The sequence below is a fragment of the Aethalodelphis obliquidens genome, unplaced genomic scaffold (genome assembly GCF_003676395.1).
Source record: "Aethalodelphis obliquidens isolate GAN/ISIS:26980383/991018 unplaced genomic scaffold, ASM367639v1 scaffold34, whole genome shotgun sequence".
NCBI lineage: Eukaryota > Metazoa > Chordata > Mammalia > Artiodactyla > Delphinidae > Aethalodelphis > Aethalodelphis obliquidens.
Genome location: NW_020837978.1, coordinates 5,249,301 through 5,320,383, shown reverse-complemented (window position 1 = coordinate 5,320,383; position 71,083 = coordinate 5,249,301). Strand labels below are relative to the sequence as shown.

The window sequence follows — 71,083 nt, the reverse complement described above, 5'->3', positions numbered from 1 at the left end:
GAAGTGGCAAGAGCAGACATCTTTGCCTTGCACCCAGTCATAGGAAAAATTATTCAATCCTTCACTTTAAAACATCTACAATGTTTTGTAGATGTCCCTTTGCAAGGTGAGGCAGTTCCCTTCCATTTCTAGTTTGCCGAGAGTGTTTTGTGTTTTTTAAGCCCTAAACAGGTATTGAACTTTATCGTGTTTTCTCTGCATCTATGGAGGGTCATAGGGTTTTTCTTTAGCACATCAATATGGTAAATTACATTGACCTAGGTATGTTTCTTCTTGAGTAAACTTAGGTAATTTGTGTATTTCAAGGAATTTACCCATTTCATCTAAATTGTTGAATTTACTGGCATGATATTCCCTATCATTTTAAAGTCTGTAGAATCTTTAGCAACACCTCCACAGTCATTCTTGATACTAATTTCTTTTTCTCCTCCTGGCTAGAGTCATCTGCCCAGAGGCTTATCATGTTTATTCACCTTTCTGAAAAACTAGTTTTTGGTTTCTTTCACTCTATTGCTTTCCAGTTTCCTATTTCACTGATTTATGTTCTTTATTGTTTTCTTCCTTCTGCTTAATGTGGGCTTAATTCAATCTCTTTTTCTATCTAAGTTGACTCAAGAAGAAACAGATACCTTGAAATAGATTCAGTATATTAAATTCATAGATAAAAACCTTCCCACAAAGAACACTCCAGTCCCAGATGGCTTCACTGGTAAATTCTACCAAATACCTTTTAAAAAGGAACAGTATCAATTATTCACAATTCCAGATAAAAAAAGAGGAAGGAAACTTTCCCAGCCATCATCATCTTGATACCAAAACCCAGACAGACATTACAAGTAAACTACAGACCGATATACCTCATGAACGGAGACACCTTAACAAAAATTTGGCAAATTTTTGCAAACAAGTGAATCTAGCAAGACATTAAAGAAACACTATCCTATTTTTCCCCGATCCCACCACCCTATTCCTTTCCCCTTCTCTCTCTCCTACTAAAAGCCCAAGTCCATCTTCTAGTTAGTAAAGTCATTGAAATCATAATGAAAAACAATATTATGAATTAAGTTATACTATATGAAACTGCTGATCATTCAAATGGATTTGACCTACAAAGGCAGCAATGTCACACAGCTCAACATTATGGTAACTCCGAAGTCCTTGTTTTTAAGACTTTTCAATCTGAATTTTATATACTTAGAAATTAAGTACAACGGCACTAAATAGGGCTTCATACTGGCAAGCGACCCGTTGATTCTCACCTTATAAATTGGAGAGCTTCTTCCACACCTGAACCTAGCAGCCAATCTGATCTAAAACCAGTCAACCTTTCTGGAGTTGTCAGTTACTTACTCACGTAATCAAGGTTTCCTTTCTATTTGGAACCCACCTTGGAATCCTTCACCTGAGTTTCGCAGATACTGCTCTTCAGACATGAGATGTTTAACATTTAATGCCAAAGTTTCAACTGAACAATCTGGCATACAATAGACTATACTATTAGCAACGAGAAGGAACAGACTACTGACACACACAACATGGATCAGTCTGTGAAGAGGCAAGTACTGTGTTGTAGCATTCCACTTACATGAATTCTAGAAAAGATGTATCTAATCAACAGTAACAAAAAGAAGATCTGTGGTTGTTTAGGGCTGGTGGTAGAGAAACTGATTGGGACAAGGGGTATAAGGGAACTTCTGAGGGAGAAGGAAATGTTCTCTGTCTTGACTGAGATGAAGGATACATGGTGTGGGGGGGTATCAGTTTGTCAAAACTCAATGAAATGTACACTTAAAATGAATGTATTTTACTGTATGTAAACAGTACCTCAATCAACTTTATTTACAAAAAACAAAACGACAGTATATTTTTAATTAACAAGTGAAACACATATACTACCTTATTTTTTAAAAATTAATGCATAATGAATAAAGCTAAAGTTCCCTTTGACCATCCTCCCAATCCTGGTTTCCATCCTTTCTCTCTCCCATTTATACCTCCTCCCTCAAATAATCACTGTTGGGAGTTTGGGATGAGTTCTTCTGAACCTTTAGAAATATATTTATATACATATACAGCCAGAGAAGATGTACAGTATTGTTTTGTACATAGATATAACTTGTACATACGTTTCTGAAACTTGTTTATTTTTATTTAGCATGTCTCTGAGATCTATTCATGATAATACAGTTTATTTCTTTAAGTCCAATATAGTAATCTATCATGTGACTACACCACATTTTATTTAGCCAGGCCTTTCCCCTTTTGATGAATATTTGGGTTGTTTTTCCCTTTTACAGTTCACCTGTGGTTACCCCCTGGGGTGGCCACAGGGATCATAGGTGGTGCTCCAAGCATTCTTTAGCCTTATCTGTAAGGTTTTTCTTTTTCTTTTTTTTTTTTTTTTTTTGCGGTTCGCGGGCCTCTCACTGTTGTGGCCTCTCCCATTGCGGAGCACAGGCTCCGGACGCGCAGGCTCAGCGGCCATGGCTCACGGGCCCAGCCGCTCCACGGCATGTGGGATCTTCCCGGACCAGGGCACGAACCCGTGTCCCCTGCATCGGCAGGCGGACTTCTCAACCACTGCGCCACCAGGGAAGCCCAAGGTTTAATTTTTTACAGTAAGAATGCATTTATGTATTAGTTATATAGTTTAAATATTCACTTTAATTAAAGAATTTTCTGAAACATAAATTATCAAAAAAAGAATGAAACAAAATCAGTAATAGGAGGCAATCATCCATTAAAATATAAGGAAAACAAATTTCTAGGGCATAATCAATGTACTCATGGTTTGAGATGTAAGTATTGGTTGAAAAATAATGATCTGAGCACTGAACAGTTCATGTAAGCACATTCTCCTACTCAAAGCAATTATGATAAAAACATCAGCATACTGGTTACCATGGCATAAGCATAATTAATACACGCACAAATACTTCGTTTATATTTTTTGCTTTCTTCTTTTATGACTATGATGTCTTTCCCCATCCCTGAAATGAAAGGGGTGAAAAAAAAATTATAAATGACAGGCATTTTAATATCAAAGCTTTAAAATAATAATTCACAGTAATATACTGACATCAGATATAAACCAGAACAAGTTAAAACATGCCCTTAAAACTGATCAGTGACTTTTTTTAGGAGTAGATATAAAAAATGCTTCATTAAAACTACAGGACAAAATTGAGATGGGGATAAGGAAAACGGATTCTTTACCTGCGTTTGGAGTTACACTTTAAAATTAACTCTGACTATATGTACCCGGTCGATGACCTGAGAGTTCATTGCAAACAGGATGCTAGAGTCATAGGAGTTCAGATGTCTGATCTACTCACCCTGGCCCCCATCTCAGCTCCCACAATTCATTCCCTCTCAAGGGTGGCCCTCAAAGACTATCCTAGTGAGAAGTGTTTCCTGCTAATACTCAGTTTATCCTCTCTAAAGGAAGATTACTCATGTTTAGATTTTGAGGTTATCTAACATATGTAAGTCAATAGGGACTGACTGGACATGTCAAAAATTACTTAAGTGGAAGAAGCACTGACAACCAGAAGAAGTGAGACAGCACAATTTCTGATAGCTAATCAAGAGTTAACGTGTGCAGGGGCTTCCCTGGTGGCACAGTGGTCAAGAATCCGCCTGCCAATGCAGGGCACATGGGTTCGAGCCCTGGTCCGGTAAGATCCCACATGCCGCGGAGCAGCTACACCTGTGTGCCACAACTACTGAACCTGTGCTCTAGAGCCCGTGAGCCACAACTACTGAGCCCGCACAACTACTAAAGCCCGTGCGCCTGGAATCCGTGTTCTGCAATAGGCCACCGCAGTGAAAAGCCTGCGCGCTGCAACGAAGAGTAGCCCCCGCTCGCCGCAACTAGAGAAAGCCTGCTCGCAGCAACAAAGACGCAATGCAGCCAAAAATAAATAAATATATTTAAAAAAAAAGTTAACGTGTGCATAATTATCACAGATTATCATGCATTAAATGAATCAAAAGGGTTTACTAAGCAAATATTTCATTTTTATAAGAGGACTAAATCATAGCCAGCTTTAACTCCATGAACTGAATGATAATAAGATGAGCAAAATTATTAAACCAGTAAGTCTTACTAATATCCTGATCACCACTGGCCCTGGAGAGGTGTCACTTAAAAGCCTACTGCTAGGGCTTCCCTGGTGGCGCAGTGGTTGAGAGTCCGCCTGTCAATGCAGGGGACACGGGTTTGTGCCCTGGTCCGGGAGGATCCCACATGCCGCGGAGCAGCTGGGCCCGTGAGCCATGGCCACTGAGCCTGTGAGTCCGGAGCCTGTGCTCCGCAACGGGAGAGGCCACAACAGTGAGAGGCCTGCGTAATGCAAAAAAAAAAAAAAAAAAAGCCAATTGCTAGACAAGCACTGTGCAAATAATACTAAATAAGACATGGACCTGCTTTCAACGAGCTCAGTCTAGTAGAGAGAGAAATAACTTATGTTCAATAAAAAGTAGGTGCTGGGTAGAGTGGTAACAAAATGGGAAAGATCAGCTCTGTCTGAATGAGTGAAAAAGGCTTCATGGACATGACTAAGCTGGGTCTTAAAGGATGAGTTTACCGAAGGCTTAAAGGACTCCCCAGTGGCGCAGTGGGTAAGACTCCGCACTCCCAATGCAGGGGGGCCCGGGTTCGGTCCCTGGTCAGGGAAGTAGATCCCATGTGCATGCCGCCACTAAGAGTTCGAATGGCAGCGAGCTGCAGCTAAGGAGCCCACATGCCGAAACTAAGACTCGGTGCTACCAAACAAACACATAAATAAATATTCAACAACAACCACCACCACCAGGCAGCGGAACACGAGGTGGAAAGGCACGGACGAGGCCCAGTGCGGGTGGGGAGTTGTGAGGAATGCGGGCTGGCCAGAGCAGAAGTTGTGTAGTTCACGGGGCAGGGGCAAATACAAGGTAGGTAGGCAGGCGCCCTGCTCCGGGAGGGCTCGAGAGCTGTTCCGAAGAATGTGAACTCTACCACTGAGGAGTTTTAAGAGGTGCAAGTCCACTCTGGCAGCAGGGCGGGGATGGATCCACGTGGGACAAGCCTACAGAGAGAACAGTGAGGAGCACAGCCATCGTTTTCCAGATGACAGCCTTAAGGACAGAGAGAGGAGGCGCATGTGAGGCATCTTCACACAAAACGGACGACTAGGACCAGATGGTAAGGAGTAAAAGGGAGCTTCTAGCATGAGTCCTCGACTGCTGGCTTAGGTGAACAGATGATGGCCGTCCATTAACCAGGACAGGAGTACTGGCGGAAGAGGAGCAGACCAAGAAAAAGTCAAGTTCAGGCGTAGACCTGACAAATTTGAGATCCACGTAGATGCCCAGTAAGCAGCTGGATACAGGAACAGACCTCGGTCGATCTGAATTCACTATTTCAGTATTACTTTATATCTCCGCAGCTTTCAGAATTTTATCAGGAATACCAACAAGGGCAAAACTGACTGCCATTAAAGCTTAGACCTCCTCTCTGACTTTATAACATCCTTTATCTGATGAATTAGCAAGAGAAAGAAAGGATGAGAAAGCGAAACAAGAAAGGGAGGGAGGGACACAGAAAGGACTGAAGAAAGATCTAGGCAAACACCTTTTTAACATGGTTAACTTTCTACCTAGACATTACTTTCCCATCTCCTGGTGAGGAAACAAGTAATAAAAAAGGGAAACCGTACCAATCAGGCAGGTAGAGCTGTGGATATTTGAACTGAAACAGGATGAATGTTAAGAATCTTCATCAATTGTTTACTCTCCTCACCTTAATTTACTTACAAGCCATGTCCTCAGCATGGCCTATGACAGAAGGGCCTTTTGCTTCTCAAGCATCAACAATTCGACAGCGAATGACGCAGTGCCGGGCTTACCTCTCTTTCCTTCTTCTTGAGTCCCAGTGTTTGTCCTTCTCTTTGTTTCTTTTGCGTTTATGCGGGCTCCTACTCCGATCCCTTCTATGTCGTGAACACTCCGCATCCAGATAGCTTCCCCCAGACTGCCGTGAGTCTACTGAAGCCGACCGCCTTTCTTCATTCCTGAAACAGAAAGAACATTAAACAGTTTTAACTATGGTCTCCAGTACAGACCAGCCTAAAGCTCCATATTCTGTATCAGACCAGTGCCAGACAGAGACTAAATACGTGTAGCCCTGCACTCCAGATAAGAGGGCGGGCAAAGAAACTCAGCTCTTAATGGCATGTTTCACAACTGTGGTAAACTCAAGGACAGCAAGCGTTCTGGCGATGACAGCATGCTACTAATGGTCTCGGAGGTGCTAAAGTTCAGCTGAACGATTACGGGTGACAGAATAAAAACAGAACTATTTTCACCAGCTGACGCACTGACGTACTTCTCCGCATCATCCTCTGCATTCTCCTGCTCCTCCTGCCACTGGCTGCCGAGTTCCTCCATGTGCACGTTGATCACATCCCGAATCACCTACAGAGAGTTAAGTACCGAATTTCAGATAACAGAGCTACTCAGGGACTTCCCTGGTGGCGCGGTGGATAAGAATCCGCCTGCCAATGCAGGGGAAATGGGTTCGAGCCCTGGTCCGGGAAAGTCCCACATGCTGCGGAGCAACTAAGCCCGTGCACCACAACTACTGAGCCTGTGCTCTAGAGCTCGCGAGCCACAACTATTGAGCCCACGTGCCACAATTACTGAAGCCCATGCACCTAGAGCCCATGCTCCTCAACAAGAGAAGCCACCGCAGTGAGAAGCCCTGTGCACCGCAACGAAGAGTAGCCCCTGCTCGCTGCAACCAGAGAAAGCCCGTGCGTAGCTACGAAGACCCAACGCGGCCAAAAATTAAATAAATAAATTTATTAAAAAGAAAAAAAAGTTAACCATAAAATTGTAAAGAGCACTTAGCAACGACACTGATATTTGAGTTCAAGGTTATGAGACCAGAGAAGAAACAAGTGTTGAACCACCAAGGATTTGAGGGACTGTAAGACTCACTAGGGCGATGCCCGAGTAAGGTAAGTCTAAAACATGTACTTTAATTGTAAAAAGCACAGCATAAAACCAAGTGCTAAGCTGTCGGTACAGAGCATGAGTGCAGTAAGCCAGCAGCTGGCTCAGAGCCATCAACACCTCATGGAAACAGTGAGTGGGCATCAAGTTTCTAAACAGCAAAACAAAAGGCACCACAGATGAGACAACGTGTATTAGGATACTGAGGTAAGAATAAATACGTGTGGTCAGATACACTTTAACAGACATGCTTGACTAAAACAAAAGAAAACGCTTGGTAAAATGAGGCCAGATTATGGAAGGTCTCTGGAATCATAAAAGGAAGGAAGAAATAACATGGGAACAATTAGAGATTCAATGAGGAAATTATTTACAGTGTTTAGGCAAGGTGATTCGTGTACCAAAAATTCATCAACTCTACCCACTAAATGACATCTGAAAATAAGTCTAGATATACATCAAGAGGTTAATGTACTTAAATTTTATAATATACATAAAATTATTTTATAATATAAATTACAAATAATTTATACCAAGACATTTCTTAAGCCCAAATGTTTAGTAAAGTACATAAACGCACACTAAAATTTCTGCCAAAAAAGATATTCACTGAACAATTTCTTTGTCCATAAGCATTATTTCAATTACTTCTCACAATAACCCTGCAGTCTGTATTACTATAAAATGAAAAACTCTGAATCTTGAAAAGCTCAAATAATTTGCCCAAGTCAAAGAGCCAATGATAAATTGCAGAATCAAAACTCAAGCGCAGGTCTGTCTAAAGCCAAAATCTATGTCCTCATCGTGATGTAATACCACTTTCTCAAAAGCAGTGTTTTTGTTAGACCGCACAACCTTTTCTTTTCTTTTTTTTTTTTTTTTTTGCTGTACGTGGGCCTCTCACTGTTGTGGCCTCTCCCGTTGCGGAGCACAGGCTCCGGACGCGCAGGCTCAGCGCCCATGGCTCACGGGCCCAGCCGCTCCGCGGCATGTGGGATCCTCCCGGACTGGGACACAAACCCTTGTCCCCTGAATCGGCAGGCGGACTCTCAACCACTGCGCCACCAGGGAAGCCCTGCACAACCTCTTTATAGAAGGGCTTTGTACCCTGAAAAGCCTTTGTCTGGTAAAGGGTGGGTCTGAGAGTGATGGAGCAAATACAAAGCAGGTGTGGCCACCGTGGAGCCACGTCCGCTCAGAAAACCTGTAAGGAACTGTGGAGATCCACGGGACAGAGGATAAGTATCTAAGGGAAATCTCTGTGTTCGACAAAGCTCCATAAAATTATGCCAAACATACCTCAGTATATGACTTCTTGGTTATGTGAACATTCTTAGCTCTATAGGACTGGCGTCTTCTTTTATAATCTCTCACTTCTGCCAGGATTTCAAGGTAAGATTTTGGACTTTTTCGACTATTATCTAATAAAAGAACAAAATAAAATTATTACATCCTCAGAAGCTATAAATTCTTATGAATTAGTGGGAAGGCACACCATAATCATCCGACATTTCAACATGCTTTAATGTACTGTAATAATACAGCACTCAAAAATATTCTGAAAACTCTGTTATATAAGTGGACTGAGGTTTATATCACTCCTTTTCTCTAACCATTAATTGAACATAACAGTGCTTAGGTACAGAGATTAAAGTAACAGCCCAGCTCAAGGAACATTCTTACAGAAGTAAGGTATGCTTAATGTAACAATCAGAGAGCAAAATTTCAAGTACTAAGTAAACATCTTAATATATATGTGAATGACAGATGATACAAAACCATCCTATTCCAACTCAAAGTGGCCTGACAAGTCATCTTAGTAACACTCAAAGGATGGAATGACAATTAAGAAATAGAAAACTATGATATTCGTCTCAAACCTTGATTGACTTTGGCAGCCAAGTCTACAAAGAGATCGCTGTCATTTTCAATAATTTGAGAATCTGACCGTTTTTTCTTTGTCTCCTCGATTACAAAATCATAGAGGGCAAGACGATCGGCTTGGGTTAGATCACAAACAAACCGTTTGTGATTCAGAGGAACTTCAACAGGCAATGAAGAATACATCCCTAGAGTAAAAATAAAATCACAAGGATAAACAATACATGAAGCTTTGTGGATTTATGATCTACTATACTTATCTTTAAACATGCGCTGTAATAATGCAACATTAAATTAACACAAGCAATCTGTTTTCATAGTAATCCCTAAACATACAAAACATCAATCTGTGTGATAACGGTCAACATTGACTCTATCCTGAATGCTACATCCACAGAATGTTTGCTGTTGTGGACGTTTGCTATTCTTTCCAACAATGTTAAGACAGATCCCATGAAGGCAGGCAGTAATAACCATGAGACAATTTGCTAAGAAAAAAAACCTTTAAAAGGGTACCCATACTGTAAAGGTAGATATTAACTTTCTTTCTGTCTATATGCTTTTCCCCATAAAAGCTCGGAAAAAAATGTTTTTAATAGGTAATACACATTACAGTCCCTTTGAAGATAAATTATAGAAATATGAAAAATGTGTAAAAAATATCATTTTTTATGAGAGACATCAAGCTAGATGTTCCATAGTCAAAATGCATCCCATTTGTGCAATGACTTAGAGCTAGGGACCAAGAAACAGTTAAGTAGCAGAAATCCCAAGAAAGACCAGAGAAAGACAGACTGAGACTAACCCTGATTTAATTTTCGGAAGCAGCAGCATATTGACTTCACCAAATTAAGTGAAAAACCTTAACGATACCCCCCCCACCAAAGTCATAGAACTTTCTAAAATCTGCTCATTAATGAAAAAAAGTAAATACAATACCTTGATATGATGTATTAAACATTGAAGAAAATTTGTTTTGAGATTCAAATTTTCTCAAAGAAACAAAAAAATTACTGTAACTGTAAATAAAGCAATTTAAAATGATTCTTTCTAGACTTCATTACTCACAAATGCAAACAAAGAACATGAGCTACTAAAGGAATCCTTTTAATGTTTGCTAGTTACCCTAAAGTAATAACTCAGGTTCACAGAACAATGTAAAATCAGTAGCTCTTCTCAAATACTTATATTTGATAAAGTTTAATCTCACTGACTTCCTAGGTAAAGAGGCAAAACAAAAATTCAAATGAGAGCACCCTATGAACTAAGCATGACAACACAAGAAAAGAGATGACTTTACATTTGTCTACAAATTAAGACGAGAGCTACACTGAATCTCAGTCCGTGGTGTAACAGCTACAGATAAGCATCTGTACTAGCAGAAGGCTTCTGAATTAGTGCGGAAGGAGGGTTCCCTCCTTTTCAATCAATCTTACTCTAATTCTGGTAGACGCTAGGGAAAGCCAGATGTTAAAACATTTAATTTTATAATATAAAAATGAGATGGCTTTGATAAACCGAATTTATCTGAATATAGGTTATACATTCTAGGAGAAAAATACAAAAGATTAGAAAACACTGATGTATTATAAACAAGCTCCACATAAACCCCTCTCTGCTCTTTTTAAACAAAGAAGTATAATTTCCTCCTTAAAATATTTTGGAGTTTTCTTTATTCATCTTAAATTCCTGTATGGTCAAGACTGATAGTTAAATTCTTTGAAATTCAACTAAAATTCCAAATCAAGACTATAATATTGTGACAGTGATTAAGATAAAGTTTAGAAATTTGAGTGATACTTTTAAAAGGATATCATTTGCAAAAAGGATACTGCATATCTTTAAATAAGGAGTACATTCAGGTTCCTAATTCCTCTTTATACTCACCCCAATTACTGAAAAAGAAAAAGTACAGGAAAAGTTAAACAAGCTGCATTCAAATCATTCAGAACATAGATATTTCCGACACACAAAAAAAAAAACACACTTAAATAAGCTTACATTTCCACAAAATGTAAAAGTTCAAACGCAAGTTTCTATACAATTCAGAGGTATATCTGAATGAGCTGTAATCATACTAATTCTGTGACCCTCTATCTGCCTTTTTTTATAGTAGTTTTTAAAAACTGTGGTAAAATATACACATGAAATTTACCATTTTAACCATTTTCAGGTGTACAGTTCAGTGGCATTTAGTACATTCATACTGTTGTGCAACCATCATGTCTATCCATCTCCAGAACCTTTTCATCATCCCAAACTGAAACTCTAATCTACTTTTTCAATAACTTGAACTCTCATTCTTCTGTGTTAGTCCTTTCTGCCAACACAGGGCATCTCAAACGTGTGAGATACAATATTAAATATTAATATTAAATAATAATATATTTAACAATATTAAACATTAACTCGTGTTAAAGGTACAAACTCAGAATTTTGCAAAGAATTCATACAGAGTCAATTTCCTAACGCTGGAGATGAAGAAATGAGGTCCTTGGAAGTAAAACGATTTGCCAACATCTCACAAGTGGTAGGAACAGATCAGGTCTAGAACCATAATCTCCTGTCTCTTTGGGGTTCTTTATCATAGTACACTGATGTTCAAATCACGGCCACCACCCAAACAGATGCCATGAAACTGAAGTACAGAAACTTGAATTTTTAATATTGAAGGAAAAAGATAAACCACCAACTATATAAAATGACTGTTTATGACTGAAATTAGTATCTTGGTGATAAAATTAACCAAAGTAACTATATCCGAAAATAAATAAGTAGATCTAATGGCTGTTCAAGCTTTGACAAAGATTAACGAATTGAGAACTCTATACCTTGAGTTTAGACCTGATGTGACTGATGAAATGAAAACATAAAATCTGACAATTTAGTATATAACAAACAAAACATTAATGAAATGGAAAATGTAAAACTATTAATGTTAGTTATTCTTCCTTCAAAGTAAACATCAATAAGAAAGTATTAAAGAGATTTTTGTCCTGGGGTAAAAAATTTTAGATGTGTAAGACATAAGTGTGCCACAAAAATTAATCTCTATTGAGAAATTGCAGAACTCTACATAGATGAAAAAAAGTTTTAAAAAGAGGGTTACAGATCATATAACATGTTATTCTTAACAATGAAGTCTTAATTTAAGATAATACAAAAATTCAAAATCAAATAGAAGTTCCTTTTAACTATCTATTGAAAGAACTATTCATTCAAAGTAATTATTTGCTTTTGTAAAGAATTAAACTCAATGTGCAAATCTGCAAAATTCAGAACTTGGCTCTCAATCCAGCTTTCCTATATTATAGCAAAGGGGTGTTAATTCACTTCTGTGTGCCTCTATTTCTTCATCTAATATGAAAGAGCAAATACTTGTTCAACCTATCACAAGTTTGTTGTCAAAGGGAAATGAAATGAATAAGAGAGCTTTGAAAAATAAAAAAACTCTCTTCTAAAATATAAAAGCACTGAGAACCTTTAGAACAAGCACCCCAGAACTTTATCATCTCTATCAGACAGGATTTGTTTCCTGATCTGTAAAAAGCAGAAGCTGGATTAGATTATCTCCAAATTCTCTTTCAACTCTAAAATAAATTCAGTAAATCTATCTAACTAGCTAAGGTCAAAAAAAGTCCTTTAACTAATAACCCCTCCAAAAAAAAAAAAAAAAAACCAAAATCCTTTACTTTTTTAATTGGTTCACTAACTGAACAGGGGTCAAAAAAGGCTTGACTGACTATAGCTCAGTAATCTCTTCAAATAAGATGAGAGTCAAATGTCTCCCTCAAAGAATAAAACCTGCAATTTAGCACAAAAAGTACTAAATGGGATCTTCAAAACAGGAAATACAAGCAATAGGCTTCTGGCTGTTCCGAGGAACCAATCTAATGCACACTAAGAAGACTTCTTCCTTCTGCAGCCACAGGGCGACTGAGGGAGAAATGAAGCCCAGATACTGGCTTAGAACAATGGGATTAAGACCCTGAACATCAACACAGGAGAAAAGAAATCCTAACTATGGGCTAGTGAGTATCATTCAGCTAAAAAGAAGAGTGAGGGAGAAAAAGGTAAGATGTCCAGAGAAAGCTACCTTCAGGAGGCTTAAGGAAGTCAACTGAGAATTGTTATCAGAGCCAGTCAGCCTTGGCTGGATGGTCTACCTAGAGTCAGAAATCTGTTAACTGCATTTACTTGTTTTCTTCTATGATTTTGAAGGATTAAGGTTTCTTTCAATTTCCTAGAAGCTCAAACTTAAATAATTCTAACCTAGTCTCTGCTGAAGTTAAGTCCCAGGCAGAAACTCTTAAGCCAGCCTGGGCATGCAGGGATCCACAAACCCTCTGAAATTGTATATAAAACCGCTGTTTGTGCTTCACCGAGGAGTAGCTGTGGGGACAGATTAGCCCGAGCCTTTCCTCTTACGTTGCATTTCGACATTCCTACATTTAACACTGGGTTAATTCTCAAGAGAGAGGGGAAATGTCAGAGTGAGACAGTCTACTCAGTGGGATTTATTTACTAGATAATCATAATTAAAAAAAATTTATCTACGAGGCAATCTCACCTATTAGGTAATTCCAAAGCATGAATCCCTAGCTAAAACAGTGTTCTGGTGAGATTGGTGTATCTCAGTGGAATATATCTAACAAATGAAGCTGACACCAAGCACTGAGTCTAATGTCAAATATAAAACTTAGCCTTTCTCATAACTGTTCTCGTAAGATTTCTCTTGAAAATTAGAAACATGTGCTATGGAAGAAAAAGTTTTATTAATTAGTTCAAACTTTGATGCCACTTACTTTGATTATAATAATCACCATCGTTTCCAACTGCATCTCTAGCTTGTTTAATTATCTGGAATTGTGAGTCCTTATCTGTCAAAAAAATCCATAAATACAATATGAATTGTCAGTGTCCACAATGAAATTAACTGGGTTCCAATCCAAGCTCCCTGGGCACATTGAGAAACCTTCCAGAATCTTAACACCCACAGTGCTGCCAAGGTACTCTGAATGCAGAATTCTTTCAGATCTACCTAGAATCCAGTAAGTAACCAGACTTCAAGCAGTTCAGAAAACACTATAATCAAGCATGCAGCAGTAGCTGCTACAAATTTTATCAACCAATATAATATCTAACATTTCTTGAATTCCAGCTAAGTGTCAGGCAGTATTCTAACCATATTACATATATCATTACATCATTTAATCCTCACAAGGGTGCTATTATCATCATCCGCATTTTATAAAGAAATTTAGGCAACTAACAGGTTAATTACCGTACTGAAAGTCACACAACTATTAGTGACAAAATTACTTGACTCAGGGCATTCTGATTCCAAAGTCCAAGATTTTAACCTCTATGTATGCTATGAACGCTTGGAACACATTTCTATCCTCAGTTCTATCGTCAAATTATGTGTGTGGCCAGATTTTTGTTATAATCAAGAAGGAAGGCATCTGTCCTATTGTACAAAGCTTTGGAATATTTTCATTGCCTATTATAAGCCTGGTCTCTAAATTTCAGATTGAGCAAACTAGTGTCACTATAGGAAATATCCTTCTTGGGACTTTCCTGGCAGTCCAGTGGTTAAGACTTCGCCTTCCAATACGGGGGGTGCGGGTTCGATTCCTGGTTGGGGAGCTTAAGATCCCATATGCCTCGCAGCCAAAAAACCAAAAGAACATAAAACAGAAGCAATATTGTAACAAATTCAATAAAGACTTTAAAAAACGTTCCACATCAAAAAAAAAAATCTTAAAAAAAAAAAAAGAAAACCCTTCTTAACCAACCATAAGTATACTTATAAAGTCCATTCTTTTGATAATTCAAAAATGAAACATTAGGACTTCCCTGGTGGCACAGCGTTTAAGAATCCGCATGCCAATGCAGGGCACACGGGTTTGGTCCCTAGACTGGGAAGATCCCACATGACAAGAAGCAACTAAGCCCGTGCGCCACAACTACAGAGTGCTCTAGAGCCCACGAGCCGCAACTACTGAAGCCCACGCGTGTAGAGCCCGTGCTCCACAACTAGATAAGCCACTGCGACGAGAAGGCCGTGCACCGCAATGAAGAGCAGCCCCCGCTCGCCACAACTAGAGAAGGCCCGCGCAAAGCAACGAAGACCCAATGCAGCCAAAAATAAATAAAAATAAATAAATTTAAAAAAAGAAATATCAATACCTATACAGGTACAGCTACACTAAGATATTTTAAAATTATATTAATACTTACTCAAGGTAACTGAAGGTATCTTTGCATTCTCATAGAAAAAGTCAGAATTATACATTTTACCCTAAACAATAAAAAAAACAAAATCTTAGTGTTTTTCAGTATCATGACTATTTTAAGATTTGAGATAAACCAACAATAGATTAATATCATTTAAACATTTCTTGCAATAATTTGAAAAATGAGGCAAGTACCATTGCACCCCTCAAATGACTATTATTTTGTCAGAAAACATCACACTGTACCTTCCAAATACTGTGAATTTATTAAGGTATGAATTACACAACATACACATAATAGATATATGGTACCTCTTCTTCTTTGGTATAGCCCAGTTTCCTCAATCTACAAGATACCATGTGCTTTGCTAGAGACGACTTAGGCATGCGATGATTGGAATCGTAAGGGCATATGGCAACTTCATCCTATAAAGATCAAACAGAAGCAAAGAAAAAGGGTACATAATTTTTAAGGAAATAATTATACCATTAAATGTGTTTATATCCTCTTCCGTAGGCCTCTCCCAACGCCCCTGTGTGAGTGTATGTACACAGAAGGAAAAAAAAAAAACCCTCCCTCATTCTCTCTCCCCCTTACAGTCTCTGCCCCTCTTCAACCCATCAAAGCCCAACTCTTGAAAGATGTGTTTACACTCACTGCCTGGACAACCTCACCTACCAATCAGCTAGTCTTTTTTCCTCCTAACGAACTCTGAAATCCTTCCACATAATCCATGCCCACTGCCATGTCCCCATGCAGGAGATCATCACCTCCCTCCTGGGTTACAAGGGCCACTGCCTAACTGCTCTCTCCACTTCCGGTCTGGCTGTTCTCCATTCTCCACACTGCAGCTAGCTTGAATCCCAGGTCTGCCACTTACTGACTATATGAACTTAGTCAAGGTACTGAACCTTACTTTGCCTCAGTTTCCTCATCTATAAAAGGGGTGTAACAGCAGGACCTCTTTCACAGAGCTATGAGTTTATACACATAAAGCAATTTGGACTGGACCTGGTAAATAGTAAGTATTCAATAAATATAAGCAATTATTATTTTATTAAAAGGCAAGTATAATCATGATATGCCTTGGCTTAAAATACTTCCATGCGGGGCTTCCGCGGAGCAACTAAGCCCGTGCACCACAACTACTGAGCCTGTGCTCTAAAGCCCACGTGCAGCAACTACTGAGCCCACGAGCCACAACTACTGAAGCCCACGCGCCTAGAGCCTGTGCTCCGCATCAAGAGAAGCCACCGCAATGAGAAGCCCGCGCACAGCAGAGAAGAGTAGCCCCTGCACGCCGCAACTAGAGAAAGCCCATGTGGAGCAACAGAGACCCGACGCAATCAAAAATAAATAAATTAAAGAAAAAAACAAAAACTTCCATGCCTCCCCCACTGTTCTCATTAAGAAAAAAAAAAAATCCAGATTCTTTAACACGGCTGACACGAGGATCTTTAAGGTCTGGCCCCTACTGACCATCATTCCCCTCCTTCCCCATAGCCTATGCTCTTAGCTATCCTTAACTACCGGAGGTTTCCTGATCTGCTCACCACACCCTTGTCTCTGGATTTCTACACATGCTGTTGATGCTTTCTCTGTGCTTCACTAGCTAATTCAGCTCACTTTCATTTATCAGCTTAGAATTCACTTTACCCAGGAAGTCCTGGCCATCCCCTCACAGCCTACAATAACCGGCACTACAGCAATTCCAACCCAGCCTTCACAGACTTTATCACATTACAATGTAGCGGCTGATCTCTCTGTATTCCCCCTCATCACCACCACCAGCCGCTGAGCTCTGTGAGGATGGGAACTGTGACGCTGTTCACTCAGCTTCAGTATGAAAACACTCCAGCAGAAAAGTGAAGATTCACTGCCTATCTGGACTGCACCTGGTCTAGGAAGTATGAATGTCACTTACCAGGATGTCTAAGCCAGTTCCTCTCCTGAATATCAGACACTGGTTTTGCAAAGGTCAGATACACACCCACAGCCGATTGCCCGAATTTTGGAACTTCAGAGAGGAGTTTTAGAGCGGCAGCATATCAAGTAGGCACAGGGACTCTCAGAGCAGAATGCCTGGGAGTTCAAATTCTAACTGCCACCTCTCAGCAATGTGTCCTGGGACAAAGTATCACCTCTTCTGGTTTGTTTCCTCATCTGTAAAAAGTGGCTAACGGTACCTACCTCATAGGGTAACTATGAATATTAAAGGAGGTAATTATAGTAAGTGACATATACAAAGCTCTATTTAACTGTTAATAAAAGAAATCTAAATTTACTAAATCGCTGGGTAAACAGTGGTGTGGAAAGGCTTGGCAGGCCCCACTCAATGGAATTCGCAGCTTCAAATATACCTCTAAACAAATAATAAAAGTGTTGCTGCTGTTTTCTCCTCTGGCCGGGCAGCACGCCGGATCTTAGTTCCCAGGCCTGGGGTTGAATTGAACCCGGGCCCCCTGCAGCGGAAGCGCGGAATCCTAACCACTGGACCGCCAGGGAATTCCCAAAAGTGTTTTTTCAAAATGGTAAACCCAGAAAGAATAGTCGACCGCATGAATAATGATGCCACACTGGAGCACTTCCCTTCCTCCCATCCCATTAAAAAGAAAAAAAAAGTCAGGATTGTTCACCCCAATACTCCTGCCTACATCTCTTCCTAACGTCCAGGAGAGCTGCTAATACCGACTCTAGGTTGACATCCTTTAATAATCGTGGAATCGGTGCACAGTCTGGAGGCTGAGAAAGATGACCTGCACTCCCAAGCCCTCCCGACACCGAGTCTGGTGGAAGTGCGGAATCCACGCGACAGATGACAGGGCAAGCCGCCGCCGCCTCCGCGAGCAGCACCCCGAACCCGCCCGCTTATCTTCCAGTCACACCCCAGCCCGGCTATCCGCTCCGCTCTGCACCCGCCGCGATCCCTCGGCTCCTTAGGGCGAGGTTCCGCAGGGGTGCGCAGCCCGGGGGTGGGTGCGAGCATCCCGGGGGCGTCGGGCGCTGCAGGCCGGATCCCGCGCCGCCCACAGCCCTGCAGACGCGGGGCCGCGGCCGCCGCCCGGGGCTCCGCAGGCTGAGGGCCCCCGGGAGGACCCCGCGCCCCTCACCTCGGCCGCCTCCTCCTCCCCGGGGTCCAGCCGGTCCAGGCTCCAGCCCAGCGACGCCGTCACCTCCTCCAGCGTCCGGCAGCAGTTCTCCACGAACTCGCTCAGCTCCTCCCGCAGCCGCCGCCGCTCCTCCACCGGTGGAGGGTCGCCATCCATGGCCGCGGCACGACCACTTACCCGCCTGCCGGCCCGGAAGGAGCGGCCCAACTGCCGGCGGCGCGCGCGGGCCTCTGGGAGCTGTGGGCGGGGCCACGTAGCCACGTGACTGGATCCGCCAACAGGGAAGGGCCCCGGGAAGGGCGGAAGCGGTTCTGAGAAGTCTCTTCCGTCTCTTCCCGACGTCGCTACCTTCGTAAGGCTCGTGGATGCCTTTGCACTTGGCCTTCCCTGAACGGCGTTCCCCGCCCCAATTTAAAAAAAAAAAAAACGCTTATATCTACAGAAAAGTTTAAAGAGTAGTACAATGAGCATTCGCATAGCCGTCCTCCAGTTCATTAACTGCTTAACATTTGGCCTCTCTCCCACCGTCTCCATACACACAGCCCGGCACACTGATTTTTGACGAATTATTTGAAAGTTGCGGATACTTCACCCCCACAGACGTCTGTATGCATCTCCCAAGAATAAGGACATAGCCCGACATAAGCATCATATATGATCAAACCTAGAAAATTAATGATTTCATAGTATCATCTAACATAATTCGTATTCAAATTTCCCGAGCTGCCCCCGAAATTCCTTTGATAGCCGTTTTTATTATTTTTTTCAACCCATGAGCTATAATCGGCTCTTTTACTGCAGAACAGTCTCCTCCACTCTCCTCTGTAACTTGTCACTGAATTTTGTCCCGACTCCCCGCCAGTTGTCTGGTAGAATGTTCCTCCTTCTGGACTTGTTAGATCTTCCCCTTACGACTAGATTCAGTGTTAAGCATTTTTTGCAAGACGTGTGTACCTCTTTATCACACCTCATAGAGGACACATATCTTAGATTCTCCTGCTGTCAGTAATGCTAAATTTGATCACTCGGTAAAGACAGTGACTGCATGGCTCCATTGTAACTGTACATTTTCCTCTTGGTATTTGGTAAGTAATCTGAGGGATGCTACTTTGAGGCCATGTGAACGTCCCGTTCCCAGCAAACTCACACAATCCTTCACTGAATCTGTGATTACATTACTGATTGCATACCCGATGATTCTGTAACTCTGTCATGCTCCCACGTTTATTAGCTGCCATTCTTACCACGCCTTCATTTTTTCTATTGTTTGTTTCACTATGGAATCACGGTTTGGTTTTTTAAAAATCATTATTAAAGGTTTTAAAATTCGTTATTACATACTCCATTACCATCATAATTCTTGTTTTATAAGCAGAAAATGTGTTTGCAGAAATTATAAAGTGAATACAAAATACTGATATTTTTGAGAAAATTGAATTGGATCAAATCAGTAATAAAAATTTTTCCATGGTTCCATGGATTTCTTCTGAATAGTAAGATCACTGGTATTTGACATAGCCTAAATGATGCTGTCAACACAAAGTGAACAATGCAAGAGGCATTTACTAAAGACTATGAGTATTTGTTATATGGATTCAGCCCATTAATAATCAATGTCCATTTCCATCCTGTATCTTGGACTTAATTTTTTTTTTAACCATCATAATTCTTGTTGATGCTCAAATGGTCCCAAGTTTGACCAGTGGAAACCACTATAACCACCTGTGTCTCTTTGACACATCCCTGTTAGTCCTCAAGTACTTCCCTGCTTTGATTGACCCAAGTTTACTCTGTACATTTCCTACCCAAGACCTGGAACCAGCCCTTTTGGTTTCCCCAAATGGTTTTAACTACCAGAATCTAATCCCTCTTATGTTTTTTTTTTTTTTCAAGCCTGATGCCAAATCTTTGCTTTCCTTTGCACTTGCTTCCATCAGGCAGTATACCGTGGAGTATACTTTTGTGAACAACTATTCTCAAAGGCAAATAGCACAGTTCTCACACACACACACAAATAAAGGTGATAATATGGAAACAGGCCAGTAGCTACAAGTGGATGTGTGGCGAGAAGCAGTCTATTCATACCCTGCCCACTGCATCCTTACTTTTTGTTTGCCATTACATAGTTTGCCAAGCCTCCTGGAAAATGTGAGTCTATTTTTGGGTGTGAAGTGATGACTGTTGTTGAAAATTTACATATACAGTTCCCTTTTCTGTGGATGTACAGTATACGTGAACCAGATCAAAACTCAGCCCAGGTCAAGTATGCCCTCTCTCCAGGATCCAGCTCTCTCATTTCACAGCTTAATGACAACTCCGGCAGCAGCTTGGAGGGGGTGTACCATATCAACCTGAAGAACTCCTTTCCATTGATTCATGTTAATCTGTCCAATCACCATTTTCCTAAAGAGGTCTCCTGACCCCCGTTCTAGGTTAGGCCTCCATTCTGGGCTGAATTCTGTCCCCTCCAAAATTCAAAGTTCAAACCCCCAATGTGACTGTATTTGGAGAGGTAATTAAGGTTAAATGAGGTCATAAGGGTGGGGCCCTCATGTGACAGAACTAGTGTCCTTCTAAGTTGAGGAAGAGATGCCAGAGCTCCTTCACTGCCTGTTAGCCCGGAAGAGAGCTCTCACCAGAAACCAACCCTGGTGGCATCTACCTTGACCTTGGACTTCTGACCTCCAGAGCTATAAGAAAATCAATGTTTGTTTAAACCACCGGGTCTGTGCTATCTCGTCACAGCAGCCCGAGCTAATGCAGCCCCCCCAGCTCTGGCCTAAGGATCCTCCTTCATTTCCTTCAACACAGCATTTCCCAGGCGCTTTCCTTCCTTTTAAACTACAAGGGCTATTTTTGTACCAGGTACTTCTCCCATTAGATCCACAGCTTCTGGACCATGTGTGGCACACAGAACTCAATATTCAGTGAATGAAATTAATAACAAATCCTCCAAATTGGGAGGGGGCCAAGAGGAAGAAAAAGAGAGGCGAGGTAAGGAAGAAACGAGTGTTTTCACCCTAAGTACCAAAAGCCCCCCCCCCCACCAATAAGTTAAGGATTATCTAGAGCATGATCGTTTTTGTTCTACACAATTAGCATTTCATTTGTCTTCCTAGTTTCTACTGTACCATCAAATGTGTCTGATTGTATTAATATATGCTTCTGATATATGAAAGTTGTCCCACTCATTGTTTTACATGTGTCTTCTGTACCCATCCAGACTGTACGTGCCTTGAAGTCAGGGTCTTATAAACTCTACTGAATCCTCATTGTACCCAGCCCAATACTAGACATACCAGGCATTGAGTAAAGTATTATTAATTTAATAGCAAATGTCCGAATTTCAAAAGTTTTCTTTGATCCAAAGAATAGGCTTGTATTTCGTTGTCCTTCAACAGAGAACCAAGAACTCTTCAGGAATCAGTTTCATAGATTCAAGGTCAATTCCCTTCTCTTTGGGGACTAAAATGCAACCATGTAGTTTAAGGCTACCCAAAATGGAATCTTAGCCACTTCATGTTTTTTAAAGGGTATGACAGTGACTTCTCCCCATGCTATTCACTGTCCAGAATAAGCCAGAAGTGGGTATTGACCTCTTGCCTGGCCTCCTTACACAGGCTTCTTTCAAGGACTCTACCTGGTACATAAATGTTGAAAAAACTACCTTCAGAAGACCAGCTTCTAACAAGAACTCAGAACTAGAACAGTTTTTTAACGGTCTTCCTTAATAGATGTTTAGTAAACAGTTTCAGACACATTTTACAATAAAAAGCTTCTGCTAAATGCCCTTGTGTGTAGGAACATATTATTAAATCAAAACGCAAAAACTTCAAACGTCTAAAACTTTATTGCCAGAATAGCAAACTTCATAAAGACACCTTTGAAAGTACATAGAAAATGACAAGCAAAATGAACAGAAAACTTTGACTAAAGGACAGCAAAGATTGCTACTATCGTGCACATACAGTCAAATTAATACCAAACCAAACAGGTACACTTAAGAGTATATGGGTCATGCAATCCGAGGAGACGCATTCCAAAATGCTGGGGTTTGAGGGGGATTCTTTTTGTGTGGGGGAGCGGGGGGATAGGGTAATTTTCTCCTCATACAGAAAATGGAAATATTTAGATGAGACGCAGACTGATGACTACAAGGTCAATTTCATTTTTATCTCCAAGAACAGAAATCTGGGTTATAGGCCATAAGAAGTTCAAGAAGCATCACTCAAAAATCTAAAGACAGAAGAGAAGAAACAGACTCTAGATTCAATTTGTGTTTTCCTTACAACTGATTACTACTTCCTATACGCTACACCCAGTGTATGACATTGGTTCAGGTAAGCTAAGAAGATAAGAAGCCAGAACAGCCTTTACCATTTGATTCCCCCCATGGCTACGTTTTCTTAAGCCTAGAAAGTTCTATCACTATCCTACAAGCACAAGGTTTTCTTTCTCTATTATTTAGTAAAGTGAAAATTCATATAAATGAAAGCCAAGGTCTAGCAACCATTTCCAACTGACTACTAGTGCCCAATAGAGCTGTTGCTAATGGAGTAGGAGTAGGTGTGGGAAGAATTCCCCGTCGCATCGAAGCTTCCTCTCCGGGACCCACTGCGGGAACCGGACCGGGAGCCAGAGCGGGAGCCGGAGCGGGAGCCTGGGGCAGAAGACATGTTATAAGGGCTGGGCAGGCCCTTGGAGGAGACCGAGGCGGCCTCCAGAAGGCGCAGGCCGGTGATGTCTTCCACCATGGAGCGATTCATGGCATCCTTATAGGATATCTTCAACTTGGTTTTGGGGCAGGTCAGGATCTTGCCGTAGTTGCTGGGGTCTTGCAGCCTCTGCGCTGCCCGGCCGTCGATGTACCCCTTTCTGATGGCTTCTTCCATGCTCATCCTCCCTTGCACCTCGGGGTCAACCAGGCCCCCCGTGAGGTACTGGAACTCCAGGAAGCGCTGGCCGGCCTCATAGGGGAGCCACTTTTCTTTCACTGCCTCTGCTGCCGACATCTTCTTCTTTCCCTTCACTCCTTCAAAGCCGAGGAAGGCTTTCTGAGCAGGCTTCAGCCTGGTGGCCATATCCTGGTCGAGCAGGCCCTGGGAGACGGCGTCCTGGAGGGGCAGCTTCTGCCCCGTGGTGGGGTGGATGATGCCGCCCGTGCAGGCCTGGGCCTCCAGAAGCCTCTGCCCAGTGATGCTGTCAACGATACCCCGCTCTATCCCTTCCGTGATGGAGATCTTCTCCAGGTTTTCCGTGTCGAAGATGGCTGCAATGGGGCTCGATTCTTCCAGGGTTTCGGACAGAGACCTGCTCTTTATGGTTAAATTCCTGACACTGGAGATGGTGGAAATCTTGCTTAAGGACTCATGTCGCGAGCTGCTGAAGACATCATCGCTGACGCCACTCCCAGTGCCACCGCTGTTGCCGACACCATTCTTCAAGGAGATCATATCAGCAAACTGAGTGAGGCTGAGGCTGCCGGACTTGTACTGGTCAAAGAACTTCCTGTCAACGAGGCCCCTGTCAATCGCATCTTGAACATCATACTGACTGCCCGTCTTCCTGTCTACCAGGAGCACCCGGGTGGAGCCGTCTGATCCAGTGATGGTTATTTCTTCCCACTCGCACTCCTGCTCACACAGTTCTTTGAAGGTTTCGTAATCTATGAGGCCCTTCTTGTAGGCCTCCTGGACAGACATCTCCTTGTTGGTTTCCGGGTCAACTATGACCACTCTGCGCTTCCTGAGGGTATTCTTTTGGGATGTCTGTACCTGTTTCTTCTTTTCTTTCAGGGGCAGAAGACACAGCCCCGTTTCCTCATCCTTAATGCACCTTTCTTTCAGTTGCAGATACGTAAGGTTTTCTTCAGTGTTTGGGTCAAAGAATCCTTTTGTATCGTCACTTGGATCCGAGAGAATCTCACTGAGCTCCTGATTGAAGTAGCCCCTCTTGTACGCTATGTCAACGGGCAGGCGGTGGCTCTCCTTCGGGTCGATGATCCCACCGGTTGCAATCTGTGCTTCCAACAAGCGAATGCCATGGCCCTTTTCGATGAGTTCCTTGTTCATGGCTTGGAACAAGGAGATGGTGTTTCCTGTTTCAGGGTCATTGTAGCCAGTGACAGCTCGTTCCGCAGACAGGAGCTTCTCCTTGAACTCGATGCCCACCAGACCTCTTTTGTAGGCTTCCTCCACCGGTAACCTCAAGTTGCTAACAGGATCCACGATGAAGCCAGTAGCTGCTTGCGCTTCCAGGAGCTCCAGGGCAGTACCAGGTCGGACCAAGCCAATTTTCATGGCCTCGTAAATGCCAAGCTTCTGTTTTGTGGTCTCACTGTAGATGCCTGCGATGCAGCTTGAACCCTGAAGGAAATCCTTAATTCTCTCACCAACCTCATCATAAGAAATCTGACCTGATTCCAGTTCATTGACAGTGGATGGTCTCAATATACCGGAATCAACCAGCTCGGAGATGGGCACGGGTTGTCTGATTCCCTGGAAGGACATACTTCTCTTCTGTACTGACAGCAGCAGCAGACCAGTGTGCGGTTCGATTCTGCACCTTTCCCTCAGCTGCATGTAACTGACCTTCTTTTTGGTGACCGGATCCATGAAGTTCTTCTGACTATCTCGGGGATCGTTCAGGGACCGATACAGATCTCTGTCAATCAGCCCACGAGCCAAGGCTGTATCTTTCGGCAAAAAGACGCTGTTCACAGGGTCCACCACACCCCCTGAAGCAATCTGGGCTTCCAGCAGACGCATTCCGATTTCCCGATCGATCAAATTTTTCTTGATGGCTTCGTACACAGATACCGTCTTGCCTGAAAATGGGTCATCAAACCCAGTGACGGCTTTCTCTGCTGTGTATATCTGCTGGCGGTCATCGAAGTCGATGAGGTCCCGAGCTATGGCGCTGTCAACAGTCAGCTTCTCGTTCCTGTGGGGATCAATTATACCACCAGTGGCTGCCTGGGCCTCCAGAAGCATGACTGTGGATTCTGGGGTGATCAATTTCTTTCTCTTGGCCTCTACCAAAGAGTATTTCTCCTTAGGGGAAGTGGAAACTCCAGCGATAGCGCCTGCTCCCCGAAGGAAAGGCTGGATCTCAGAAGCAACTTCTTCCACTGACTTTTTCCCCTGCAGCAGTTTGTCCAGGGTTGTTTTGTCGATCAGCTGGCACTCGTACAGCTGCAGCGCCGTCACCTTCTTCCTCAGTCCGTCAAACACCAGCTTCGAGGAGTCAACGGACCACTCGTACTCAGTCTGGGTCTCGCGGTGGGACCCATACGGGCGCTGCCTGAGTTTGTCGATTTCCCTCTGAAGCCGGGAGCGCTCTATCTCCAGCTGGGACTGGGTCTCCCTGCTGGAATCCTCCAGCTTCCGCTGGCACCTGTCCTCGATCCTCTTGATCTCCGCCTGGAGTCTTTCAATCTCACTCCTAAGGCTGTTCTTCTCTCTCTCGCTCTTTTCTCTTTCGGACTCTATCTTCCTAACAGTCTCCTCTTTGCGGGAACACTGTGTTTTCCACTGGTTCAGGTCGTTCTGGATCTGCTGTTTCTCACACTCCAGGCGCTGTTTCACCCTGCTCTCTGCCTCGAGGGTCACTTTGGCCTGATTCAGCTCATCCTCCAGCCTCTGCAGCCTGGCCTTGTCTTGCTCCAGAACTTTGATTTTCACCAGGAGGCTCTCTCTCTCCTGCACCACCTGAGAGCACTGATTATTGGATTCCTGAATCCTATTAGATGCCTAGAATGCAAAAAAAAAGAAAGAAATGGGAAAAAATAATGATGTGATCATATCACAGGGCCATTATCATTTAACTTCTTTTCCTATATTTTTAAAAAAAGTATATTTACTTATTGGCCCTTTTCTTTTCCTTGAGCACACTGTTAATTTTGTTATCTTACAAGTTCCTGAAAAAAATTCTGTAGATACATGTTGTCACTTTGATAAATGGCTTCTGTACTTTCTATATTTTTCCACAGAAGGAAAAAGGAGCAGCTGTAGACCTGGCTTACTCTTAATAGTAATTATGGTTTGAACAGATATGGGGAGTTTTATTCCAGGTTATCCCACCTGCTGTACCTACATTTCACCTGTTACAGCTATACTCACATGTTTAATAAAGCAATACAAATCTACAGACATACGCACACCCCTCACCCAGCCCCACACAAATATTGTCTACAGAAGTCAAACGTATTAGAAGTTCAAGAGGTTGAGTGTTTTAATTAGGGGTTAAAAGAAGAAAAGTCAAACAAAAAGAAACATATTAGGGCCACGATGGAAAGAGCAGAGAATAACGCATGCAGAAAAATCACAGAAGCAAGCAAGAAAGCGATTTTCAAACTGCACAGAAAACCCATTTAATGTGGCTTTTATTTAGGAAAACTTCAGTTACAAACGTTACGTCACAGCTCACAAAGAGCCACCTTCTAGAAAACACAGTGGAACACTGAGAGGAAGTGAGCTCAGATGTCACACCCCAGCCAAAGTTGGAAGAGCAGAGCCAAGTGCGGGTTACACAGGGACGGGCACTCGCTGTGGGAGTAGAAGAGAAGGGCAAATGGCACTGAAATGACCCTGAAGTAGCATCTGGATTAGGACAAACAGCAGCACAGCATCAAAAAGAAAAGCGAGACGTATGCAAGCATCCAGCCCAGCAGCAAGAGCACAGCCCAGCTAGGAGGACCGTGGAGGGAGTTAGTTGAGAGGAAGTGAAGCGGCGATCAAATATTTGTGAATACCTCTAATGCCTGCTTTTGGAATTTCTCAATTTCCTGTCTCAAATTTCCCCTCTCTCTCTGTAAATCATTAATCAGGCCCTGCAGCTCCAGGGTCCGGGTGTTGCTGATCTGCAGCTGGCTCCGGAGCTCTAAGATGGTGGCGTTTTTGTCATGCTCAGCCTCGCTGCGGCCCTGCTGGAGGTCATCGTACTCCAGCCGGAGGTTCCGCAGTTCCCCCTCAAGCAGCAGGTGCTCCTTGGTGAGGTTCTCAGTCAGCGACTGCAGCCTCTCGATTTCAAGCCTGCTCTCGTTCAGGCTCCTGCTCTTGTCCTCAACAGCCTTCTGGAGATGCTCGCTCCGCACCTGCGCCTGCCTGGCGTTCTCCCGCTCCTGCAGCAGCTGCTGCTGCAGGGCCTCGACCTGGGAGGCCAGCCTGCGCAGCTCGTCCTGGGTCCTCTGCTTCTCCCGCAGGTGGCCGTCCAGCACGTCCCGCTGCTGCTGCAGCTCGTCCTCGCTCCTCTGTTTGACGATGGACACCTGCTCCAGCTGCTGGGTCAGGCTGGTGACCTGGATCACCTGCTCCTTCAGGGACGCCCGCAGGGTCTCCAGCTCCTCCTCTAGCTTCTTCCTCCTGCAGGAGTCCTCGGAGGCCGCCCGCTTCAGCCACACCAGCTCTTCCTCTGCCTTCTGCTTCTGCAGCTGCAGCTCCTTCAGGGAGCTCTGGCAGCGGGCGATGTCCTGGTCCCTGATGGCCCTCTCCTGGGACACCCGCTCGTAGTCCGTCCTCAGGCATATCAGCTCCTGTTCCTGCACCTTCAGTTTGCTGACTGTCTCCGTGGCACTGCTGTAGGCCTTCTGCAGCTCACACTGTGCCCTCTGCCACTTGGCCTTCTCATCCTCCAGACACTTCCGCTGCTTTGCTTCCGTCTCTGTCAGCTGCTTTAGCCTCTCTATCTCCTTGTTTTTATCCTGGATCGTCTTGGCGGCATCATCCAGAGACTGCCGGTACCGTGTGCTCTCTTCCATCCGCACCTGCGTGACCTGCTTCAGCTCCACCTCCAGCTGCTGTTTCCGCTGCGACATCTCCAAGCCCGCGGCCTTTTGCTGCTGGACGTTCTCTTCGACCCTCCTGAGGTTCTCCGTGGTCTGGGCTAGAGCGTTCTTCAGCTTTGTTACTTCTTCCGAGAGGCTCCGGTTTTCCCTGGTGAGGTTGTCTATCTGGGCTCGGTAGCCGCTGGTGTCCTCCTCCTTCTTCAGGGTGAGCTGGTGGATGGTCGTCTTGGTGATGTTGATCTCCGTCTCGAACTGGTTCTTTAAGCTGATGATTTCCTCATCGTAATTGCTCCTTACCTTAGCCAGTTCATTCTCATATTCCCGACGGTGCTTGGCCTCCTGCTGAAACTCAGCTTTGAGTCTTTCGATCTCCTTGTTTTTGTCCTGGATGGTCTTGGCAGCCTCCTCCAGGGACTGCTTGTGCCTGGCGCTGTCCTCGGAGCGCTGCTGGATGACCTGCTTCAGCTCCATCTCCAGATGCTGCTTCTTCTGCAGCATCTCAGAGCCACAGGCCTTCTGCTGCAGGGCATCCTCTTCTGCCCGCCTCCGCTGCTCCGTGGTCTGCAGGATGCTGTCGGTGAGCCGGACAATCTCAGCCTTCAGATCTCGATTCTCCTTCATGCATCTATCGAGCTTGTTTTGGAAATTTTTGGAATCATCCTCTTTTTGCATGGATATCTCCTTGATGGTAGCCTTTGTGATGTTAATCTCTGTTTCGTACTTGTTCCTTAAATTACTCATCTCCTCATTATAGTGGTTTCTTACCTTTGCCAGCTCATTTTCATATTCTCTCTTCCGGGTACCCTCCTCCTGCAGAAGAACCCTCAACCTCTCTATCTCGAACTCCTTCTCCTTGATGGCTTTCTCAGACTCTATTTTCTGCCAGCCGAGGCTCTCCTTCTCGCTCTGCCTCGCTTTCTGCAGCTGGTCATATTCGCTCTTCTGTTGATCAAACCTGTCTTCCACGGTTTTCCTGCTTCGCTTTTCATGCTCGATCTCGTAGGTCAGCCGGGTGATCTTCTCATTGAGCTCTTTGATTTGGCTGTAGCACTTGTCTAGATTTTGCTTGGCTGACTTGCCATCCAGCTCAGCCTGTCTCTTCAGCTCCTCCAGGCTCACGAGCTTTGCTTTGAACTGGGAACACTCCGCCTGGTATTTCTGCAGGTTCTGATCCAGGAATTTGTTCTTACTGCAGTTTTCAGAGTTGGCGTCTCGGGCCAGCCTGAGCTCCTCTTCCAAAACTTCGATCTTGGTATTTTTCAGCTGTGGAAGGGAAATCAGAAAGCGTGTTGAAAGAAAGATGCCTCACATCATAAGAAAGAAGTGGTACTTCCTCCCCCCAAGACCAACGTGCTTTCTCATTTCCTGTTACACACCTGCACACACACAGACAAGCACGCACACACGAGCACACATGTAGACACTGATACAAGGCAAAAGCTACTAGACAAAAAATTCAAGACATCTGTATTCTTGTCATAATTCTTCCGTCAACTGCTTGCGTGATCTTAGTAAGGGATCTACCCTCTCTGAGTTTCAGCTTCCTCATCTGTGAATGAGGGAATTTCTTCCAAGACCAAAAGCTTATGATCTCCTAAATTACGTTTCCTTTATTTCCAGGTATCAAGTAAGTTCCCATATAAACTCAATTCGAATATTAGAAATGAGGAGTAAATTAAACAGCCATTCGACATGGAAAATTCAAATCCAGCCAGTCCTGGATGTTCTTCTTAATTTAACACAAAGAGAGAAAGAAAGCAAATTCCTTGACCAAACATTAAATGAAATTACTGGGGGTTACGGCAAGGAAAAATAGCTATAATTTTGAAAATACTACCTGAGAGCATTCCGAGCAGTGTACTGGAGAATAGGACTGACACCTGATTTATGAATAAACTATATCATACTAACTGTTTAGAGGAAATACCCTTTTGCCAATGAGTATGTCCAAATTCATGTTATAACGAGGCAGTAATAATTAAGTTCCATTCTATTTTCTTTTTTGATCCTCCAAGGAAATAAAGTAAATTACCTTCAGATCTTCCAAACTCTTCAGCATCTCACTTAAGAATCTGTAATAGTCTGCAGACCTTGTAAGAAGTTCTATGTACCGAGCATGCATCTCTGCCGCCTTGGAGAAAAGAAGTGCAAGGAAAAATCAAAGGCACTGCGTTCAAAAGAAGTCCTACGCGAGCTGCCCAACTGTTTTCTAAAACAATCCAATAGTGAAATTATATTTTAGGAGTGAATTCCCTTCTTTCACCTGTGCTAATTCCAAAACCCAATAAAAGAATAAAGTACAATAAAACAAAGGGCCAAAAACCTTACACTTCATCCTCCTCACTCCAGGGTGTTCCCCCTAAACCATCTGATGGGTGATGTTCTCTGACACCTTTGAGAAGAAGTTGTCTTTTAGAAATCGACTGGATATTTTCCACTCTTTAAATGTCCCCCTCACTAAACCCAGAATTTAAGCCCAGTTTCTGCAAAGATTCTCATGTATGAGCAATAGACCCAGACTTCTCACTGATCATTCCCTAAAATGCATTATGCTGATGACTTACACTAGAGAGAGGATAACCTATTAAACCTTTTTGAATGGATACCCAATGGCAAGAGATGAATTCAGGGAGGGTAGGAAAGACAGGGAAAAGAGAAGATGCAGAGGGAGGGGCGAGCTCTAAGAGATGGGTAATGACATATCTACCTCTTGCAGAATCATCCCAGAAGGAGACTGAACGATGGTTCTCTTGATAGGTATGTTCAGTATCGTTTCCAGTCCTGAGGTGTATGACGCCAGCTGCAGTTCATAATCCTGCAGAATAATAATGTTTCAGAAAAACATACTTAATTGACTTAAAAGGAGTCACTGATGGCTACAGTTCCCAAGCTTTAAATCACCAAGCTGTACTTCTAATGTCCAACCCCAAAGGCCATCACGTGCTGCTAGTGTCCAAGCATCATATGACATTATTAAACCAAGCAGCACCACTTTATATGCAAAATGGAGATCTCTGCACACACCACCAGTCTAAAGGATGAAGACCGGCCCATTCCCATAGATATTGCCAATGTATAATCAATTCAAGCTAATGGATAACAGCATTTACAGTTTGTTCACGAGAGATTATATAAAAACCATAACCGTTGTCCTCAAGAAGTCTGTAATCTTTAAAGTGAATCAGAAAATAATGTAGTTGATAACATTCTTTTATTAAAAAAAGTATGGAAGACTTCATGAATTTGCATGTCATCCCTGCACAAGGGCAGGCTAATAATCTCTGTATCATTTGTTTTAATATATGTGCTGCCGAAGCAAACATGGTTAATAATATTCTTGATGAAACACCAACATTCTTTGTGAAACGTACATACCTTAATTGAATTTGCACAAAGTTCGGCAAGTTTTTGTACTTCTTCTGATTTGTCTCGTTTGCTACTTATATCACTGTGCAAGTTCTATACAGAAAAGGGAATATTTATAAATGTTAAAATGTAGACATATTTAAAATAAATGTTTTTTTTCATTCTTTAACCACTGTTACTTGTTTTTTTTTTCCCTCAGTTTATGACTACATGTTCAGACCCCATAGTCTCACAGTTAAACCTTAGGAGATGAGCATGTTTTCTATTCAGAAAATAGAAGAAAGATCTTCAAGTTCTTATGATCTAAGAGGTTACTATCTGGCTGGCACTCTCTTCTGGTCCTATCACCTCAATTTATAAAGATACTTTACTATGACGGTCGTTACATTATTTCCATGTTCACAACTGCATTTCTTTGTAAATTTCTCAATTGCTTTTCCTCTGGACACTATTTAAGCATTCATAAAATGGACTAGTAATAGTAATTATTTATCATTTCATGAAAAGATACATGCATCCCCATGTTCACAGTGGCAGTATTTACAATAGCCAAGAAATGTAAACAACCTAAATGTCCATTGACAGATGAATGGATAAAGAAGATGTGGTATATAGACACAGCTGGAATAGTACTCAGCCATAAAAAAGAGTGAAATAATGCCATTCACAGCAACATAGATGGACCTAGAGAATATCATACTAGGGGCAGTAAGTCAGAAAGACAAAGACAAATACCATATAATATCACTTATCTGTGGAATCTAAAATATGACACAAACGAACTTATTTATGAAGCAGAAACAGACTCACAGACAGCAAGAACAGACTTGTGGTAGCCAAGGGTGGCAGGGGGAAAGGACGGACTGGAGGTTTGGGGTTAGCAGACGGAAACTATTATACACAGAATGGACAAACAACAAGGTCCTAGTGTGTAGCACAGGGAACTATATTCAATATCCTGTGATAAACCATAATGGAAAAGAATATGAGAAAGAATGTATATGTATGTATAACTGAATCACTGTGCTGTACACCTGAAACTAACACAACACTGTAAATCAACTATACTTCAATAAAGTTTTTAAAAAATTTATCATTTTAAACCTAAGTACTGCTACAAAAACCAGAGGAAAACACAGGTTACACCCAGTGACATCTATGCAATGACAAATTGCCTTATACCTTCTGCTCATTCAAAAATCGCATGACCATGCTGGAATCTCCAAACTTCATGGATTCTAAGTTATCCTGGCAGCGTTTGGCATCACAGAGCCATTTGCAGAAAGTCTGATAGTTATCACGGTAATTCCTCAGTTGCTTGATTTGTTTCTCCAGGTTCCATAATCTGGGGCAAACAGAGATAATAAAATTATTAAATATCGCTATTGCTCTGCAAAAGTATTTAACACAGAGTTACCCCATGACCCGGCAATTCCACCTGGCACATACTCAAGAGAACTGAAAACATACATCCACACAAAAAATTACACGTGAATGTTTGTAGCAACACTTTTCACGATAGCCAAAAACTGGGAGCAGCCCAAATGTCCATCAGTTGATGAAAGAATAAACACAATGTGGTACAGCCATACAATGGAATATTATACAGTCATGAAAAGAAATGAAGTACTGACACGTGCTACACCATGGATAAACCTGGAAAACATTATGTTCAGTGAAAAAAAAGCATTCACAAAGGACCACATATTGTATCTTTCTATTCATAGGAAATGTCCAGAATAATTCGCAAATCTATAGAGACAGCAAGTAGAATGGTGGCGGTTTGGGGCTGGAGGGTTGGGAGGAAATGGGGAGGGACTGCCAGTGGATATGGGGTTTTTTTTTTAGGGTGATGAAAATGTTCTAACTTAGATTGTGGGGATGGTTACACATTCTGAATATACTAAAAACCAGTGACTTGGACACTTTTGGTGGGTGGGTTATACGGCATGTGAATTATATATCAATAGAGATGTTTTTAAGAAGCACTGCTCGTAAAATAAACGATAAGCAAGATTCAGGAGACGTTTTTAAACCCTCATTTGCAGTAAGGCATTTCTTTTGTGTAAGATTTAATTTTTACAAACTTTTGGAAAATGCTCCCTCAAAGGAGCTACTCCTTCCAACAGTCATAATAGGAGTTTACAGGGCACAAAAGAACTTGATCAATGGCTTCCATTAAGAACATGAAGGGCCTCTGACACAGGTTGGTTCAAGCTCGGCCACTGGATGTACTCTCTTCCTGTTGTCAACAAAGCTGCCCACAGCCAGTGCGTGAAGAGAGCTCCCAGGATGCTGAACTTACACACAAAACAAAACCACTGTTTTTTACAGTGATGACTTCAAGTGACATTATCTTGGGAACAACCAAATGTAAGAAAGTAGGAAAGAAAGTATGGAAGGAGGTTGGCACACCTGTAGTCTATCTGTTTATCGATTCTTTGCCAGCGATCTGTCAGCTGTGTGACTTTTTCACTGAACTTGCCCAGGTCCAGGTCGTACATTGGATACTGCTGTGAAGTCTGGCAGTAGATCTGCTGGGCTTTCTGCAGTTCTGTCTTCATGGTGGCCAACAAGGACTGCTTCAAGTTCAAGTCGTTTTTAATTTTCTGTCACAGGAGGAAAAAAAAGTACAAATTAACCGCATTCCCGCTTGATGCTACACCACAAGGAAAATATATCTACTGATTGCGTCTCCTATATCTGTGCCAGTGACCTAGTTCCTTGTGCCAACTCGGTTAAAAAAAAAAAAAAAAAAGGATTCGATGTGTAAATTAGTTTGAGAAATGCTACATATCACACTCCATTCCGTTCCTGAAAAATTATAAAATCTATTAACCTATTAAAGGTTCTGAGAAGTACTACAGTACCAGCCTAACTGTGGTTAACTCACGTTCCCCAGACTAATCTCACCACAAACGGACTTTCTCACGTAGGTCCTGCCAACACGCTCTGGACAACAGTGCTCTAGAGATAACGGCTGATGTCAACCACGTGTGGCCAACGAAATCCAGTAATCCTCCAAACCCATGAAGACTTAGTGAGGCTCTACCACCGGGGACTGAGTAGTCCTGTATGCTTTCCCATAAGCCGGGCCGCTCGCTGTTCAACCCTTCTCCTTACCTTCAGTCCGCAGCGGTAAGCTTCCACTTTATCCAGATCTAGGCAAACAGTCTCCTCTTCAGTAAGCTTGGCTTCGTAAACCTTCAGCATGTCTTCCGTCTGGAGGATGGCCTGCAGGAGTGCTCTCACCACGCACAAGCTGTCGAGTGCCAAAGGGGCAAAAATAAAATTGCCGGCGACATAATTAGACTTGGAAACTCTCTCGGGCTCTCGCCACTCTTCGTAAAAGGGAACAATATGAAAGCAGATAAAAATTTACCCTGCTTATTTTATAAGTTACGGAGCAATACATTTTTTCCCTCTTTTTTTTTTCTTTCTTTTTTTTTTTTGCGGTACGCGGGCCTCTCACTGTTGTGGCCTCTCCCATTACAGAGCACAGGCTCCGGACGCACAGGCCCAGCGGCCACGGCTCACGGGCCCAGCCGCTCCACGGCACGCAGGATCCTCCCGGACTGGGGCACGAACCCGCGTCCCCTGCATCGGCAGGCGGACTCTCAACCACTGCGCCACCAGGGAAGCCCTCATTTTTTCCCTCTTTCATGACTCAGAACACCATCTTGCATCAATGGAAGAATTCTAAGTTCTGGCCTTTAGAGGATGTCTTGGCTGGAAGAGACAGTGGAGTTCAGAACAATGGGATTGGCACCCTAGGCTGGAGGACCCTCTCTCAAAAGCACAGAAGAATGTGAGTGAGGCTCCAATGAAAAGAGAACCCATAAGGCAAGAGCTCCAGCAACCAGCACATAAAGCAAATGAAGTCTCAGAAAACGAAGCTTGAGAAAAGCCAAATATCTGAGGTCAGTGTCAGTCGCGTTTACCTATTTAAGTAGCCGTCTGTGACACCATTGATATTTTCCAGTTTCTGAAACAATCCGAATACCTCATTCTGCAAATAGCAATATTTTTCCGAACCTCTGAAGTTAGCCAGCATGTCCTTCAGCTGGTTGAGAACTTGAGCAATTGCTTGAGAATCATTCTGTAAGCCCTGTCCGAAAAGAAGGGAAGCGCTTCTGATTTAGCTGTATGCTTCTCACCGTCATTCATGTCCTCAAAAGGCCCACGAAATGTGAACGACTCAAGTGAGAGTTGACCTTTCATGTCCTTCATCAGGGAGGCCTTACCAGCACTGGGTAAATGTGACCCTCTTCCTTAGAATATATACCTCGTAGATTCCAGCGCAGTGCCCGGGCCTGGCTGAGCGGAAGAGATCACTGAGCTTGACACTGAAACACCTGGGCTGCAGTCCCAGCTCGGCCGATGCCTTGCAGCTCTTACCCCACCCCCTACTGTCTACAAGTAAGATCATTCTACCTGTCTAGCCCACATCATAGGTTGTTTCAGGCAGAAGCCAAATGAATGTTTGTGAAAACTTTCGAAATCTACAAAGCACTACATTGCAGAAAAGGAAAAACACTGCAGCCGGACTGAGTGGCCCACAAACTAACAGCAAAGGTGGTTGAATCCCCAGCCTGTTATCTTTCCACAGATTCGGCAGCATGGGAAGGAAAAAAGGAAATTGTGCCAGAAGCCTCTTTTCTTGAAAATGAAGGTTTCTTGCCTATAAATATTTAAACCAGGAGGTCTTTTTTTTACTACTTCACAGTTAAATATAAATACACCTAGAATCAAGCAAAACATTAATGGATACCTACCTTTAGCTCGCTTATCTTCACTGTGATGTGGTGCGAAGACCCTTGATCTGCCAGAAGGATGTTTTTAAGGGTCATTTTGCTCTCACAGAGCTCCATCTGCCTGCGAATCTTCTGGAGCTCCATCAGCAAGCACATTTCCTGCTTGTCATTTTCTCTGTTGGTTTCAGTTACTTTATTATGGTTGACAGCTTGGCAGGAACCAAGATGAGTGATTTCAGTTGTGGTTACTGTAAAAATGTTAGGACCACAAAAATCAGAGACTTCTTGGCTAGAAGGGCACAAGGCCTCAAGAAAACATCCATGCTGCATGAAAGTGTCGCTACTTCCTTTGATTTGGTTCTGAAAACCTAGCATCTCAATGACTTTTGATATACGATCTTTCAAAGGAGTGATTCTGCAACTAGTTTTTGGCAAACTACGTACTTTCTTTTGAAAACGGCATGTATGGTGGCTACAAAGAAGGACTGGCTCTAAACCAACCTGTCTGTTGCTGTGGGTAGCCGGGGAGCTGTATGACCAGGGTCTGGTAGTGTTTCTGGGCATCCGTGAACTGGGTCTGTATTTTCCTCTTGTCATCATCTCCAAACATCTCTGAGCCTTGGCTGTCTCTGATGAAGTCTTGGTAGCGTAACTCAAGGTCAGATATTGTCTTCAGGTAATCTTCCTGCCGCATCGTTTTCAGCTGGAAATAAACCAGGCGGGGAGTGTTTCTTGGCCCCAGAGCGTGGCCAAGAAAGCTTCCTGGGAAATGCACTACTCTGGTGGCGCTTGAGGCAACGCCCCTCAAAGACCCATTAAGGCAGAAAAGGTCTTTGATGAGTTAGAGCTTGCGCCTAAGAACCAAAGCAGTGGGTTGTCAATTTTCTTCTTCCTATGGAATTTTCTTCCTCAAAGGAAATAGGACTCAGAAGCCCCAAATGTCAAGCAGATCACAGCAAAGCTGCTCTGACTGAAAAGAGTTAAAGGGGTAAAGGGAAGCCCCCAACTTACCCATTCCCTGCCCCTCTCCTCCCTGCTGTCCCTGTCATCCCAAAGGACTCCCTCACCTGGATTCTTGGGCCACTACCTGAAAACCACTGATCTAGAGTAACTAATGCTTCCAAGAATTCAACGCCCACCTTTTACTTCTGTGCTATCCAGTCAATACCTATGCCCTCACTTTCCATTACATCTAAGGAGATTGGGACCCTGAGTACCACAGGACCTCATGCCTTTCCCACAGGGACTTCTGGCTTGTCCGGTAACTTTAATTAGTACTTCTGTTTGTCTCTTAACCGGCCGGGTGTGAATCCCTCCCATCCTGTGTTGGACGGACTAGAACCTCTAAGGAAGGCTCAGCCGACTCTCGTGTTGACACACAAAAGCATCAGCTGCACAGCTAGGTTTGCCTGGTAGAAACCGCACGTCAGGGAGCAGCTGGGGGGCCCCTCCAGGCAGCGGGTGGTCCTGAGGACGTACCTTGGCGATGGTCATGGTCTTGATCTTCTCGATGTCGATCATGCAGTAGTGCCAGGACACCAGGCTCTTCATGTTGATGTAGAGCTGGTTCCACAGGGCCAGGATGGCTTCGTAGTACTGCTCGATCCTAGGAGGTGCAGAGGGAAAAAGCACGCTAGCCCGGCTCTCCAAGTTCATCCCAAACGGGAAACCTGGCTACGCTCCCCCAAGGGCACAGAAAACTCAAAGGAGAACTAACAGAGCAATGGGTGAATGGAGCATTTGCAAAACATTCAACATTTCAATGGATTTAGACTAATACCCAAAAGTACATTCTCCATGACCGACATGGGTTTCGATACATTGCAATCATTTCGGTCAAAACAGGCAGTACAATTTGTGGTTGTTGGGTTGTTTGTCAACAACTTTTTAATTGACGGAGGTCTGGCGCCGTGCAGGCAACAGTGAGAAATGGGTCTCGGGTCACAGAACGCCTGCTGGAGCTTGGACACGGGCTCACTGGGCTACTCTCACCCCACCCTGAGCGGGCTGAAGACTTCCATCATAAAAGGTTTGGAAGAATGTGCCCTAGACAATCTGTCAAATGAATGCGCCACCTACTGATGGCCAAATATTGATGCCAAGTGCATTTTGTATTTGTGGCTACAGGCCAAACTACTGATGGTCTAAAAGGCAGAAGAATTTCAAAACACCGTCTTTAAAGTGCATGGCCAGAATGAGCTCCTTTGCTGTCAGACATTCTTTTTCATCTTCCCAAGACAACCACAGTATCTGCAACAGAAAACCTCAAGACAAGGCAAAGGGACCTTCACCGGGTCCCCCCTGGGGGGAGGTGACAGCAGTAAGAAGCGGTATGTCTCGTATCAGCCTCTGCCCTATTTCTCCCCACCCGCGTTCATGTCACGGCCAGAAGGAAGTTCAAGACGTACTTGCTTGAGAGATCCACGGCCAGGGAGTTGGGCGGAGGAATGATGAGGCCCACGGAGGGCACGAGCATGTCCACGCCGCCCGGGCCAGTCACGTGCCACTTGCTCCGTTCGTTATTGTCCTTCAGGATACACTCGTCCCCTTTGTGGACGATTTTCTGCAAGGCAAGCAGCACTGTGTTTTGGCTTTATCCACGAGCCCACGTTTTTATCTTTTTGCTCAAGAACAGAAGCAGCAGCAGTGATGATGTGCTGTTTCAGCTTTGCTCTTAGTATTTTTTGCCTCAATTGAAGCTGATCTGGACACAACCCAACATGACTGATGCTTTAAATAAGACAGGTGAGCCTACAAGGTGTGTCTGAAGGGAATTAGGTAGAGTGACTTTCCAGGGGACAGCCAGGGGAGTCCCCCGGTGAAGTGACCCATCCTTCTGGAAAGCAAAAGCTCACCCCCTGGCTTTTCTATTTTTGTGAGTTTGTGTTTTATATCATAGAGTTCAGTGCGTGGGAGTCACTTGTCTCATTCATTTGCTCTTAAAATTGTTAAATAAAAACAAAAAAATTTTGGTATCAGGTCCCCAGAAAAATAACTTCCTAAATTAACTCCAGCATCTAAATAGCTTCTTTTCTAAATTAACTCTATATAGCTTCTTAAAATGGGTATTTAAAATATGCCAACTATCTTAACTACTAAAATGTAACAAGTTCGACATGGAGGTATCTCAATCTCCCTTTAGATTTCTTACTTCTCTCCACCCAAGTTCTAAAACCATTTCTGCATGGTAGAATAAACTCCATTGTTTTATAATGTCCATCTCACCAACTCATCACATTTTTATTTCTTAAGTCCTCCATAATTTTTATAAGAAAATAGAGGGAATTACATAGATAATGACTAAAACCAAGTCATCTTTCTATATAAATGTTTGTATTTACCACTGAGCCTACAGAACTGATGTGGCTCATTTAATGCATAAAATCCGCAATGACATTCCCTTTACATGCAGCATAATGGCCACGTGTCTCTTTTTTTTTTAAATTTCAGAAATTTAAAGAGGGATCACAGATGCTAATTGCATATTGGAAGAAAAGAAGGCTTAAGCCTTAAAACAGAATTAGAATAGTTTAAAAATAACTATTGTCCTACTTATTTGCAACTATCATACAACTCAGAACAAAAATCACTGCATTTTTTCAACAGCTTGCCACTTTGTATACAAAAGAAAGACATTTACTAGGGTGCTCACTGAAACCTAAATTAAATTCTGCCCTGGATAAAAATGCATCCGTAAAGAAAGGGAAAACTTTGGCAGCATTCTAGCCGAGTACACACCTGGTCCTGTTTGTAGTCACAGAGAGCCCTGACAATAATGGGTTTATTGCTTTTGTAGTCCGGGTTCCGAGGTTTCAGCTGCACAATCCTCTTGGACTTGTTTACCAAGTTCTGCACCTGGCGCTTGTTCTCAAGGATTTTCTCCCATTCTTGCTGCAATTGCAAATAAAATCATACTCGAACACAGATAATCTCTGAGAGTGAGATAAGACCTTCAAATGGCATTACTATAGCTATCATGACATTACAAATTAGATACCGCTGTAGCTGCATTAGCTGTAAAAAACCACCCATTCATCTGTCTGCAGGGACCACAGGTACCTTTCAAAAGAAGCCGCTACAGAGGCAACACAGCCATGAATTAGGTGGGCGGGAAAGAACATCACTTTGCAAAAAGGCTATGCTGACAACATGTGAAGTACGCTTTTCCGAAGGGATTGTCATGTTAAGTCATCAGTGCTCTCTCCGGTTTTGTTCTGAGCACCCATAACTACTGAAGCAGAAGTAACGTGCCACAGCAGCTGATCGTGCAAAGAAATGGATTTTGAGAAAAACCACTGAAAATGAAGACAACGCTTGCCTGGGCTTTGGGCGCTCGTGGCTCTATAGAGCAATACAAACGCAGATAATCTGAACTGAGTCGGTGGGCGCATTTGTTTTATTCCCGGGTAAGGGCCTGGGTCTGAGACAGTACCTCTAGCACCTTGATCTGCTCCAGCAGACGCTGCAGGGGCATGTTCTTGTCACACAGGTACTTCTTCCTGACGGAGTCTTGAAGGCCCTTCAGGTAGGCTTCCGTCGACTGGGCCTCTTCAAAAAACTGTTAAGGATGCGGGTGACCCCGTGTCAATTAAAAGCAACTCAATACGCAGCATCACCTACTATTTCAACTTCAAGGATTATCTTCCCTACGAGCCTATCTGATAGGTGGTTAAAGGAAAGAATTTGAGCAGAAAGTATATTAACTTATCTGAGAGCAAGAGGCTACTTGAATGATTGGTGACCAATCTGTGCTCCTCTAAACTAAAAACCAATAAATAGTTTTCACGCCATAGTGTGAAGACTGTTTTCAGTGCTTTTTCAAACACATTCGGAAGAGAAGCTGTGGAGACCCAAAAGACAATTAAATGATTACTAGGTATAAAAACCTGAAAGTAGGCAGCATTTTCTTTGAGATGAACATCAATGCATTTGGTGATCTGAAGAATCCAGCTCCACTGTGTCTGGAGAGTATCCATATATGCCTGAAACAAGAAAACAGCAGCTGTCTCTCCACCATTCGGCCATAGAGAGGCATCCGTTATTTCATAGATAGGTGAGCCTGAATGAAAACCATGAAGCATTTCTTATCTAATTCCAAATCAAGCAAACTTTTTTCTAAAACTTGAAACCAGAATTTCCCAACAGGGCACTCTTGGTATGGTAGAAATTAAATTTTAAAACCAATTTTGGGAATTCCCTGGTGGTCCAGTGGTTAGGACTCAGCACTTTCACTGCCGTGGCCCCGGGTTCAATCCCTGGTCGGGGAACCAAGATCCTGCAAGCTGGGTGGCCAAAAAACCAGAAAAAAAACCCAAAAAACAGCTTTAACAAATGGATATGATTAGGAGTATTAGTCAAAATATTCACCCAAATGGCATGGCTACTGACCAATCAAAACAGACCAGTCAGAACAGGGATAGCACTGGGGCATGAAGCCCTGTTCCTGTACCGCTGCTAGATCATGCGGAGGTCCAAGGTGAAACAGAGCAGGACACAATGGTCCTTGCCCCCCATGTCCTCAACCTGCCTTCTGTCTGTGAAAAAACTTTAGCCAAAGAATAAGTTTAATCAGAGAAGTGAGAAAATGCAGAAACAAAGGAACAGTCCAACAAGACTAAATAACAATAGTTTGTTCATTAAGCTTAGTCAAGGACCTTTAGTTCCTCCTCAAGGGCTATAGATAATATTCTGAACAATATCCTGTGAGCTGTCTAATAGAGACTGAAACCCACACCAGGTGGAAGAAGTGAACTACATGATGACCAGACTGTAGCCATGACATAAGCTGCCACAGTTCTAAGAACTGGCCTCAAAGAAATGGGGACAAACCGATCCTGGAACTAAAGACTAACTGCACTTAAAACAATCAAGATGACACTGATCAGACCACGGCATGACAAATTTTAAGATGACTGTCAGAGCTGACTGTGCTGTTTCGACAGGTAGCCCCCTACCCGCATCGATAAAAGCTCTTGGCCCCTGATTGTCAAGTGGGGGGAGGTGGCCTTTGGACAGGTTGCCGGCATCCAAAATAAAGGACACTTTCCTTTCCACCAACCTTGCCTCTTTCTTAGCTTTTTTTTTTTTTTTTTTGCGGTACGCAGGCCTCTCACTGTTGTGGCCTCTCCCGTTGTAGAGCACAGGCTCTGGACGCGCAGGCTCCGCGGCCATGGCTCACGGGCCCAGCCGCTCTGTGGCATGTGGGATCTTCCCGGACCGGGGCACGAACCCATGTCCCCTGCATCGGCAGGCAGACTCTCAACCACTGCGCCACCAGGGAAGCCCCTTTGTTAGCTTTTGAGCAGCAAATAGCTGGACCGCCCCTACTTTCAGTTACAAAGGTACCTGCCATGAAGAGGGCCTGTAGGGGACGAAGGCAGTGATGCTTACCAACTGATAGGGAAATATTTGGATTTTTTTAAACAATCAAAATGGTCATACCAGTGCTACCAGCTCATGTCAGCCTTGAGCACAGCCCAGAGATGGCAGTCTAGGGCAGAGGTCAGCAAACTACAGCCCAAGGGCCACATCCGGGCCACCACCTTCATTTATAAATAAAGTTTCACTGGCGCACGGCCACAACCGTTCATCTACATGTTGCTATGGCTGCTTTCACACTACAATGGCAGAGTTAATTTCAACAGAGACCAAATGGCCTGCCAGTCTAAAATATTTATTATTTGGTCCTTTCCAGAAAAAGCTTGCCAACCCCCAGTCTAGGGTATTGATAGAATCAACTTGTCACGGCTTTGTGCTGGGTCAGAACCACTCATCTGTACAGTCTTATTTTTTGAAAAGGGTCCCCTATTTTCCCCTGATAAGAATATAAATCTCACGAAGCCCACCTCGATTTTGTCTGAAGCTGGATGCTGACTGAGGACAAGTTGGTCACTTTCTTGTTTAAGCTTATTGAGCTCTTTTTCCTTAACTTCCAGCTGACTCATGCGTATCTGTGAATAAAAGAAAAACAAGTCCTGTAGAACAAGTCACCGGCAGCCTTCCATCCCTCCCGCCATTGTTAAAGGAAGTCAAACACAAAACTGCATTTTGGAAATGAACAATGTCAGAGAACTGCATTACGTGTTCCTCAAGAATCTTAGCATTTTTAAGACCAGAAAGGATGTCTGAGATCATCCAGTAAGCAGCTGAGGCCGGACTGGTGACACGGCTTGTCTGAATTCACCCAGGTGAAGGGACAGAGCTACAACACATAGTGAGATTTTCTAATTCTCGGTTCTAAGCCACCACACTCTGCGGTACACACACTCGAGGATGTCTGACCGAACCAATCTCACCCCGTCTGCTGTCTTCTGAGATGCTAAGCCCTGCACTGCCTCTCTTAGGTCACGGAAAAGCCTTCAGAAAGGAATGGTTTTTCACGACCACCCCACTGAGGCTGCATCACAGGTGGCCGATTAAACGATCACAAGTGCTTTCATCAGCACCGCACGACCCCCGGAGCTTACAGAGAAGGCCTCTTGCTTCTGAGCGATGTCGGTGTTCCTGTCGCTCCAGTCGTACAGCAGTTCCTCCTCTTCACAATCATTGATCCACATGATCTCTTGGGACGTGGCCTGAATGATGTTCTGCAGCTGTCGCAGGTGGTCCATCCTCTCAAAGGATATTTTCTGCACAGGAAGGTCAAAGCAGCGTTAGGACAACAATATGCAAATGAATGATGCTCCCGGCAGATTTCACAGATAAACCCTCGGTGATCCCTTTTACCAACAAAAATCCCAGGAATCGGTCAAATGTTCATCTTTTGCATTCACTGATCAGCTGGTAGGTGAAAAGGACCCACCCAAACTTAGGATGAGTAAGGGGTCAATTTTAGATTCAAAGAAATAGCCTAATCCAGAAGGGTCTTGATTCAGACACTGGTGTTTGGCTTCAATAATTAGTTTTAGATTATATAGAGAAAACAGATTATTAAAAAAGATACATCAAGCTTTTTCTGCCCTCTCCCACATCCCCAAAAGTCAAGGGGCCATCACCTTGGAAAATAGTTGTGTCACCACTGGCCATGTTATTTAAATAGTATCACTGCCAACAAGGAAATACTGGAAAAGGGAAGACAGGGTGACACAAATAGGCAGAAGAATGGACATATCTCTCCTTATGAGTCAAGTAATTGATTCAGTTTGTCATAAAATGGTGATGATGGTCTGATAAACCTCTCTCTAAGGAAAACAAGTCTTACTTTTGCTTATACCTCCTAAAAAGGCTACAGTTCACAAGTGGAAAAGCTTTATGGCTTTAACTGCAAGTACTTAACAAGTGCTAATTATGTGACACTTAAACTTGCAAAAACTAAGTACTGTCTTCAGAAAAAAATTCTTTTCAAATTTCCTTCTAAAGGGAACACAGCAGTAGAAATAAAATCAGCATCTATAAGCCCCGTGGTATACCTCCAGGCACTTCCTGGGTCCTTAGGGATAACGCCAAGCAGGTGCTTTATCCCCAGGTCCACATTTATACAACCGAATTGCACTGAACACAGAGCCTTCAGAAATAAGTCGTCTTACCAGCAGGTTTTCATACTCCTCCTCCAACTGGTAGATTGCAGATTTTTCACGCTAGAAGAAGACCAACAGTGAGTAATTATTTAATTCCCCTTGAGGGTTTATATAGAGAGAACAGCCCTTCTAAATCTCCTTCTGTCAAATACATACTAACTTCAGATTCCCTGGTGGAAAGAAGAATTTGCTCTATGAAATCTTTCACCCACAGGGACCTTTCTCAGTTGATCTGGAGGCAAACCTCACTGGCCTGGTGGTGGCATCTCTAAAAGGAAAGGGCTCATCACTGTCGCTTAAAGAATCACTGTTAAACAAACTTTTAAAAGTTTGAAAATATCATTTAGGACTCCTCAGATCTTAGAGAAAAGAGGGAGAGATCTGATCAGATACTCAGGTAGACAAAAGTAGGCAAAAAAAAAAAAAGGTGGAAAAAGTGGGGATGAGCATCTCCGGGCCACGTACGAAAGTCAGTGATTTACTTTTTTTTTTTTTTTTTTTGCTATACGCGGGCCCCCTCACTGCTGCTGCCTCTCCCGTTGCGGAGCACAGGCTCCAGACGCGCAGGCTCAGCGGCCATGGCTCACGGGCCCAGCCGCTCTGTGGCATGCGGGATCCTCCCAGACCGGGGCACGAACCCGCGTCCCCTGCATCGGCAGGCAGACTCTCAACCACTGCGCCACCAGGGAAGCCCCAAAAGTCAGTGATTTAAATGGCACAAATGAACTTATCAACGAAACTGAAACAGACCCACAGACATAGAGAACAGATTTGTGGTTGCCAAGAGGGAGAGGGGTGGGAGAGGGCTGGAGGGGGAGTTTGGGATTAGCAGATGCAAACTAGTATATACAGCATGGATAAACAAGGTCCTACTATAGAGCACAGGGAACTATATTCAACATCTTGTGATAAACCGTAATGGAAAAGAATATGGAGAAGAATGTATATATATATGTGTGTGTAACTGAGTCACTTTGCTGTACAGCAGAAATTAACCCAACATTGTAAATCAACTATACTTCAATTCTTAAAAAGTCAGTGATTTAAAGTGTAGAGATCGGGTGGCCAGGTACTTAAAATCAGATGAATATTTTAGGCTGTAATCTTGGACCCAGCTTCAAGTCAGTCCTTTCAGCAAAGGAAAAATGTCAGGATGAGACACGATTTCCATATTAGAAATACAGTTTAATTACCACATAGGAAAGGCTTCACCAAGGACTGCACCAAGGATTCGCCAAAATAAAACTAGAGGATTGTCGCATTTTCTCTATTTGAAGAGACGGTCTGCTTTGTGCAGAAGAGAACAGCCCTCAGAACATGCATTTACCAGTGGCATAAACGAGTGTGTGTGTGTGTTTAGTCCTGGAGGGTTAGCGCGATCCCTAGTCGGTCTTTCTGATTCCACATCCCCATTTATGAAATGGGATTTTTAAAAATTTCTAGGGAAGGATAAATGAGCAGTTTGGGATTAACAGATACACATTACTAGATATAAAATAGATAACCAACAAGGACCTACTGTATAGCACAGGGAACTATGCTGAATATTTTGTAACCTATAAGGGAAAAGAATCTGAAAAAGAACAGATATCTATGTATGTATAACTGAATCATTTTGCTGTACACCTGAAACTAAGACAACACTGTAAATCAACTATACTTCAATTAAAAAAAAAAATGCCAAGATTAAAAAAAAAGGTTCCAGTCTGTTGGGGAAGAAATCCCAGACTCATGTTTCAGCCCAAACTGCCTGGGATCAACTAACTACAGCATCCTTCAGTACACTCCCAGAAGACTCTACAATGAAATGTTCCGAAGTACCAGGTCGGCTTTAATCTTGTCCAGCTGCCAGCGGTAGTCCCCGATGGCGTTGTGGATGGTCCTGTGGCTGCTGATGTGCTGTTCCACTGAGGCCAGGTCCACGCCCCAGGTTATCATGTCCATCTCCGCCTGCCAAGGGAAAGAGAGCGGGCCCTTCAATGTCTGACCCCCCTCACCTACAGCATCATCAGGGGTCGGGTACATACACAGGGACATACAGAGCTTCCACTGAGATACAACTGAAGCTGTAAACAGTCAATATTTTTGAAATGAAAAAAAATTGTAAAGGCTTGGAATTCCCAAAAAGCTAGGGAGGGCTGCCCAACACAGTAATAAGTTGGAGGTCCCCTCAACTTATGTGTCCCTAGCTCAAGATGGGCTGAGGAGAGATGATTCCAAAATGAGATCCTTAAAACCTAGATCGCGTCCTCTAAAGAAAAAAAATCTACCTGTGCACATGCAGGTGGCCTGTGTGTATATACAGCTGTGGGTGCGCGCCTACGTATGATACAATGTTATAAGAGACTGATAGACGTTTCAATATTCAGTTATTTTTAAATGTGCATTAATAATGGTTCATTAAGCTCAGTCAGGTACTACTTCCCAAGCTAAACAGTTGACCCAAGAGAAGTTTTCATTGTTTATTTCTTTAAATTGTGTTGAGCAATGTGATTTTTGACTCTTTAAATCCAGAATTTAGCATTGCCTTTCGGGATGCAAAACTCCCTATGACCCATTTCAAAGAGAAGTTACAATATATACCCAATGCCTTCATTTCAATGAATGTTGGCAATATGAAGATGGTGGATTTATGTTAGCTTTATAAAAATGAAATCTAACTTTCTAATTTGAGTCTCCACTACTTCAATTTAAGAATGCCACACAGTAAGAATCAAACATATTATTTCACAAGATTCGTACTGTGGCGAGTCTATTGTCTTCCTTTTGCGTGAGCTCATGTAAATTTCCAAATCACCTGTGTCATCTCTCGGACATGCTGAGGGCAAACATTCCAGACTGGTATTGCAGCAAGAACATTACACACATTGTTCTAAGCCACATCCATGTTCTCATGTACTTGGCGAGCCTTCAGAAAGGGCAGCCACCAGACAACCGTAAGTTACCCAGGACTCTGACCTTTCTCTCCCGTGGCTCACTTCGACTTTAAAGCAGAAACAAGCGAGTACACTGGGAAATTAATGAGATGACCAGGCTCCCGATCCCACCTCTCATTACCAGCCAGGTGTACAGTATCTGCCCCATCCATCAGCAGAAACACAAATCAGGGAAACACAACCCTGGCCCAGGAGCTGTGTGACTGCGTACGGACTGTGCCTCTGGGGACACCTCTCCCTTATCAGCTGGCCCTACAGCTCAGTCCCCTGGGAGTGAGAGGAAGAATGCAGGCTATGCTTAGGAGAAGAAGGGATAAGAGGAACGCCAGAGCAAACAAGCAGCAAGTGATAAAACTGCTTTTAATCCCTTTGAAACCCTGGGGGCTACTTGATCTGAAAAGCAGCGGGCTCATCAGTTGCATCTGTAAGAGGGGTGCACCCCACCCCCTCTCCCCACCACCCGCCATGACAGAAAACTGAGTCCACGTGATAATGCCATTTTCCAAAATTTTAAAATGCTGAGCTACAAAAGATTCTTACAAGGCTACACCCAACATGAATACAGAAAATGACAAATTATGAGCTGTCATGTTCTAGAACTGTCAGAGTGACTAAGAAGAAATGAGGGAATTTGCCATTTCATAAGTAATCTGGTTCAAAGGCTGTTTCACCTAACGTCTGTCACTGGTCACTGACCCTCCCCATGCAGTCCAAGCCCCATGAGCCTGGCCCAGCCTTCTCTGCTGGCTCCATTCCGCAGGGACGGGAGTGCCAGCCCTCCCCCACTCCCATCTGAGCAGGGCTTTAGCACAGCTCATGCAGAAAAAGTTAGCATTTGGCTGTATGTATCTTGTTTTCTTCGATAATATTCCTTTTCAGGGCTATGGGACATAAGCTTTGAATCTCATTTTCTGGCATGCTGCCAAAACATAGTAAATGTTCCAGAAATGTGTGTTCAAAGATTAGAAGGGACTTGGGAAACATGCAAATAGGTTTGTATTTAGGTTTCTGGGATGACAACTGACTCTCCTCCTCTACAAACCCCACCTTCTTGTAAGTGCTATAAAGTTTTTATAATACGTGGGAGAAAAGGTTAACTGAATGAATGAATGCACACATGCATGTTTAGTTGCATAAGCCTTCACACTTGCCAAAGAACACCTACAAAAATCTTTAAGTGGCTGAGAAACTTCAGAACCACTGCTAAATTGGTCCAACAACGAGTAATGAAACCACTCTCTCCAACAACGACAACCGCATCTCTGCACAACTGATCATTCTAACACGCCCACCTCCTCACGAGAAGGACAGCTCATCAGGATCGAGTTTTCATTACAAAATTCCCATCTACATTCATTACAGCACATAATTACTACATAAAACAACAAAACAATAATTAGCACTGAAACATCCTTTGTAGAAACTCCAGTTCTAGGGAAAGGCTCAGCACCTCTGGTGCCAGTATTTCACTTCTCTCCCACAGAAGTGATGTCATGATTGCACAAGACAACTGACACTTCAAAAATATAATAAGGTTAGGCAACCAACGAGACCAAACCAGAAGGTCCAGTTTTACTGCGTGTCCAGCTCCTCCAATTTGTTAATATTTTAAATGAACCTCCACAATGTTCGCTTTTTTTCTCTTAAGCACCTCTCAGTAACACCTGAAGAGCTCAGCGATGAAGTTTTCTGGCGCATGAACTACCATAACAGATCTTCCAGCTGTGAACGGTGAGAACTAGATTTTCACCATCTAGCAATTCAGTGATACGTGTTAAATATTACCTACGTGATAAAGTACGACTATAAAGCAATGAGGCTGGTTCCCTAAGCCACACGGGGAAGAAAAAAATCCCTGAATTTTCACTTATTTCAAAGTAAAAGAATATGAGGAAATGCCGAAAACAGCACGTGGTTGCTGCCAGCTGACGTCCCGACCCCCATCCCGCCAGGTCTGCACACCTGGCCAGGATCTCTGAGAACCAACCTCCTCCCACCGGAAGCTGCTTACCCTCTGCTGCCGCATCCACCCCAGACATTCGCTGGTGAGGCGCTTGGTGACTTCATCCCACCCGGAGCCACTCTGGCAGGTGTACCCTCCACCTCCCTTGGAGCTGGCCCTTCGGCCTCGAGGGACACTGATGGCTTTGTAAAGGGCTCGCATTTGCTCCTGGAGCTGCAGCAGTCTGAAAGGAAAGGAAAACAATCACACCACTGCCGGAAAACAGCCCATGAAACATGTCCTGGCCAAACGGCCCCCTCAGTGTCAGTATAGAGATCACAAATGTTTTACTCATAGATTTTTTTTTTCTTGATCACATGCAAAGCCTTAAATATTCTGAAGCTCCAAGCCTGAAGCACCACAGCAAGTGTAACTGCCTTTGCCCAACCCGGCAGCATCCTGTACCTTCTCACAAGTTCCACCCTGGGAATTTCCTAGGACCATGCGCCCTGGGTAGTGTGATCTCAAAATCAGACTACACACTTCTGCTTTAAACGGCATTTTCAACTCTGTGAGTCTCATTTCTGTATGCATTAAACTGAGCTGGACTTAATTTTAGACTCTTCAAAGTCAATCGCTGTGCCAAAGGTCTTTGCTGCCCCCTAAGTGGAAGCACAGTGAACGTCTCAGAGCAAACTCAACTCTTCAAAAGAAGCACGCCCTCTTGGGCAGGTCTGTTTAGTTCTTCGCATGGCAGCTTTGTGATTCCACGACAGATGAAGGTAGTGGGTTTGGTCAATTTGTATTAGAGACACATTAAGCTCTAATACCAAGCAAGGGAGCCCTTTCTGGGGAATATCTGTGCTTTCTTCAGGGAAGACCTGGGTCAGGGGATTGAGTGCAACTCCACGAGGCCTGCGGGCACCACACTCACTCTGTGGGCAATACCTTTTCTGATAAACATCACAGGGCTGGCCCATCTGCCGCATCTCTCTAATCAAGCTTTCGGTAATTTCCATCTGATCGTTGGCCTGGGCAAAACACTCGTCCAGTTCTCTGCTCTGCGCCAGCTGTATCCCATCTCCGTACTTCAGTTCCTACAAGAAAGAAGTCACATGAAGGAAACACATAATACTGGAGAGAAAAGCTTCACGCGTATTACTAGAAGCAAAAGCTTCCGCTATAAACTTAAATATTATAAGTCAGCTGCCCCGTTCCACGGAAGTGCAAAAAGTCTCTAACTGAAAGTTGTCTTATTAATTTGAAATAGGGAGGTAAATTAGGGAGATTCATGAAGCAAAATTTGTAGCCTATATTTTAAATTTTCAGACCCCTTTAAAAGCATATTCACAGAGTGCTGACCTTTCTCTTACTTCAGTGTTAAATGCCTATCTTTCTTATTTTCACAGGACACTCATCTAACTGTAATTTCACTGTGATAAGAACACTGTACCAGATGAGGTCTTTTTTTTTTTTTTCTGGTACGCGGGCCTCTCACCGCTGTGGCCTCTCCCACTGCGGAGCACAGGCTCTGGAAGCGCAGGCCCTGGAAGCGCAGGCCCAGCGGCCATGGCTCACGGACCCAGCCGCTCTGCGGCATGTGGGATCCTCCCGGATTGGGGCACGAACCCGCGTCCCCCGCATCGGCAGGCAGACCCTCCACTTCTGCGCCACCAGGGAAGCCAGATGAGGTCTTTTTTACACACAAACTGAGCTCTTCCTGCAACTTGTGGGAGATAACTTTTTGGTTCTTAAAAAGAAAGCTGTCTAGTTAATTGTATTGAGCCAATCAATTTCCTGGTTTTGATGATGGGTGATACTTAGTGAGATGGCCACCTTTGTGGGGAGCTGGGTGACGGATACTCGGAAAATATCATGGGTCTCGTGCCTTCTAAGCCTGTTTCAATAAGATCCTAAGTTATCTCTGTAACATCAAGAAATACTGTGAGCTTTCACGAATGTTACCATTTCCCCTCAATTTTCAGTTGCTTATTTATCTATATTTTGTAATGTTTCTCATGTAGAATTGTTCTCACAAGATGGTAAATTTTCCTGAAAAAAGACATTCAATTGATGGTGTACATCACAACCCATGACAATCCAGTGACATAAACATGTCAGGTTGCACCTCTAGGAAAAGAAAGCATTACAAAATCAGAGAAATGACAACAGGTTGTTGCAATTCCAAAAGGGTGTTAATCCGTAGTGTAAATATTTGTTGGGAAAAAAACTATGTGAAAACTGGTTCCCATTGTTAAGCCAACATTGCAAGTAAGTTAGGAAGCTAGACATCCCGCTCTTGTCTGTTTTGAGAAAAAGCATCTCTAAACACTAGCAGGGCGGGGAGAGAATGCACAGGTCAGGGCTCTGAGTCTAAGTTAACCAGGAGCAAAACCAGGTACAAAACCAGGTGTGGACAGTACTTTAGGAGAAAAAGAAAGCTTACCGGCTGCACGATCAGCTCGGCTCGCATCAAACAATCCGAGCAGTTCTGCAGAAGCTCCTGGATGGTGTTCTGGTTCTGCCTGGACATCGTTCCGGTTTGACTGATGAGCAAACACAAAGAAAGAAAATATGAAACTTTTTTTTCAATTTTGAACTCATTTTAAACTTTCAAAACAGCTGCAAAAACAAGACAAAAACACTTCAGTAGGTCCTTCACCCAGACTGCCCAATTGTTCACATTGGCCATGTCTCTTTGTTCCCCTCCCCCCTGTATGTGTGTATATCTATTTATAGCATATATACATTTTTCTGAGCCATTTGAGAACAATCACGCTTCTTTATCCCAAAATATTCCAGCATCTATTTCCTAAGAACAAAGCCATTCCATTATATAACCACAGTACAATTACCAAAAGCAAGACATTTAAAAATGATGGAATACTATTTTCTAATCTACAGAACTTTTTCAAATTGTACTAACCTTCACACCAAGTTTTTTTTTTTTTTTTTTCTGGTGTAAAACCTAATCCCGAAATACCCTTTTGAGTTGTGAAAACACATTTCCAGCATCTTCTCTGTCACCCCTCTCCCTTCATCCCACATCAATGCCATCACCAGTCCTGGGAAAGGTGGCATCAGACCCAGAGCTGCAGGGTTTCATTGACCAGTCTGGCTGAGGACAATTGTAGGAGACGAAAGAAAAGCTTATTCTGCAAAAATATTTTCTGCAACCAGAAAAAGCTGATAATGGTAAAGGAAGGATGGGGTAAAGAAAGTGATGGGAAATTTAAATATCTTTAATGCAAAAAGAAGCCACTTTTCCTTTCAGGATGACCCCAGAATATTATCCTGTACAATGATGCTCACCCACATGTGTATGTCAAATGTAGCACTATTCTGGAAGACAGGTAGCAGAAACCTTAAAACGACCGTGGTATTTAAGAAGAATGTTGTAGATATTCTACATTTTAAAGAAAGAGATTATAGAAATTCAGTTTGCTCCAGATACAAGTAAAAAGAGTAATCTATCATAAAACAAGTCTTACTTTTTAATTTGCCAGGATACATTATGCTACAGCACAGCCCGCTACGGCTTAGTTTAAGAGAGATTTAAAGCACATTAAATTATTAACGTTCAGGAAAGGTCTTATGAATGTCCTACAAGAAAGCTGAGTTCCTCCAGGGCTTCTGAGCTACCAGCCAGGCCGGCTTGAGCTTTCAGATGAAACAGACGCCTGTTCAATGTACTGAACTTTCTTTTATGTGTGTCTGTGTCGGGAAGGGTGTCTGTGTGCGTTTTAAAGAAAGAATTTCCGGACTTCCCTGGTGGCGCAGTGGTTAAGAATCCGCCTGCCAATGCAGGAGACACGGATCCTGGGGGCCTTCGAGCCCTGGTCCAGGAAGATCCCACATGCGGCGGAGCAACTAAACCCGTGCACCACAACTACCGAGCCTGTGCTCTAGGGCCCGCGAGCCGCAACTACCGAGCCCGTGCTCCGCAACTAGAGAAAGCCCACGTGCAGCAACAAAGACCCAAAGCAGCCAAAAATAAATAAATTAATAAATACAATTTTTTTTTCTAATTTTTATTTTATTTATTTATTTGCGCCAGGTCTTAGTTGTGGCATGCTTGTGGGATCTAGTTCCATGACCAGGGATCGAACCCAGGTCCCCTGCATTGGGAGCTCAGAGTCTTAAGCCCTGTGCCACCAGGGAAGTCCCAATAAATAATTTTTTAAATAAATAAATAATGAAGAAAGAATTTCACTGTTTAAAAAAAAGTTTGAAAAGCACAGGCTGTACTAGGCAGAGATAGGGTAAAGTCACAAGAATGTGGGAAACTGCTCCCACCGCCCCTTGATTCCGCCTCGTTTCACATCGGACAGGCGCTTTCTCTCTCTGCCGGCCAGGCTTCCCTGCAAGCCAGCCCTGGCTGAAAGTATGTGGGTGAGAAACCAGCTCTCCTGGGAACCAGTGCCAGGTGAGGCCGCAGCTCCTCCAGGCAGGCCCTGGCACTGCCCACCCATCAACACCAGGGCCCCGCACACACAACCCCCCACCCCCCGCATGAATGCTGCCCTTCTCTGCCTGCCACTCAGAATCAGACAGGAAACCTGGCACACTTCTCGGATTGCTGAGATGTTAACAGGACTCCATCCGTTGTCAAAACTTGTGCAAAATTCCACTTGACTTAGAACACTTTCCAAAATGCACCCATTATAACAGGGAGGAAAGAAATTCAAGAGACAAAGGGAAAAAAAGAAAAAAGAGAAACAAAGGGAGAAATACAGAAACATCACTGAGAAGTCTAGGATGGGTAAGTAATTAGGGAGGTCCTGTGTAATTAGATTTGTTTTCTTTAATGAAGGTGCATGAGAGGCCCTTTCTTCTGAAACATTTAGTAATTCTGGTCAGCAGTTGGGTTCAGAGGGTGATTCCCACAGAGAATGCCAGTCCCTTACATACAAAGGAAAGGGCTCTCTCTTAGCACAGTGGAAAGTCAAGAGTTTCTGAAATGATTTAATAACGTGTGCTACTGTAAAAACTAACACAGTGAGTGCTAAGACAGAGGGAGATGGGGAAACTGGGTGAGGTGTATGAGAACTCCCTCTATCTCTGCAGCTTTTCTATAATCCTAAAATTATTCCAGGATAAAAATGTACAAAAAATAAAAAAGAAGCAGAGAGGCCAAACTCACTTGTGAATGAAAGTTCCAAAGTGTATATACAAGTCTTTTAAAAATGAATTTATGACACTAAATTCATTTGCCAACAAAATATGAAACTCTTCAGCTCTTTTTACCCAACTACTAGAGTAGTTAGTTACATGACACTTAGAAATGAACTAAGGAAAAAGAGGTGAGGCAATTAAACGCTGGCTTAAAATATTGGTGGACTTGCACTTAAAAAACAAAAAGGTAAAAAAAAAACAAAAACAAAAAAACACCAAAACGGTAACTTCATATGCTGTTAATGATACTGAAAAGAATTATTCATGCTTCACCAACAGGCCTGCCTATGTTCACCATACATACCCTTGATAGCCACTAAAACCCTATGTGTTTGCCTTGGCATTTTAGGAATAGATTAACAACCGTCTGCACAAAAATCTAATCTTTCTAAAAGTAAAGAGAAAGAAAAGCTAAAGTGTTAGAACAATGTAATGAAGAATCTTTGGTATTGTGATTTGTCTGTAGGAAAGTATGATCTAATTAACCAAATTTCCTTAGGCACAACTTTTCAAGACTGTGTCTGGTCCTTAAAGTAAGATCTACATGTCCCGTTTGTCATCTGTAAGCATCTCACTTCCGTCTGAACATCCTTGGGAAACAGACCACCAAGTCGAGCAGGCGGAAGGACAACTCAGGCCCCTGAGGTTTATTGATGAGAAAAGAGAATCCACCTTCACATTTCAGCTTGCTTGTCCCCGCCCAGTGAAGGATCCACACAGAAATGACTGTACTTAAATCAAGAAGGACGTGTCCGTGGAGAGGATTTCGACTCACTAGACACTCACTCAGATGCTGTGCAGGGCTGGACCCTTCAGCAGGAGAGCCAGGAGAGCATGCTTCAGGGAACACGGGCATTTTGTGTGTCATTCAGAACGTTTTAAGTCAAAAATCATATTTTTTCACATAATTTTAGGTCTTTTGTCTTTTACCTCAGAAATATTCTAGATCTCAGTTTTCTCATCTTTTGGGCTAGGTGCTATCTAAGATTTCCTTAGCTCCTTTGATCTGTAACTTTATTTTATGAGACCACCAAACTCACTCCTCCTACTGAAAATAATCTAAAACTCTATGTTCTGTGTAAAGGTAATGAAGTTTCCTCTTCACACAGTGCAATTTGGGAAAATGCAAAATTCCATCATATAGGAAGAAATCATTTTAAAATAAATACTTATTTAACAAGCATATAAGGACTTTAAAAATCCCTAGCCTCAAAGAAATTTTCAACACTGGTACGTATTGGTATTAGGGGTGCAGAGATTTTAAGCCATGTTAGGAATTGAACTAACGAGGTCAGAGTTCAATTTTTAAGTCCCATTTCCGTGTCATGGAAGATGAAAGAAGTCATGCAAAAAAAAAAAAAAAAAAGAAAAAGAAAAAGTTCATTTGGGTCAAATCAATCAAAAAATATTGACTTCTAAACTAAAATTAATAGCTGGCCTTGAAAAAATAACATTTGTCCTTAAAAGGAAATCTTTTAACCTTTCTGAAATCTTCTCTTATTTTCAAACTTACAAAGACAAATTATTCGTACAACAAAGAACCTGCCTACACTTTTTTTAAAAATTCATTCTAAAACTTGTTTAAACAAGTAAGGGTTCCAACAGGTTACATAAAGATCCCTTCATCAGAGGCTAAAAGGAAAACATGGTCTGGGCCACATGAACGTGTGAACAGTATTAAAGAGCTTTCGATGTTTTATTTTACTACCTCCAAATAACAGTCTTTTCTTAAAAAAATAAGACCCCAAAATTAACTGTGAAGCCACTAGTTTCACACTTTTCCCAAGAATATTATAGACAAAAATACAAGACAAATACTTTGAAGAGAGTCTTGAAGCATTACGAGGTATGTATTAATAGTTACTCTCCTTGCTTGATGGAAGTCATTTTACAATCATCTATTCTGTTCATTAGACACTTGGCCGGTGCCACGTAACTCTGGATTTATTTTTGTATATACACTGGTTGGCCAAAAAGTTCGTAAGAGTCTATGGAAAAACCAGAAGGAACTTTTTGGCCAACCCAATACTTTCTCTCCCATTGGGTTCCTTCTTTCCTTCCTTCCTCTTTCCTTTGCCCCTTCTCTCTCTCTCTCCCCCACTCTCTCTCTCTTCTTTTGGTTCATTCCATCAACATAAGGTCCTGGATGTGTGCCAGAAATTATGTCTCACGTGTATTCGGATTCATGGAATAATGACCTTGGAAAAAGTCAATGAAGACTTGATGGAAATGATGATAATTATGTAATGCATTAATACTGATCTTAAAACTTATTTGCATTCATATTGATCTAAAACCTATCTGCTGAGCTCCTTACAATGTTTAAAACATGTTCCATACGTTATTTTGAGTTTCTTTAAAAGATCTTAAGTAAAAAGAAAAACATCCATGGAGTTTGTAAAAAAAAAAAAAAATTTACATCTTCATTTAAGGACAATACCCTACCTCCAAGACTCACTAAACACATCAGTGGAAATGTCACATATCAGAAGTTACACACCAAGTGCTTCCGCCTCCACAGAGTTTTCCTGGCACATCTCTGCCCTCCTTCTGAACGAATTATTTACACACCTGTCTGCCCACACCTGGAGAGCAAAGTCTCACACCTTAGTCACTTTCGGCTCCTACGTGCACCTAACAGCACAGAGTTCCTCACCCAGAAGGTCCTTAACGTATGTTTGTTTGGTTTAGGAAAGTAGAAGAAAAACAAAGGCAAATCGAAGACTGATATGAAGATGTTACTACTCATTACCCTGATTTCCAAAGCTCAATCAGGTAGCGCATCTACTGCACCCCAATTCCCCACCAATAGTGGGAAAAAAAGGGGGGCTTCCCTGGTGGCGCAGTGGTTGAGAGTCCGCCAGCCGATGCAGGGGACACGGTTCGTGCCCCGGTCTGGGAAGATCCCACATGCCGCGGAGCGGCTGGGCCCGTGAGCCATGGCCGCTGAGCCTGCGCGTCCGGAGCCTGTGCTCCGCAACGGGAGAGGCCACAGCAGTGAGAGGCCCCCGTACCACCAAAAAAAAAAAAGTTTTCTCTATCAATTTTAGGAAGAAGGCCTCCTTTGGACCTTCATCTTGTCCTCACCCAGGAGCTTTGGAAGCGGTACTCTAATAAAAGTTCCACTGCCTTTCCATGTTTGCTATTTTCACAGTTTTTGGTGGCTTGGATGGGGGCCGGGGAGGGCAACCTGATCACAGATCATTAACTTCATAAAGAGTTTGGGGTCCACCCCGTTCTCAGCCACTTCTGGCTGGACAGCCTGTGACTCGGAGCAAGTTAGTAGACTCGCGGGGCCTAGGGTTTCTGCAGGAACACAGTCACCTCTCGGGGCTGGCCTGATGTTGAGAGAAGCAGCCAGTGAGGTCTGTAAAGCCCGGCAGAAACTAAATCCTCGCTGCGAGATCGTTCGTACAGGGGAAGCTGCTGTTGTGATATGATTCTTAGATTTTGCTTTTATTTTTCATTTTGTGTTTTTCGCCCCAGTTCATGATTTTGCAGTTCACCCAGTTCACAATTTTAAGGATATCCTGCAAGCACACTGGAGGTGGAGTGAGAAGTGAAAAAAAGGAAAGAAGAAGAAATGATGATTGGGTATTAAGTGTGAGGCATTTGAGACTTTCTCAGGTAATTTTTAATTCCTAAAATTATCTACGAGACCTAAAAAAAAGTTTGAGACAATTCAAAGACAGAGATACATTTTAACTGCGTGAAAGACATCTTTTTGAAGGGATAAGAAAATTCAGAAAAAGATGCTTTCCTTTCCTTTACTAAACGGGGATGAATATTTGACCCTTACAAATTCAAGGCCCAAACAGGGATTTCTGTTTTGAATTCCTTCCCTATGTGAAAACTTACATTCATTCTGATGCCTAAAAAGAATCGTTTACAAGTTAGCTGGTTATCCACCAAGAGGCCAACTCCTTTTTACTTTTTTTCAGGTACCTTACGAAGCAAGGGATATTACGTTTGCATGTCACACATTTGAATTCCAGGCAAAAAACTCAGACCTATGGCCTGCAGCCTCTCACTCTGGTGTCCTCATTTTCATGAAATGTAGACTTCACATTCCTGAGGTCTCTGAAGGTCCTGGACCCTCCCAGCCCAAGGTGCTCGTGATGGGGCTGCCCTGGCATTTTATGGCATGCTGAGGCTTGGGGTCCGTGGGGCAGTGGCTTCAACATCAGAACCACCCCTGCCCATTTTCCCAGGAGGGCCAGAGGGAGCCGGAGAAAAGGCAAAGGGCGGGGCGGCAGGGCCCCAGGCACCAAGGCCTCGGGACTGAGGCGCTTCTTCCAGAACCTTTGAAAAGTCTGGAAAGACTGGCTGGCTGAGGGCTGAGTTAACACTCCCCGAGACACACCCAAGCCCTCCTCAGCTCCACCCGAAGATGTCAGCGTGGAGGCATCAGCACTTTTTTGTCTTTCCCAAGACATTTCAGGCGCCTGGACAACAATGAAATGACGCCCATGTTTACAGAAAAGATTAACTACTTGCTGGAAGCTGCTCTGTAGATGTGCCTGACATTCAGCGGGCTTAACGCAGCATCCCACTGTGCTTCATTCCTCAGCAGATGGAAACTACAGGAGTGTGAATGCAAGAACACAATGGCTATGAAATATTTCCCAGGAATGCAACAATTTAAAAAGAAGTAAAAACTCCTATTGGATAGAAGAGTTTACAAGAAGAGGTGAATTCTAATAACTAAAGTTAGATCTTTTCTTGCACCATCGTGGTATACTGGATTCAAATGCAGCTCAATTACTAACTTAGCTGCTTGACCTAAGCCAGGTCATCTAACTCTTTTAACCTCAGTTTCCCACCTGTGAAATGGGAAGTTTGTCGTGAGGCTTGAGATAACAATATACTTGGCACATGGTGGATGTTGGCCAGGCAATGGTAACTATTATTAACCACTGATCTGATGTTTGTATAAAATATATAACCTACTCAAACTTAGTCACTATGTAAGTGTTACTACTGCCATATATTAAGCTACACTGAATCTTACTTTGCCATCGTTTCCCAGAAAAATATTTAGAATAACCATTCTGAGTCAGCCAACTCTAAGCCTGTTTTCTCACTCTCCCTTGCCTCTCTGATCCAGTTCTGAGCTGAAGCTGTCATTCCATCACATCTACCTCCTGTCCCACTGCCACCAACCTCGACCAGACTTTCACCTCCCTCCTTCACTGGTATAACTGCTTCCTTAAGGCAACCCCTCCCACACACTGCTGGCCACAGCAACAATCCTATGGTTTCCTGCGTCGGTCTTATCGCTCTGCTCCTTCAAAGGAGACCTTCACTGGCTCGGATGAGACCTGCAAGGGTTCCCCTGTGCCTAACCCTAACCCACCACCGTGATTCGAGATCTCCCAGGTTCTGGCCCCAGCCCATCCTTCCTCCTTCCGTCTCACTGTTTCCCCACTTAAGCGAATGCTCCAAAAGGAGACCACTCTCTAGGCCTTGAAGTTGCACCTGCTTTTCCACTTCTCACACTTTTCTCATGCTCTTCTCTCCTCCAGGTGCAGTCTCTGCCCACTCTCTTTACCAACTGAAATTCTCCAAAGTCCAAGTCAACACCACTTCCTTTATAATAAAATCTTACTAATGCCGCCACTACAGATGTTATCTTGACCCCTTACGAAGCCTCTGAGTCATGGGTACCGCTCCTGTGCATTATCCGTTTGTATTATAGTACTCATGTACTTATCTTCCTCTAAAGAGCATCTGCTCCCTTCCAGAAGTCTTTGTATTTTCACCTTTGAATCTCCCCGACATCTAACACACAGCAGATGCTCAGGAAATATTGGCTGAATGAATGAATGAATACATGGACTTGAGGTACTTTCATCCTGTAAGTACAGGGCTGTCCAGTCTCATACACAAGTACATGGTCTAAACGCACAGGATGCCAGAGGGCAGAGGGAGGAGCCCCTGATTCTCATGCCAGCTCAGCCATGGTGGACTCCGGGATTTGGGGCAAGTCTTAATTTGTCTCTAAAGTGGAAAAGTGAGGTTTCTGTCCTCCTCAGGACCCCCTTCCACTCTAAAATTAAATGTAAATGCGCCTGTTTAACTTCATGCTGAGAAACAGGCTTCTTTTAAAAGGTAGTTTAAAGCAAACTTTAAAATAGGTATCAGATAGTGATCACACATATTCCGCTTTGGAAATCAAGAGTTCTGGAGAAATGTAAGCATTACCATTTTATGCACATATTTCTGAAGCTTAGTGACTGTATTTGGTTTGTAAGCCTCCTACAAATTCCACACTTCGATCAGCGGAAGATCTAACTGGGGGACTTTGTCACTTGGCCACCAAATTTCACTACAGATTTGTAATTTCTTTTAACTACAGGAATAAGACCAGTGTAATTCTGCCATCATTGAAAACAATATAGCATCTCATACAAGAAAAATCCAAAGTTTAAATTTTCAAAAATAAACATCTTAAATTATCAAGCATGAAACATGTACCAAACTTTAAAATATCAAGAAAAGCAGCGGAAGAAGGTAAATAAAGTCGTTGCAGATCCCATGCAGGGTAAAACAAAGACACAAAAGACAGGTGGGGGAAGCAGGGATAATCAGAGTGAGAAATATCCGGTCCTAAACAGTGACAAGTGTTACTAAATAAAGGACAGACAAAGGCAAGAGGCTGTAAAGTCACTTTCAAAGGAAAAATAAGATTTGGGCTCTGGACACACTCAAATTAGCTTATTTAGGGAAGGGCTAAATGCACACATTGATCATTAAAAAAATCACCAAAATGATTCAGCCAATAAAGTGGGAGTTTTAGAAATAAAGGAGTTTAGATGCAACCAGTCGTTTTCATACTGGTTTTTTAGGGGTTTTTTTTTTTTTTTTGGTTTTGTCGCTTTAAAAACAAAACACCTCTATTTAGAAAAACTTTCGGTCAGAAAAGTGCTTTTAAAATCCTTCATCATCATTCACTTAGCAAAGGGCAGTCGAGTCAGAGCTGCCATCCTGCTTCTGCCAAGTGCGTGCCAGGGCCAAACAAATCCTTCCGCACAAGACGGTAAAAACCCTAGGAAAACAGGTGCGGTGCGGACCCCGACCCTCTCCAGTCAGTCGTCCTTATTTTAAAATGCAGACCTCAGCGTTTGCGGGCTACTGTGTATTGTGACAACGCTTCGTTTCTAAGGCCAAGTAGCACAAGCGCAGGCCGGGACAGGCCTGGGGAAACTCCAGTACCTGGATCCAGAAAGAACGCCGGCCACATGCTGACTCAAGCCCCCAGCCTGCCGCCCCGCGGCCCTTGGCAGCTCGACAGCAACGCGCAGAAAAACAACCTCCCTCCAAGTTAGGTCACTTTTCACTAGAGTCTCTTTCCCCTTCCCGGGGAGATGTTAAAACTTGACAGGTTTATCAACAGCCTTTAGGTTGGAAAAACCGAACACAAGAAATGATGCTATACTAGGAGAAAACATCAAGCCTCGCCCAAAGTTAACATTCGGTGAAGCATCCTTATAAACCGGGTATCTTTATGCAGGTCATTAACCCAGATATTAATTACAAATTTACTTCTACAAGAAGCCAAGGGAGTGAAATATTCCATTAACATCCATGTTTATTGTCAACTTAAAACATAGGGACGCTAAGATAAGAGAAGCATATTCAAAAAAAAAAAGGAACAAAAAACCAAAAAACCACCTGGTTCATAAATGCAGGAAAGAAGCAACCTTGCAAATTCTGACTTGGATTTAAATGTGTGGATTCAAAAGCATGTGCTTTCCAAATACTGCAAGACTGGGAGGGAAAAGTAAAGTTTCAGATTTAAATGGTTGGCCAACTTTTCAAACAAACTTAAAAACCAAAGTGTAAACGAGCAAAAATTTCTCCCCAGTCTCCCTAATGGTTTGGCGTATTTTTTCCTGGAAACCCCCAGGTGCATTTTGTTCATTAAAGAAAGAGCTCCAAGATTGAGACAATTCTTTGCAGACTCAAAAAGAGAAAATAAATTTTCAAGGTGCTCCGGGAAGATAAAGAAATGAATAAATCGAAGCAGAAAGCAGGTTGCAAGTCGAGTAGTCCGTCCCGGCCCCCAAAACTGCTGGCAAAACAAAACCCCCCTGGAGTGTATTCAGTTTGCTCCTCCCCAGCCTAAGGCCACAAGGCTAGGTCGACAAAGTTCTGGAACTCAGGCCTCTTCCCCCGAAGCCCTACAAGGGAAGGACTTGCAGGGGGCGGGAAAGGGGGGTGAGAGCCGCAAAATTCTCACGGCTCACGTGGGAGAGTCCGGCTCCGGGTACCGGGTAAATGTACGTTCATTATCTTTCTCCACCCGCACCCGATTGACCGCCCTCTCCCCCACCTGGGTTTCCGGGATGATTCGGAGAGGCAGACCCCGCCCTCTTCCCAGGGTGCCCCCAGCATCGCGGGCCGGCCGGGATGGTACGCGGAGCCTCCCCGCCACGGGCCCCTGCCCGCGCTATCCCGCTCAGCGCGCAAGACCCTGCGCCCGCGCTCTGCCACCGAGACACTGAGGCTGTTCCTCGGATGCTTTTTAAAAACCGGGAAACAAAGGGCGCAGGCGCGGGGCCACAGGTGTGCTCGCTGGCGGGGGCTGCCGCGCGGCTGATCCGGGCTGGGGGGACAGGCAGCCGCTCCCGCCGGGAAACTTGGTTTGGGTAGCAGGCGAGGCCGAGGCGGGGCCTTCTCGACCCGCGACCCCGAGCTGCCGGGACGCGCAGCCTCTGCACAAAAGCCTCCGGGTGGCCGGGCAGCCCAGGCGCCGCTGCGGACGTGGTCTCGGGGTGACCACGAGCTTGCGATGAGCCACTAGCCAAAGCCGAGAGCCACGTCCACCCTGGCCACCCGACAGGCCGGAGGCCCCGCTCCCCTCGCTGTTTTACTTTTGGTTACAGTTCGAGAGGTTGGGTTTAGTGGTCGCAGCCACGCCCGCCTGACCTCCCACCTGCGGCCCGGGACAAAGGCGAGGCCTCGCTGGGGACAGTCCCGGATACAGCCGGGACCCCCGCCGTCCGCCGCGCCCTGCCTGCACCCTCGCTGGCTGGCCTTGGGCCCCGGCACGCAGGAAGCGAGAAGGGGGGCCCGAGTCCCCGCCGGCAGCGAAGGAGACGCTCCTCTGCGGGTTGGCGCACATGCCCACCCGGTCTGTGCGGTGCGCCGGGACACTCGGTCTTGCCCCAACGCGAACAGGAAATGCGTGCATGACCTCGGACAAAGAGACTGTCCCCTTTCTGGACCTGAGCTTCCTCGTCGGTCAGAGGTCGACGGTCCGTCCCGGTCCCAGGGTGCTAGGGGAGTGTAGAGACCCCGGCCCACCGGCCCACGCACACCGCGCGCTCCGGGTCGGCCCGGTACCCACCAGTAGCCATCCGAGTTCTGGTCGGTGACCGTGCAGCGCCGGGAGTAGTACATCCTGCTGGTGCCCCCACCACCGCTGCTGCCGCCCCCGCCGCCGGTCATGTCGTAGCGCAGGTCGGGGCCGGACTCGGCGCGGGTCATGTGGCCCAGCGTGTTGATCCGCGGGCTGGAGCCTCCGTTGCAGCTCATGTTGGCTGGCACTCGGAGCGCCGCTCAGCGCCGAGGCGGACGCGAGGGCGGGCCGGCTCGGAGAGAGCGAGGGGCTCCCAGGAGAGGCCCAAACCGGGGACTGGGCTGGGGGTGCAGAAGGATCGCGAGGACGCGCCTCTCCACCGCGGCCGTTCTGGACACTGCGAGCGCGGCACGGCGGGCGGGCGTCGGGCGTCGGGGACAGCGACGGGCCGGGAGTGGAAGCGGGAGCGAGGGCTGCGGCTCTTAGGGCGGCGAGGACGCAGAGGAGCAGGGCCGTGGCGGGGTGGTGGTGTTGGTCGGCTGGGGCTCGAGTCTCCTCCCCGCTGGCACCCGACGCTGCCGAAGCCACACCTGGCCGGTTTCTTCCCAGGGCGGGGTGCGGCCGCCGCGCCTCCCCGCCCCATCGGGTGTCACCGACTCGCACCGGCCGCCCCTCCCCACCTGCGCCACCGGCCCGCGGCTCCGCCCTCCGCGCCGGGGCCCGAGTAACATGCAAGGGGCGGAGGCCCGGCACCCGCGCGCTCCAAGCGCGCGGCCGGCCGAGGGGTGGACATACGCTGGCCGGGGCGTGCGCTCCGCGCGTCGCCGCCGTAGCCAGGAAAGCAGGGCCCCAGCTTTTGAGAATTTCTACGGCCCCCGGGTGGAAATAGGCTAAAAAATAAGTCATTCGATTGGACAGTTACTTATTAAACTTTTACTTCTGCTTATCCCTGAAAACGGTGCCAGCCAAGCTTTGGCTACAAACAGTTGAGGAGAGAATGCTTAGATGATGAGGTTTTGTTCGGAGACTCTTTTTGAATTTTCTTTTATTCCAGTAATTCAGAAGATTGCCTCAGAAGCATGTTTTCCGACGTGTAAAACGATTTTTACCCAGAACCACCGCTTTCTGGAGAAGTCTTCACCGTGAATAACTAATTTCTTTAGCATGAAGATAAAGAGGAATCCACTACAGTCAGTTCCCATAGGGTACCATGAAACTATAAATTGCAGTGTCTTTTATTTTGCCTGGTGATGGTCAGTCATTTTAAACGAGAAATGGCAAAGACTTCCACCCCAGACCGCTTCCAAATTTTATTAAAAAACCTTGGGGGCTTCCCTGGTGGCGCAGTGGTTGGGAGTCCGGCTGCCGATGCGGGGGACGCGGGTTCGTGCCCCGGTCCGGGAGGATCCCGCGTGTCGCGGAGCGGCTGGGCCCGTGGGCCATGGCCGCTGGGCCTGCGCGTCCGGAGCCTGTGCTCCGCGGCGGGAGGGGCCGCGGCGGTGAGAGGCCCGCGTACCAAAAAAACAAAAACAACAAAAAAACCTTGGGACCACTCCTCTCTTGCGTGCCCCTGAGCAGCTTCTCCCCCGACCCATCCCTTTTGAAACAGCTTTTCCCACAAGTCAGTGGTGGTGGCCTTCCTGGGACTTCAGTCTACCTGAGAGCAGCAGAGAACCCTGAACAGAGATCATCCACTGGGTACAGTTGAGTAACTCAGAGCCAGAACATTCCAGCCACCTGATCGAGGGCCCCTCCCAATTAGTGGCTGCCTGCGAACAACACCGCAGTCTCTGTGACTCGGGTTTAGATCCAGACCCAGTCACAACATCCATAAAAAGCTGTTTCTATAATTTGGAAAAACTGTTCAATTACTCTTTAATAAACACCATTTAAAGATCTTTATAATAAACATTTGTCATCTCCCTAAACAATGACAGTTAACTCACTTTCTTATAAAGTATATTTCTGAAATGTTTATAAACTGAAAAGAACAAAAATCAAACTATATTTGCATGTTGTAAAGGGAGGGGAGGGAGTTCTCTAAAAGGTCCCAGATTATAGCACCCCAAGTTACACCTCAAATTTTAGGCAGAAATCTTTAACAAAATGTCTTTTTCTCTACAATGGTCCACAGAGTTGACCAGCCTAAATCCAAGGAGTCAAAGATACCATGAGATGAAAGTTTACCACTGTTAGCACTCAATAATTCCCATCATTTTCTCAGTTTCCTCTTCTGGTAAAGGCTAATGTGATAAAGTGTTCAAATGATTTCACAAACACCGATGTATAGACAAGAATGGTGTTTCTTCTGAAATTGAATCAATGGCTGGAAGTCAGCATCTGCACAAATGGCCCAGATATTCATGGGTCGGTGGAGGGGAAGCCTTTTGGGGTGTCAGTCCATAATATACAAAATACTTCTATGCACCTCCTTTGTTCAGCAAGTAGTTATAACCTCCTATACAGAAGGACCAATGCTAGACTTTGGAATATACACAGAATGTCCTTGAAAACATTATAGTAAAACTTCAATTTTAAAAATTCAGGGATTCCTTCAGTCCAATAATGTGTAAATAGAAGGTCATACAATTGCACAGTAGAATTCTCCTTAAACACAGCACACATCTGTGAGCCACCTCCCAGTGGTGGCGAAAGCTGTGCTCAACCAATGGGTCCCTCTGAGAGCGCCCACTGGGTAGTCAGGAGCCCAGGCACTCACAGACCTAAACATCACCCAGACCCGCAGAGCTGTTTACAAAACAGGGGTAGAGGTGAAGAGCACAGCCCACCGTTGCTTCCCGGCCTACCTTACTGCTTCCTGTTCTTAAGATGTTCCCAAGAAGGCGACCGACTTCCAGCTAGCCAAACATGCCGGGTCTGGGAAGACAACGACTTTCATTTACCTTTCTCTAAGGAAGACAGGAGAATGAAATAAAAGATCGACGTGACAGATGGGATGCAGACATACATGATACGTTGTCTAAATTGACTGTCTCACAAGCGGCCCCCCAGTGAAGGCTGGGGATCAGAAGACCATCCTCTGATATGAGTGCTGCAGTTTACTTGGGAAGAGTTCCATCTCCTCAGGCGCTAGATGGAAATAATACTTGTCCTGCCAACTTTGCAAACCTACAGTGAGGATCAAGTGAGATAAAATATGTGAACATTCCTGGAAGCACATGAAGTAATGGCGCCACTCATTAAACCGAAAGCTCTTTGCTGGGTGTGAAATGTTTAGCTCTAGTGCTTCTGTCTTTACCCCACCTGTGACTCGGTATAACTCCCCCTTGGAGACATTTAACATTCATTCAAGCAGTTATTAAGCATCTACTGTGTCACACGGCAGGCTCACTGCCGGTCACTCTCTGTAGGATATCTGTGGGAAAACAAATAATTGCAATATAATGTTAGGTCTGCTGTTATAAAGGTAGGTCTTCAGAGTCGTGGGGCACAGCAGAGGGGTTGAAAAGTAGCTTTTTTCTTACAACGAGGTTTATACAGTGTAGAGTCCACGGTCTGGCAAAGTCCTCGCTAGCTGTCCTAAGGTCAGCTATTTTTTCCCTACCACTTGTAGATACCTACCCTTGTCCTTTTAGAGACACATCACTGACAAGTCACTTTCTCTCTGGCTGAACTTAAAAATGACCTTGCAGTGAGGAAAGAGGCATCAGTCGTACCCTGAACATAGTTTTTAAATGAAACAGAGCACCTTGATTTCAGTGAGATTAAGAAGAATCATTTACTTGCTCAGAATCCTATGGGAAATCTCTCCTATCTCTTTGTTGGTAAATGATAGTGCTTTACCATAGAAAAGATTTACAGCCCATGAGCTAAAATACCTGTTCTGCCGGCCAGGGAAGCAGTATTTTTTTTTCTTTTACCTTTTTATCTTTGGCTTCACCGTGCAGCTTGCGGGATCTTAGTTCCCCGACTAAGGGATCGAACACAGGCCCCAGCAGTGAAAGCGCCGAGTTCTAACCACTGGACTGCCAGGGAATTTCCAGGGAAGTAGTATTTTAACAAATTAGAACTACAGACACTAGGATTGGAATTGTAAAAATAAATAAATATATATATTTTTTACTTCCTTATTTTTCCATTTGTATGAATAAATTAGAATCTTCCAGAAATCATAAAATCTGTGTTCTCAATATTATAAAAATACGATTGATCTCTCCTAAAGTTGTTGAAGCTATTCAAAGCTTTGAATGAAGAAAGCAGTTTCATAAACCACAGAAATTCCATTTCAGAAATGGGAAAGTGTTTGTGAAATATATACATTAGCCCAGAACTCTCTTTATTTTCCTTGGTTCAAGCGTCCTTCAGGGACAGAAGAATTTCTGTTTGTAGTAGTTTTTCGTTTTTGCCAGAGAAGGGTGATTAACTTTTCAGAAATTGAATAGCTGAAAGAAACATCTCAAATACATTTTCTGTTTCTGTACTGATGAGTTGTCCCATTGTTTTGGCACAGATAATATCCAATAAATCATGCTATCCTTTGTGGGGTTTTTTAAAATTTTTTTAAATCTGGGGTGGTTAGTTGTTTGGGTTTTTTTTTCTTTTTTTAAATAAATTTATTTATTTATTTTTGGCTGTGTTGGGTGTTCGCTGCTGTGCACGGGCTTTCTCTACTTGCGGCGAGTGGGGGCTACTCTTCGTTGCAGTGCACAGTCTTCTCATTGCGGTGGCTTCTCATTGCAGAGCACGCGCGGGCTCTAGGTGCGCGGGCTTCAGTAGTTGCGGCACGTGGGCTCAGTACTTGTGGCTCGCGGGCTCTAGAGCACAGGCTCAGCAGTTGTGGCGCACGGGCTTAGTTGCTCCGCGGCATGTGGGATCTTCCCGGACCAGGGCTCGAACCCGTGTCCCCTGCATTGGCAGGTGGATTCTCAACCACTGCGCCACCAGGGAAGCCCTGTGGTGTTTTGTTTTTTTTTTTTAATAGACTTTAAAAAATTTTTTTAAATTTATTTTTGTCTGCGTTGGGTCTTCGTTGCTGCGTGCAGGCTTTCTCTAGTTGCCGCGAGCAGGGACTGCCGTTGGTTGAGGTGCGCTGGCTTCTCATTGTGGTGGCTTCTCTTTGTTGCAGAGCACGGGCTGTAGACCATGGGCTTCAGTAGCTGCAGTGCATGGGCTCAGTAGTTGTGGCGCACGGGCTTAGTTGCTCCATGGCATGTGGGATCTTCCCGGACCAGGGCTCGAACATGTGCACTGGCAGGCAGATTCTTAACCACTGCACTACCAGGGAAGTCCATCCTTTGTGTTTTGAGTATGTTTTTTTGACTACATTTAATTGGATAGCATAAATATTGGAGATTCATCTATACTTTCCTGCCAGATCTTTTTCATTAAGAGCCCAAGTTTGCAAGATAGGGAGGCTGGAAGTTAAGGGCGTGGATGATGGCATGCACAGGTATGGGCTACACAGAAGACACCTACACCCTTAGCCAAGTGACTTCTAACCCACCAAGCTAAACAATAACTCACCTTAATTTTGTTGGGCAAGCACACAGTCACTGAATAGCCAAATAAGCTAGCCTTTAAAATATACTCTCAAAGGAGTTTTTTAAGCTTATGCTTGTGAGGAACTGTCATTGTGAGTAGATTGTCCTTCTACCACGTTGGGATTGGAACACGTACTCAGGGTTTACATTACTGCTGGTAAACCCTGTTATCAGCCAATACCACATGGATGTATATTGTGCTAAGAGCTCCATGAAGAAAATTATGAATTGCTATTCAGCCTTTACCAAAAGAATTAAAAATATGTATTCCATAAAGAATTTCAGAAACGAAAGCTGCCTTCAAGAACTTTTATACGAATTGTTTTCAAAACATTGAGAGTCTTGGAACTCCTTCTACCAATGAAACCCAGTAGCTAAAACAGATCATGGTGGGGGGCAGGGGGCAGACTGGTTGTACCCTGCTGGGAGCCCAGGACCCACCCACTGCACCTGGGCTCTGGAGCATTTCCCTGACGGAAGAGCCGTATAAACCAAAAGCCACATTTTAATAAAAGAAAATAGCGAGTCCCAGAAAGCTTAAGAAACTTCCCTGAGTTAAATGATCGGTATTAATTTGAAACCAAGAAACTATCTGATCAATTGTTATTTTCCTACACTAGACACATAGGATGTCTGGAAACACAGTGACTATAAAGTAATCAGCATGCTTTGCAGAAGGTACATCAAAAAAAACTACTCTTATTATTATTTGTTTGTTTGTTTTGCGGTACGCGGGCCTCTCACTGCTGTGGCCTCTCCCGTTGCGGAGCACAGGCTCCGGACGCGCAGGCTCAGCGGCCATGGCTCACGGGCACAGCCGCTCCGCGGCATGTGGGATCTTCCCGGACCAGGGCACGAACCCGCGTACCCTGCATCGGCAGGCAGACTCTCAACCACGGCGCCACCAGGGAAGCCCTATTTGTTTTTTTAAAAAGGCTTTTTGAAAGTAGCAAGGGGCAGATGCTGGAGGTTTCCATACATGCGATCCACCCCTCTTCTAGAATTTTCACATTAATGGCAAACAGCAGCCCCTGTGGATGGGTAACAAGTGGGCGAGGGCGAGGCAGGGCTGGAGGGGGGAGCAATCCTTCATGGAAGGCAGCTACAACCATCACCAAACGGTGTTTAGGAAAACAGTCCTGCCTCAAAGGGTGCAGGCAAGTCCTTGTAGGGTCTTCCCAGCAATCCTTCCTTAGCCCCAGCTTCCCTTTAGCAAGAGCTGGGTTCAAGAAAAAGTCATGCAAAATCAAGAGGAGAGTATAGAGGATTGTTTCTTCTGCTGTAAATCAATGCCCTTGACAACAAATCTAACTTGATTTGATATGTGTGTGTGTGTATTTTTAATGATTTGTAGTATTTAAACTGAAACATTTAAACCTTGCTGACATCAGCCAGAAACGTTTCACATTCAGGACAAAGTTATAGCACAGTTCCGAAGCAGTTTCAGCAAACCTTGAAGCCGTTCTGTCTTGCAGAGGTGGGTGTGGAGAGCTACACTTTATTCTCTGTTCTCGTTAAACCTGCCTGACGGCCCCTGGGAGTTGTGACTGCTTAGCAGTTTGGCTCCAGGCAGAATCT

The 71,083-nt window shown here is 44.1% G+C and overlaps 2 protein-coding genes and 1 non-coding gene across 5 annotated transcripts; all 3 read right to left on the bottom strand.

The window, feature by feature from the left end:
- Positions 1–2,646: 2,646 nt before the first annotated feature.
- Positions 2,647–19,363, bottom strand: SNRNP48 (small nuclear ribonucleoprotein U11/U12 subunit 48). Of its 2 annotated transcripts, XM_027128320.1 has the most exons (10): positions 18,228–18,328; positions 17,042–17,280; positions 15,429–15,542; positions 15,121–15,181; positions 13,683–13,757; positions 8,877–9,065; positions 8,296–8,417; positions 6,368–6,456; positions 5,889–6,053; positions 2,647–2,990 (listed from the first exon to the last, which is right to left on the bottom strand). In XM_027128320.1, exons 3-10 carry the CDS (start codon positions 15,501–15,503, stop codon positions 2,942–2,944), a joined length of 825 nt encoding a protein of 274 aa, XP_026984121.1. In that variant the 5' UTR covers positions 15,504–15,542; positions 17,042–17,280; positions 18,228–18,328; the 3' UTR covers positions 2,647–2,941. The 2 variants fall into 2 exon arrangements, with proteins under 2 accessions (XP_026984121.1, XP_026984120.1); XM_027128319.1 differs by lacking the exon at positions 17,042–17,280 and having other exon boundaries at positions 18,228–19,363.
- A 2,695-nt stretch (positions 19,364–22,058) lies between these two features.
- On the bottom strand, positions 22,059–64,522 carry DSP (desmoplakin). 2 transcript variants are annotated; one of them, XM_027128317.1, is made up of 24 exons: positions 64,053–64,522; positions 51,972–52,071; positions 50,474–50,622; positions 49,595–49,769; positions 46,469–46,597; positions 44,657–44,707; positions 43,598–43,759; positions 42,977–43,081; positions 41,018–41,113; positions 40,564–40,689; positions 39,870–40,022; positions 38,540–38,694; positions 37,611–37,737; positions 36,633–36,834; positions 36,153–36,379; positions 35,319–35,485; positions 34,501–34,639; positions 33,793–33,986; positions 32,560–32,722; positions 31,387–31,470; positions 30,719–30,826; positions 30,044–30,142; positions 26,980–29,274; positions 22,059–25,978 (listed from the first exon to the last, which is right to left on the bottom strand). In XM_027128317.1, exons 1-24 carry the CDS (start codon positions 64,238–64,240, stop codon positions 22,754–22,756), a joined length of 8,619 nt encoding a protein of 2,872 aa, XP_026984118.1. In that variant the 5' UTR covers positions 64,241–64,522; the 3' UTR covers positions 22,059–22,753. The 2 variants fall into 2 exon arrangements, with proteins under 2 accessions (XP_026984118.1, XP_026984119.1); XM_027128318.1 differs by having other exon boundaries at positions 28,777–29,274; positions 64,053–64,260.
- Positions 31,231–31,332, bottom strand: LOC113631879 (U6 spliceosomal RNA). The gene has a single exon (XR_003437594.1). It is a non-coding gene; the product is annotated as a U6 spliceosomal RNA (small nuclear RNA).
- Positions 64,523–71,083: the final 6,561 nt, after the last annotated feature.

Coding starts and splice junctions, on each gene's coding strand:
- SNRNP48 (XM_027128319.1), bottom strand. CDS start 18,383: ATGGATGGCGACCCTCCACCGGTGGAGGAGCGGCGGCGGCTGCGGGAG. Junction 15,543..18,227: donor GGGAGGAGGAGGCGGCCGAG/GTGAGGGGCGCG, acceptor TGATCTTTATAG/GATGAAGTTGCCATATGCCC. Junction 2,991..5,888: donor TCAAGAAGAAGGAAAGAGAG/GTAAGCCCGGCA, acceptor CTTTCATTTCAG/GGATGGGGAAAGACATCATA.
- DSP (XM_027128317.1), bottom strand. CDS start 64,240: ATGAGCTGCAACGGAGGCTCCAGCCCGCGGATCAACACGCTGGGCCAC. Junction 44,708..46,468: donor ACAAGATTAAAGCCGACCTG/GTACTTCGGAAC, acceptor GTCTTCTTCTAG/CGTGAAAAATCTGCAATCTA. Junction 43,082..43,597: donor AGAAGCAAGAGGCCTTCTCT/GTAAGCTCCGGG, acceptor TTTTATTCACAG/ATACGCATGAGTCAGCTGGA.